Consider the following 69,898-nt stretch of genomic DNA (forward strand, 5'->3'; position numbering starts at 1 on the left):
TCTTTCCCACGAGGCTTTCCCACGAGGCTTTCCCACAGGGCTGTCCCAAGTGCACACGTGTTGGGAGTCGATCGTCGGCTTGAACGTCAAGGAAGTGCAGGGAAAACAGGTTCCTCTGGAATGGACTGACACATCTGGGGGACTCCTGGAATGGTGGCACGACCCTGGAGTTCCTCTCGCCTTTCCTGTGGAGAGCGCCTCCTCTTGAGATGCGACGGGAACGCCGGGAATTCTTTCCCTACGAAACAAGGAAAGGATCCCTCATCTCGAGCTAGGAGGCGGAAACGGGGCTCCCCTGGATGTTGCGGGACCCCACGTGCTTCCTCTCCAGTGGAGACGGGTATGTCGGGGAACTTCTTGAGTTGCAGCAAGGGTGTGAAGGACCCTTTGGAAGTTCCAGTGGTTAGATGTGATTAGCCTCGAGAAGCCTCAGCGGAAATGGGCCTCATCTCGCCTGGAGGGCAAAACCTCCTGGATTTTCTCGAGTTGCGGCAGGTGCTCTCGACTTACGACGGGGATCTCAGGGACCCGCTCTGGTGGCCTCAGGAAAGGCCAGTCCCCATGCGAGTTCCTCGGGGGCCTCTCGGGATTCCTCTCCCGTCGATGCCGGGGCCTAGGACATAGTGTGGTGTCGGGGCCGGAACCTGAATATTCCTCTCCAGTGCTGACATGGATCTTGGGGTACTTCTGGAGTCTCCCCAGGTGAGTCAGTCCTCGTCTCGAATGCGGGCATGCAGTTGTGCTTTCCTCCAGAGCGGTAGCAGCATTGTCACTCAGTCCGCCGCGTGGATCAAAGGATCTATGGTTTTCCCTCGAGTCTTTCTCACGAGGCTTTCCCACGAGGCTTTCCCACGGGCTGTACCACGTGCACACTTGGTGGGACTCGATCTTCGGCTTGAAAGTCAAGGCAGTGCAGGGAAATCAGGTTCCTCTGGAATGGACTGACACATCTGGGGGTCTCTTGGAATGGTGACACGACCCTGGAGTTCCTCTCGCCTTTCCTGTGGAGAGTGCCTCCTCTTGAGATGCGACGGGAACGCCGGGAATTCTTTCCCTACGAAACAGGGAAAGGATCCCTCATCTCGAGCTAGAAGGCGGAAACGGGGCTCCCCTGGGTGTGTGCGGGACCCTCGTGCTTCCTCTCGAGTGGAGACGGGTATGTCGGGGAACTTCTTGAGTTGCAGCAAGGGTGTGAAGGACCCTTTGAAAGTTCCAGTGTTTTAATGTGATTAGCCTCGAGAAGCCTCAGCGGAAATGGGCCTCATCTCGCCTGGAGGGCAAAACCTCCTGGATTTTCTCGAGTTGCGGCAGGTGCTCTCGACTTACGACGGGGACCTCAGGGACCCGCTCTGGTGGCCTCAGGAAAGGCCAGTCCCCATGCGAGTTCCTCGGGGGCCTCTCGGGATTCCTCTCCCGTCGATGCCGGGGCCTAAGACCTTGTGTGGAGTCGGGGCCGGAACCTGAGGATTCCTCTCCAGTGCTGACATGGATCTTGGGGTACTTCTGGAGTCTCCCCAGGGGAGTCAGTCCTCATCTCGAATGCGGGCATGCACTTGCGCTTTCCTCCAGAGTGGTAGCAGCAGTGTCACGCAGTCCGCCGCGTGGATCAAAGGATCTATGGTTTTCCCTCGAGTCTTTCCCACGAGGCTTTCCCACGAGGCTTTCCCACAGGGCTGTCCCAAGTGCACACGTGGTGGGAGTCGATCGTCGGCTTGAACGTCAAGGAAGTGCAGGGAAAACAGGTTCCTCTGGAATGGACTGACACATCTGGGGGACTCCTGGAATGGTGGCACGACCCTGGAGTTCCTCTCGCCTTTCCTGTGGAGAGCGCCTCCTCTTGAGATGCGACGGGAACGCCGGGAATTCTTTCCCTACGAAACAAGGAAAGGATCCCTCATCTTGAGCTAGGAGGCGGAAACGGGGCTCCCCTGGATGTTGCGGGACCCCACGTGCTTCCTCTCCAGTGGAGACGGGTATGTCGGGGAACTTCTTGAGTTGCAGCAAGGGTGTGAAGGACCCTTTGGAAGTTCCAGTGGTTAGATGTGATTAGCCTCGAGAAGCCTCAGCGGAAATGGGCCTCATCTCGCCTGGAGGGCAAAACCTCCTGGATTTTCTCGAGTTGCGGCAGGTGCTCTCGACTTACGACGGGGATCTCAGGGACCCGCTCTGGTGGCCTCAGGAAAGGCCAGTCCCCACGCGAGTTCCGCGGGGGCCTCTCGGGATTCCGCTCCCGTCGATGCCGGGGCCTAGGACATAGTGTGGTGTCGGGGCCGGAACCTGAATATTCCTCTCCAGTGCTGACATGGATCTTGGGGTACTTCTGGAGTCTCCCCAGGGGAGTCAGTCCTCGTCTCGAATGCGGGCATGCAGTTGTGCTTTCCTCCAGAGCGGTAGCAGCAGTGTCACTCAGTCCGCCGCGTGGATCAAAGGATCTATGGTTTTCCCTCGAGTCTTTCCCACGAGGCTTTCCCACGAGGCTTTCCCACGGGCTGTACCACGTGCACACTTGGTGGGACTCGATCTTCGGCTTGAAAGTCAAGGCAGTGCAGGGAAATCAGGTTCCTCTGGAATGGACTGACACATCTGGGGGTCTCTTGGAATGGTGACACGACCATGGAGTTCCTCTCGCCTTTCCTGTGGAGAGTGCCTCCTCTTGAGATGCGACGGGAACGCCGGGAATTCTTTCCCTACGAAACAGGGAAAGGATCCCTCATCTCGAGCTAGAAGGCGGAAACGGGGCTCCCCTGGATGTGTGCGGGACCCTCGTGCTTCCTCTCGAGTGGAGACGGGTATGTCGTGGAACTTCTTGAGTTGCAGCAAGGGTGTGAAGGACCCTTTGAAAGTTCCAGTGTTTTAATGTGATTAGCCTCGAGAAGCCTCAGCGGAAATGGGCCTCATCTCGCCTGGAGGGCAAAACCTCCTGGATTTTCTCGAGTTGCGGCAGGTGCTCTCGACTTACGACGGGGACCTCAGGGACCCGCTCTGGTGGCCTCAGGAAAGGCCAGTCCCCATGCGAGTTCCTCGGGGGCCTCTCGGGATTCCTCTCCCGTCGATGCCGGGGCCTAAGACCTTGTGTGGAGTCGGGGCCGGAACCTGAGGATTCCTCTCCAGTGCTGACATGGATCTTGGGGTACTTCTGGAGTCTCCCCAGGGGAGTCAGTCCTCGTCTCGAATGCGGGCATGCACTTGCGCTTTCCTCCAGAGTGGTAGCAGCAGTGTCACGCAGTCCGCCGCGTGGATCAAAGGATCTATGGTTTTCCCTCGAGTCTTTCCCACGAGGCTTTCCCACGGGGCTTTCCCACAGGGCTGTCCCACGTGCACACGTGGTGGGAGTCGATCGTCGGCTTGAACGTCAAGGCAGTGCAGGGAAAACAGGTTCCTCTGGAATGGACTGACACATCTGGGGGACTCTTGGAATGGTGGCACGACCCTGGAGTTCCTCTCCCCTTTCCTGTGGAGAGCGCCTCCTCTTGAGATTCGATTGGAACACCGGGAATTCTGTCCCTACGAAACAGGGAAAGGATCCCTCATCTCGAGCTAGGAGGCGGAAACGCGGCTCCCCTGGATGTGTGAGGGACCCCACGTGCTTCCTCTCGAGTGGAGACGGGTATGTCGGGGAACTTCTTGAGTTGCAGCAAGGGTGTGAAGGACCCTTAGGAAGTTCCAGTGGTTAGACGTGATTAGCCTTGAGAAGCCTCAGGGGAAATGGGCCTCATCTCGCCTGGAGGGCAAAACCTCCTGGATTTTCTCTGGTTGCGGAGGTGCTCTCGACTTACTACGAGGACCTCAGGGACCCCCTCTGGTGGCCTCAGGAAAGGCCAGTCCCCATGCGAGTTCCTCGGGGGCCTCTCGGGATTCCTCTCCCCTCGATTCCGGGGACTAAGACCTTGTGTGGATTCGGGGCTGGAACCTGAGGATTCCTCTCCAGTGCTGACATGGATCTTGGGGTACTTCTGGAGTCTCCCCAGGGGAGTCAGTCCTCGTCTCGAATGCGGGCCTGCACTTGCGCTTTCGTCCAGAGCGGTAGCAGCACTGTCACGCAGTCCGCCGCGTGGATCAAAGGATTTATGGTTTTCCCTCGAGTCTTTCCCACGAGGCTTTCCCACGAGGCTTTCCCACAGGGCTGTCCCACGTGCACACGTGGTGGGAGTCTATCTTCGGCTTGAACGTCAAGGCAGTACATGGAAAACAGGTTCCTCTGGAATGGACTGACACATCTGGGGTCTCTTGGAATGGTGGCACGACCCTGGAGTTCCTCTCGCCTTTCCTGTGGAGAGCGCCTCCTCTTGAGATGCGACGGGAACGCCGGGAATTCTTTCCCTACCAAACAGGGAAAGGATCCCTCATCTCGAGCTAGGAGGCGGAAACGGGGCTCCCCTGGATGTGTGCGGGACACTCGTGCTTCCTCTCGAGTGGAGACGGTTATGTTGGGGAACTTCTTGAGTTGCAGCAAGGGTGTGAAGGACCCTTTGGAAGTTCCATTGGTTAGATGTGATTAGCCTTGAGAAGCCTCAGCGGAAATGGGCCTCATCTCGCCTGGAGGGCAAAACCTCCTGGATTTTCTCGAGTTGCAGCAGGTGCTCTCGACTTACGACGGGGACCACAGGGACACGCTCTGGTGGCCTCAGGAAAGGCCAGTCCCCATGCGAGTTCCTCGGGGGCCTCTCGGGATTCCTCTCCCGTCGATGCCGGGGCCTAAGACCTTGTGTGGAGTCGGGGCCGGAACCTGAGGATTCCTCTCCAGTGCTGACATGGATCTTGGGGTACTTCTGGAGTCTCCCCAGGGGAGTCAGTCCTCGTCTCGAATGCGGGCATGCACTTGTGCTTTCCTATAGAGCGGTAGCAGCAGTGTCACGCAGTCCAGCGCGTGGATCAAAGGATCTATGGTTTTCCCTCGAGTCTTTCCCACGAGGCTTTCCCACGGGGCTTTCCCACAGGGCTGTCCCACGTGCACACGTGGTGGGAGTCGATCGTCGGCTTGAACGTCAAGGCAGTGCAGAGAAAACAGGTTCCTCTGGAATGGACTGACACATCTGGGGGACTCTTGGAATGGTGGCACGACCCTGGAGTTCCTCTCCCCTTTCCTGTGGAGAGCGCCTCCTCTTGAGATTCGATTGGAACACCGGGAATTCTTTCCCTACGAAACAGGGAAAGGATCCCTCATCTCGAGCTAGGAGGCGGAAACGGGGCTCCCCTGGATGTGTGAGGTACCCCACGTGCTTCCTCTCGAGTGGAGACGGGTATGTCGGGGAACTTCTTGAGTTGCAGCAAGGGTGTGAAGGACCCTTAGGAAGTTCCAGTGGTTAGACCTGATTAGCCTCGAGAAGCCTCAGGGGAAATGGGCCTCATCTCGCCTGGAGGGCAAAACCTCCTGGATTTTCTCTAGTTGCGGAGGTGCTCTCGACTTACTACGAGGACCTCAGGGACCCGCTCTGGTGGCCTCAGGAAAGGCCAGTCCCCATGCGAGTTCCTCGGGGGCCTCTCGGGATTCCTCTCCCCTCGATTCCGGGGACTAAGACCTTGTGTGGATTCGGGGCTGGAACCTGAGGATTCCTCTCCAGTGCTGACATGGATCTTGGGGTAATTCTGGAGTCTCCCCAGGGGAGTCAGTCCTCGTCTCGAATGCGGGCCTGCACTTGCGCTTTCGTCCAGAGCGGTAGCAGCACTGTCACGCAGTCCGCCGCGTGGATCAAAGGATTTATGGTTTTCCCTCGAGTCTTTCCCACGAGGCTTTCCCACGAGGCTTTCCCACAGGGCTGTCCCACGTGCACACGTGGTGGGAGTCGATCCTCGGCTTGAACGTCAAGGCAGTGCAGGGAAAACAGTTTCCTCTGTAATGGACTGACACATTTGGGTGTCTCTTGGAATGCTGGCACGACACTGGAGTTCCTCTCGCCTTTCCTGTGGAGAGCGCCTCCTCTTGAGATGCGACGGGAACGCCGGGAATTCTTTCCCTACGAAACAGGGAAAGGATCCCTCATCTCGAGCTAGGAGGCGGAAACGGGGCTCCCCTGGATGTGTGCGGGACCCTCGTGCTTCCTCTCGAGTGGAGACGGGTATGTCGGGGAACTTCTTGAGTTGCAGCAAGGGTGTGAAGGACCCTTTGGAAGTTCCAGTGGTTAGATGTGATTAGCCTCGAGAAGCCTCAGCGGAAATGGGCCTCATCTCGCCTGGAGGACAAAACCTCCTGGATTTTCTCGAGTTGCGGCAGGTGCTCTCGACTTACGACGGGGACCTCAGGTACCCGCTCTGGTGGCTTCAGGAAAGGCCAGTCCCCATGCGAGTTCCTCGGGGGCCTCTCGGGATTCCTCTCCCGTCGATGCTGGGGCCTAAGACCTTGTGTGGAGTCTGGGCCCGAAGCTGAGGATTCCTCTCCAGTGCAGACATGGATCATGGGCGACTTCTGGAGTCTCCCCAGGGGAGTCAGTCATCGGCTCGAATGCGGGCATGTATTTGCGCTTTCCTCCAGAGCGGTAGCAGCAGTGTCACGCAGTCCGCCGCGTGGATCAAAGGATCTATGGTTTTCCCTCGAGTCTTTCCCACGAGGCTTTCCCACGAGGCTTTCCCACAGGGCTGTCCCACGTGCACACGTGGTGGGAGTCGATCCTCGGCTTGAACGTCAACGCAGTGCAGGGAAAACAGGTTCCTCTGGAATGGACTGACACATCTGGGGTTTCTTGGAATGGTGGTACGACCCTGGAGTTCCTCTCGCCTTTCCTGTGGAGAGCGCCTCCTCTTGAGATGCGACGGGAACGCCGGGAATTCTTTCCCTACGAAACAGGGAAAGGATCCCTCATCTCGAGCTAGGAGGCGGAAACGGGGCTCCCCTGGATGTGTGCGGGACCCTCGTGCTTCCTCTCGAGTGGACACGGGTATGTCGGGGAACTTCTTGAGTTGCAGCAAGGGTGTGAAGGACCCTTTGAAAGTTCCAGTGGTTAGATGTGATTAGCCTCGAGAAGCCTCAGCGGAAATGAACCTCATCTCGCCTGGAGGGCAAAACCTCCTGGATTTTCTCGAGTTGTGGCAGGTGCTCTCGACTTACGGCGGGGACCTCAGGGACCCGCTCTGGTGGCCTCAGGAAAGGCCAGTCCCCATGCGAGTTCCTCGGGGGCCTCTCGGGATTCCTCTCCCGTCGATGCCGGGGCCTAAGACCTTGTGTGGAGTCGGGGCCGGAACGTGAAGATTCCTCTCCAGTGCAGACATGAATCTTGGGGTACTTCTGGAGTCTCCCCAGGGGAGTCAGTCCTCGTCTCGAATGCGGGCATGCACTTGCGCTTCTCTCCAGTGCGGTAGGAGCAGGGTCACGCAGTCTGCAGCGTGGATCAAAGGATCTATAGCTTTCCCTCGAGTCTTTCCCACGAGGCTTTCCCACGAGGCGTTCCCCCAGGGCTGTCCCTCGTGCACACGTGGTGGGAGTCGATCCTCGGCTTGATCGTCAAGGCAGTGCAAGAAAAACAGGTTCCTCTAGAATGGACTGACACATCTGGGGGTCTCTTGAAATGGTGGCACGACACTGGAGTTCCTCTCGCCTTTCCTGTGGAGAGCGCCTCCTATTGAGATGCGACGGGAACGCCGGGAATTCTTTCGCTACGAAACAGGGAAAGGATCCCTCATCTCGAGCTAGGAGGCGGAAACGGTGCTCCCCTGGATGTGTGCATGACCCCACGTGCTTCCTCTCGAGTGGAGACGGGTATGTCGGGGAACTTCTTGAGTTGCAGCAAGGGTGTGAAGGACCCTTTGAAAGTTCCAGTGGTTTAATGTGATTAGCCTCGAGAAGCCTCAGCGGAAATGGGCCTCATCTCGCCTGGAGGGCAAAACCTCCTGGATTTTCTCGAGTTGCGGCAGGTGCTCTCGACTTACGACGGGGACCTCAGGGACCCGCTCTGGTGGCCTCAGGAAAGGCCAGTCCCCATGCGAGTTCCTCGGGGGCCTCTCGGGATTCCTCTCCCGTCGATGCCGGGGCCTAAGACCTTGTGTGGAGACGGGGCCGGAACCTGAGGATTCCTCTCCAGTGCTGACATGGATCTTGGGGTACTTCTGGAGTCTCCCCAGGGGAGTCAGTCCTCGTCTCGAATGCGGGCATGCACTTGCGCTTTCCTCCAGAGTGGTAGCAGCAGTGTCACGCAGTCCGCCGCGTGGATCAAAGGATCTATGGTTTTCCCTCGAGTCTTTCCCACGAGGCTTTCCCACGGGGCTTTCCCACAGGGCTGTCCTACGTGCACACGTGGTGGGAGTCGATCGTCGGCTTGAACGTCAAGGCAGTGCAGGGAAAACAGGTTCCTCTGTAATGGACTGACACATCTGGGGGACTCTTGGAATGGTGGCACGACCCTGGAGTTCCTCTCGCCTTTCTGTGGAGAGCGCCTCCTCTTGAGATGCGACGGGAACGCCGGGAATTCTTTCCCTACGAAACAGGGAAAGGATCTCTCATTTCGAGCTAGGAGGCGGAAACGGGGCTCCTCTGGATGTGTGCGGGACCCTCGTGCTTCCTCTCGAGTGGAGACGGGTATGTCGGGGAACTTCTTGAGTTGCAGCAAGGGTGTGAAGGACCCTTTGGAAGTTATAGTTGTTAGATGTGATTAGCCTCGAGAAGCCTCAGCGGAAATGGACCTCATCTCGCCTGGAGCGCAAAACCTCCTGGATTTTCTCGAGTTGCGGCAGGTGCTCTCGACTTACGACGGGGACCTCAGGGACCCGCTCTGGTGGCCTCAGGAAAGGCCAGTCCCCATGCGACTTCCTCGGGGGCCTCTTGGGATTCCTCTCCCGTCGATGCCGGGGCCTAAGACCTTGTGTGGAGTCGGTCCCAGAACCTGAGGATTCCTCTCCAGTGCTGACATGGATCTTGGGGTACTTCTGGAGTCTCCCCAGGGGAGTCAGTCCTCTTCTCGAATGCGGGCCTGCACTTGCGCTTTCGTCCAGAGCGGTAGCAGCACTGTCACGCAGTCCGCCGCGTGGATCAAAGGATCTATGGTTTTCCCTCGAGTCTTTCCCACGAGGCTTTCCCACGAGGCTTTCCCACAGGGCTGTCCCACGTGCACACGTGGTGGGAGTCTATCTTCGGCTTGAACGTCAAGGCAGTACATGGAAAACAGGTTCCTCTGGAATGGACTGACACATCTGGGGTCTCTTGGAATGGTGGCACGACCCTGGAGTTCCTCTCGCCTTTCCTGTGGAGAGCGCCTCCTCTTGAGATGCGACGGGAACGCCGGGAATTCTTTCCCTACCAAACAGGGAAAGGATCCCTCATCTCGAGCTAGGAGGCGGAAACGGGGCTCCCCTGGATGTGTGCGGGACACTCGTGCTTCCTCTCGAGTGGAGACGGTTATGTTGGGGAACTTCTTGAGTTGCAGCAAGGGTGTGAAGGACCCTTTGGAAGTTCCATTGGTTAGATGTGATTAGCCTTGAGAAGCCTCAGCGGAAATGGGCCTCATCTCGCCTGGAGGGCAAAACCTCCTGGATTTTCTCGAGTTGCAGCAGGTGCTCTCGACTTACGACGGGGACCACAGGGACACGCTCTGGTGGCCTCAGGAAAGGCCAGTCCCCATGCGAGTTCCTCGGGGGCCTCTCGGGATTCCTCTCCCGTCGATGCCGGGGCCTAAGACCTTGTGTGGAGTCGGGTCCGGAAGCTGAGGATTCCTCTCCAGTGCTGACATGGATCTTGGGGTACTTCTGGAGTCTCCCCAGGGGAGTCAGTCCTCGTCTCGAATGCGGGCATGCACTTGTGCTTTTCTATAGAGCGGTAGCAGCAGTGTCACGCAGTCCAGCGCGTGGATCAAAGGATCTATGGTTTTCCCTCGAGTCTTTCCCACGAGGCTTTCCCACGGGGCTTTCCCACAGGGCTGTCCCACGTGCACACGTGGTGGGAGTCGATCGTCGGCTTGAACGTCAAGGCAGTGCAGAGAAAACAGGTTCCTCTGGAATGGACTGACACATCTGGGGGACTCTTGGAATGGTGGCACGACCCTGGAGTTCCTCTCCCCTTTCCTGTGGAGAGCGCCTCCTCTTGAGATTCGATTGGAACACCGGGAATTCTTTCCCTACGAAACAGGGAAAGGATCCCTCATCTCGAGCTAGGAGGCGGAAACGGGGCTCCCCTGGATGTGTGAGGTACCCCACGTGCTTCCTCTCGAGTGGAGACGGGTATGTCGGGGAACTTCTTGAGTTGCAGCAAGGGTGTGAAGGACCCTTAGGAAGTTCCAGTGGTTAGACGTGATTAGCCTCGAGAAGCCTCAGGGGAAATGGGCCTCATCTCGCCTGGAGGGCAAAACCTCCTGGATTTTCTCTAGTTGCGGAGGTGCTCTCGACTTACTACGAGGACCTCAGGGACCCGCTCTGGTGGCCTCAGGAAAGGCCAGTCCCCATGCGAGTTCCTCGGGGGCCTCTCGGGATTCCTCTCCCCTCGATTCCGGGGACTAAGACCTTGTGTGGATTCGGGGCTGGAACCTGAGGATTCCTCTCCAGTGCTGACATGGATCTTGGGGTAATTCTGGAGTCTCCCCAGGGGAGTCAGTCCTCGTCTCGAATGCGGGCCTGCACTTGCGCTTTCGTCCAGAGCGGTAGCAGCACTGTCACGCAGTCCGCCGCGTGGATCAAAGGATTTATGGTTTTCCCTCGAGTCTTTCCCACGAGGCTTTCCCACGAGGCTTTCCCACAGGGCTGTCCCACGTGCACACGTGGTGGGAGTCGATCCTCGGCTTGAACGTCAAGGCAGTGCAGGGAAAACAGTTTCCTCTGTAATGGACTGACACATTTGGGTGTCTCTTGGAATGCTGGCACGACACTGGAGTTCCTCTCGCCTTTCCTGTGGAGAGCGCCTCCTCTTGAGATGCGACGGGAACGCCGGGAATTCTTTCCCTACGAAACAGGGAAAGGATCCCTCATCTCGAGCTAGGAGGCGGAAACGGGGCTCCCCTGGATGTGTGCGGGACCCTCGTGCTTCCTCTCGAGTGGAGACGGGTATGTCGGGGAACTTCTTGAGTTGCAGCAAGGGTGTGAAGGACCCTTTGGAAGTTCCAGTGGTTAGATGTGATTAACCTCGAGAAGCCTCAGCGGAAATGGGCCTCATCTCGCCTGGAGGACAAAACCTCCTGGATTTTCTCGAGTTGCGGCAGGTGCTCTCGACTTACGACGGGGACCTCAGGTACCCGCTCTGGTGGCTTCAGGAAAGGCCAGTCCCCATGCGAGTTCCTCGGGGGCCTCTCGGGATTCCTCTCCCGTCGATGCTGGGGCCTAAGACCTTGTGTGGAGTCTGGGCCCGAAGCTGAGGATTCCTCTCCAGTGCAGACATGGATCATGGGCGACTTCTGGAGTCTCCCCAGGGGAGTCAGTCTTCGGCTCGAATGCGGGCATGTATTTGCGCTTTCCTCCAGAGCGGTAGCAGCAGTGTCACGCAGTCCGCCGCGTGGATCAAAGGATCTATGGATTTCCCTCGAGTCTTTCCCACGAGGCTTTCCCACGAGGCTTTCCCACAGGGCTGTCCCACGTGCACACGTGGTGGGAGTCGATCCTCGGCTTGAACGTCAACGCAGTGCAGGGAAAACAGGTTCCTCTGGAATGGACTGACACATCTGGGGTTTCTTGGAATGGTGGTACGACCCTGGAGTTCCTCTCGCCTTTCCTGTGGAGAGCGCCTCCTCTTGAGATGCGACGGGAACGCCGGGAATTCTTTCCCTACGAAACAGGGAAAGGATCCCTCATCTCGAGCTAGGAGGCGGAAACGGGGCTCCCCTGGATGTGTGCGGGACCCTCGTGCTTCCTCTCGAGTGGACACGGGTATGTCGGGGAACTTCTTGAGTTGCAGCAAGGGTGTGAAGGACCCTTTGAAAGTTCCAGTGGTTAGATGTGATTAGCCTCGAGAAGCCTCAGCGGAAATGAACCTCATCTCGCCTGGAGGGCAAAACCTCCTGGATTTTCTCGAGTTGTGGCAGGTGCTCTCGACTTACGGCGGGGACCTCAGGGATCCGCTCTGGTGGCCTCAGGAAAGGCCAGTCCCCATGCGAGTTCCTCGGGGGCCTCTCGGGATTCCTCTCCCGTCGATGCCGGGGCCTAAGACCTTGTGTGGAGTCGGGGCCGGAACGTGAGGATTCCTCTCCAGTGCAGACATGAATCTTGGGGTACTTCTGGAGTCTCCCCAGGGGAGTCAGTCCTCGTCTCGAATGCGGGCATGCACTTGCGCTTCTCTCCAGTGCGGTAGGAGCAGGGTCACGCAGTCTGCAGCGTGGATCAAAGGATCTATAGCTTTCCCTCGAGTCTTTCCCACGAGGCTTTCCCACGAGGCGTTCCCCCAGGGCTGTCCCTCGTGCACACGTGGTGGGAGTCGATCCTCGGCTTGAACGTCAAGGCAGTGCAAGAAAAACAGGTTCCTCTAGAATGGACTGACACATCTGGGGGTCTCTTGAAATGGTGGCACGACACTGGAGTTCCTCTCGCCTTTCCTGTGGAGAGCGCCTCCTATTGAGATGCGACGGGAACGCCGGGAATTCTTTCGCTACGAAACAGGGAAAGGATCCCTCATCTCGAGCTAGGAGGCGGAAACGGTGCTCCCCTGGATGTGTGCATGACCCCACGTGCTTCCTCTCGAGTGGAGACGGGTATGTCGGGGAACTTCTTGAGTTGCAGCAAGGGTGTGAAGGACCCTTTGGAAGTTCCAGTGGTTAGATGTGATTAGCCTCGAGAAGCATCAGCTGAAATGGCCCTCATCTCGCCTGGAGGGCAAAACCTCCTGGATTTTCTCGAGTTGTGGCAGGTGCTCTCAACTTACGACAGGGACCTCAGGGACCCGCTCTGGTGGCCTCAGGAAAGGCCAGTCCCCATGCGAGTTCCTTGGGGGCCTCTCGGGATTCCTCTCCCGTCGATGCCGGGGCCTAAGACCTTGTGTGGAGTCGGGGCCGGAACCTGAGGATTCCTCTCCAGTGCTGACATGGATCTTGGGGTACTTCTGGAGTCTCCCCAGGGGAGTCAGTCCTCGTCTCGAATGCGGGCATGCACTTGCGCTTTCCTCCAGAGCGGTAGCAGCAGTGTCACGCAGTCCGCCGCGTGGATCAAAGGATCTATGGTTTTCCCTCGAGTCTTTCCCACGAGGCTTTCCCACGAGGCTTTCCCACAGGGCTGTCCCACGTGCACACGTGGTGGGAGTCGATCCTCGGCTTGAACGTCAAGGCAGTGCAGGGAAAACAGGTTCCTCTGGAATGGACTGACACATCTGGGGGTCTCTTGGAATGGTGGCACGACCCTGGAGTTCCTCTCGCCTTTCCTGTGGAGAGCGCCTCCTCTTGAGATGCGACGGGAACGCCGGGAATTCTTTCCCTACGAAACAAGGAAAGGATCCCTCATCTCGAGCTAGGAGGCGGATACGGGGCTCCCCTGGATGTGTGCGGGACTCTCGTGCTTCCTCTCGAGTGGAGACGGGTATGTCGGGGAACTTCTTGAGTTGCAGCAAGGGTGTGAAGGACCCTTAGGAAGTTCCAGTGGTTAGACGTGATTAGCCTCGAGAAGCCTCAGCGGAAATGGGCCTCATCTCGCCTGGAGGACAAAACCTCCTGGATTTTCTCGAGTTGCGGCAGGTGCTCTCGACTTACGACGGGGACCTCAGGGACCCGCTCTGGTGGCCTCAGGAAAGGCCAGTCCCCATGCGAGTTTCCGGGGACCTCTCGGGATTCCTCTCCCGTCGATGCCGGGGCCTAAGACCTTGTGTGGAGTCGGGGCCGGAACCTGAGGATTCCTCTCCAGTGCTGACATGGATCTTGGGGTACTTCTGGAGTCTCCCCAGGGGAGTCAGTCCTCGTCTCGAATGCGGGCATGCACTTGCGCTTTCCTCCAGAGCGGTAGCAGCAGTGTCACGCAGTCCGCCACGTGGATCAAAGGATCTATGGTTTTCCCTCGAGTCTTTCCCACGAGTCTTTCCCACGAGGCTTTCCCACAGGGCTGTCCCACGTGCACACGTGGTGAGAGTCGATCCTCGGCTTGAACGTCAAGGCAGTACAGGGAAAACAGGTTCCTCTGGAATGGACTGACATATCTGGGGTCTCTTGGAATGGTGGCACGACCCTGGAGTTCCTCTCGCCTTTCCTGTGGAGAGCGCCTCCTCTTGAGATGCGACGGGAACGCCGGGAATTCTTTCCCTACGAAAGAGAGAAGGATCCCTCATCTCGAGCTAGGAGGCGGAAACGGGGCTCCCCTGGATGTGTGCGGGACCCCACGTGCTTCCTCTCGAGTGGAGACGGGTATGTCGGGGAACTTCTTGTGTTGCAGCAAGGGTGTGAAGGACCCTTTGGAAGTTCCAGTGGTTAGATGTGATTAGCCTCGAGAGCCTCAGCGGAAATGGGCCTCATCTCGCCTGGAGGGCAAAACCTCCTGGATTTTCTCGAGTTGCGGCAGGTGCTCTCGACTTACGACGGGGACCTCAGGGACCCGCTCTGGTGGCCTCAGGAAAGGCCATTCCCCATGCGAGTTCCTCGGGGACCTCTTGGGATTCCTCTCCCGTCGATGCCGGGGCCTAAGACCTTGTGTGGAGTCGGGGCCGGAACCTGAGGATTCCTCTCCAGTGCTGACATGGATCTTGGGGTACTTCTGGAGTCTCCCCAGGGGAGTCAGTCCTCGTCTCGAATGCGGGCATGCACTTGCGCTTTCCTCCAGAGCGGTAGCAGCAGTGTCTCGCAGTCCGCCGCGTGGATCAAAGGATCTATGGTTTTCCCTCGAGTCTTTCCCACGAGGCTTTCCCACAGGGCTGTCCCACGTGCACACGTGGTGGGAGTCTATCCTCGGCTTGAACGTCAAGGCAGTACAGGGAAAACAGGTTCCTCTGGAATGGACTGACACATCTGGGGTCTCTTGGAATGATGGTACAACCCTGGAGTTCCTCTCGCCTTTCCTGTGGAGAGCGCCTCCTCTTGAGATGCGACGGGAACGCCGGGAATTCTTTCCCTACGAAACAGGGAAAGGATCCCTCATCTCGAGCTAGGAGGCGGAAACGGGGCTCCCCTGGATGTGTGCGGGACCCTCGTGCTTCCTCTCGAGTGGACACGGGTATGTCGGGGAACTTCTTGAGTTGCAGCAAGGGTGTGAAGGACCCTTTGAAAGTTCCAGTGGTTAGATATTATTAGCCTCGAGAAGCCTCAGCGGAAATGGGCCTCATCTCGCCTGGAGGGCAAAACCTCCTGGATTTTCTCGAGTTGTGTCAGGTGCTCTCGACTTACGTCGGGGACCTCAGGAACCCGCTCTGGTGGCCTCAGGAAAGGCCAGTCCCCATGCGAGTTCCTCGGGGGCCTCACGGGAGTCCTCTCCCGTCGATGCCGGGCCCTAAGAACTTGTGTGGAGTCGGGGCCGGAACCTGAGGATTCCTCTCCAGTGCTGACATGGATCTTGGGGTACTTCTGGAGTCTCCCCAGGGGAGTCAGTCCTCGTCTCGAATGCGGGCATGCACTTGTGCTTTCCTCCAGAGTGGTAGCAGCAGTGTCACGCAGTCCGCCGCGTGGATCAAAGGATCTATGGTTTTTCCTCGAGTCTTTCCCACGTGACTTTCCCACGAGGCTTTCCCACGAGGCTTTCCCACAGGGCTGTACCACGTGCACACGTGGTGGGACTCGATCCTCGGCTTGAACGTCAAGGCAGTGCAGGAAAAACAGGTTCTTCTGGAATGGACTGACACATCTGGGGGTCTCTTGGCATGGTGACACGACCCTGGAGTTCCTCTCGCCTTACCTGTGGAGAGTGCCTCCTCTTGAGATGCGTCGGGAATGCCGGGAATTCTTTCCCTACGAAACAGGGAAAGGATCCCTCATCTCGAGCTAGGAGGCGGAAACGGGGCTCCCCTGGATGTGTGCGGGACCCCTCGCGCTTCCTCTAGAGTGGAGACGGGTATGTCGCAGAACTTCTTGAGTTGCAGCAAGGGTGTGAAGGACCCTTGGGAACTTCCAGTGGTTAGATGTGATTAGCCTCGAGAAGCCTCAGCGGAAATGGGCCCCATCTCGCATGGAGGGCAAAACCTCCTGGATTTTCCCGAGTTGCGGCAGGTGCTCTCGACTTACGACGGGGACCTCAGGGACCCGCTCTGGTGGCCTCAGGAAAGGCCAGTCCCCATGCGAGTTCCTCGGGGGCCTCTCGGGATTCCTCTCCCGTCGATGCCGGGGCCTAAGACCTTGTGTGGAGTCGAGGCCGGAACCTGAGGATTACTCTCCAGTGCTGACATGGATCTTGGGGTACTTCTGGAGTCTTCCCAGGGGAGTCAGTCCTCGTCTCGAATGCGGGCATGCACTTGCGCTTTCCTCCAGAGCGGTAGCAGCAGTGTCACGCAGTCCGCCGCGTGGATCAAAGGATCCATGGTTTTCCCTCGAGTCTTTCCCACGAGGCTTTCCCACGAGGCTTTCCCACAGGGCTGTCCCACGTGCACACGTGGTGGGAGTCGATCCTCGGCTTGAACGTCAAGGAAGTGCAGGGAAAACAGGTTCCTCTGTAATGGACTGACACATCTGGGGGACTCGTGGAATGGTGGCACGACCCTGGAGTTCCTCTCGCCTTTCCTGTGGAGAGCGCCTCCTCTTGAGATGCGACGGGAACGCCGGGAATTCTTTCCCTACGAAACAGGGAAAGGATCCCTCATCTCGAGCTAGGAGGCGGATACGGGGCTCCCCTGCATGTGTGCGGGACCCTCGTGCTTCCTCTCGAGTGGAGACGGGTATGTCGGGGAACTTCTTGAGTTGCAGCAAGGGTGTGAAGGACCCTTTGGAAGTTCCAGTGGTTAGATGTGATTAGCCTCGAGAAGCCTCAGCGGAAATGGGCCTCATCTCGCCTGGAGGACAAAACCTCCTAGAATTTCTCGAGTTGCGGCAGGTGCTCTCGACTTACGACGGGGACCTCAGGGACCCGCTCTGGTGGCCTCAGGAAAGGCCAGTCCCCATGCGAGTTTCCGGGGGCCTCTCGGGATTCCTCTCCCGTCGATGCCGGGGCCTAAGACCTTGTGTGGAGTCGGCGCCGGAACCTGAGGATTCCTCTCCAGTGCTGACGTGGATCTTGGGGTACTTCTGGAGTCTCCCCAGGGGAGTCAGTCCTCGTCTCGAATGCGGGCCTCCACTTGCGCTTTCCTCCAGAGCGGTAGCAGCAGTGTCACGCAGTCCGCCGCGTGGATCATAGGATCTATGGTTTTCCCTCGAGTCTTTCCCACGAGGCTTTCCCACGAGGCTTTCCCACAGGGCTGTCCCACGTGCACACGTGGTGGGAGTCGATCCTCGGCTTGAACGTCAAGGCAGTGCAGGGAAAACAGGTTCCTCTGGAATGGACTGACACATCTGGGGGTCTCTTGGAATGGTGGCACGACTCTGGAGTTCCTCTCCCCTTTCCTGTGGAGAGCGCCTCCTCTTGAGATGCGACGGGAACGCCGGGAATTCTTTGCCTACGAAACAGGGAAAGGATCCCTCATCTCGAGCTAGGAGGCGGAAACGGGGCTCCCCTGGATGTGTGCGGGACCCCACGTGCTTCCTCTCGAGTGGAGACGGGTATGTCGGGGAACTTCTGGACTTGCAGGAAGGGTGTGAAGGACCCTTTGGAAGTTCCAGTGGTTAGATGTGATTAGCCTCGAGAAGCCTCAGCGGAAATGGGCCTCATCTCGCCTGGAGGGCAAAACCTCCTGGATTTTCTCGAGTTGCGGCAGGTGCTCTCGACTTACGACGGGGACCTCAGGGACCCGCTCTGGTGGCCTCAGGAAAGGCCAGTCCCCATGCGGGTTCCTCGGGGGCCTCTCGGGATTCCTCTCCCGTCGATGCCGGGGCCTAAGACCTTGTGTGGAGTCTGGGCCCGAAGCTGAGGATTCCTCTCCAGTGCAGACATGGATCATGGGCGACTTCTGGAGTCTCCCCAGGGGAGTCAGTCCTCGTCTCGAATGCGGGCATGTACTTGCGCTTTCCTCCAGAGCGGTAGCAGCAGTGTCACGCAGTCCGCCGCGTAGATCAAAGGATCTATGGTTTTCCCTCGAGTCTTTCCCACGAGGCTTTCCCACGAGGCTTTCCCACAGGGCTGTCCCACGTGCACACGTGGTGGGAGTCGATCCTCGGCTTGAACGTCAACGCAGTGCAAGAAAAACAGGTTCCTCTAGAATGGACTGACACATCTGGGGGACTCTTGGAATGGTGGCACGACCCTGGAATTCCTCTCGCCTTTCCTGTGGAAAGCGCCTCCTCTTGAGATGCGACGGGAACGCCGGGAATTCTTTCTCTACGAAACAGGGAAAGGATCCCTCATCTCGAGCTAGGAGGCGGAAACGGGGCTCCCCTGGATCTGTGCGGGACCCTCGTTCTTTCTCTCGAGTGGAGACGGCTATGTCGGGGAACTTCTTGAGTTGCAGCAAGGGTGTGAAGGACCCTTGGGAAGTTCCAGTGGTTAGATGTGATTAGCCTCGAGAAGCCTCAGCGGAAATGGGCCTCATCTCGCCTGGAGGGCAAAACCTCCTGGATTTTCCCGAGTTGCGGCAGGTGCTCTCGACTTACGACGGGGACCTCAGGGACCCGCTCTGGTGGCCTCAGGAAAGGCAAGTCCCCATGCGAGTTCCTCGGGGGCCTCTCGGGATTCCTCTCCCGTCGATGCCGGGGCCTAAGACCTTGTGTGGAGTCGGGGCCGGAACCTGAGGATTCCTCTCCAGTGCTGACATGGATCTTGGGCTACTTCTGGAGTCTCCCCAGGGGAGTCAGTCCTCGTCTCGAATGCGGGCATGCACTTGCGCTTTCCTCCAGAGCGGTAGCAGCAGTGTCACACAGTCCGCCGCCTGGATCAAAGGATCTATGGTTTTCCCTCGAGTCTTTCCCACGAGGCTTTCCCACGAGGCTTTCCCACAGGGCTGTCCCACGTGCACACGTGGTGGGAGTCGATCCTCGGCTTGAACGTCAAGGCAGTGCAGGGAAAACAGGTTCCTCTGGAATGGACTGACACATCTGGGGGACTCTTGGAATGGTTGCACGACCCTGGAGTTCCTCTCGCCTTTCCTGTGGAGAGCGCCTCCTCTTGAGATGCGACGGGAACGCCGTGAATTCTTTCCCTACGAAACAGGGAAAGGATCCCTCATCTCGTGCTAGGAGGCGGAAACGGGGCTCCCCTGGATGTGTGCTGGACCCTCGTGCTTCCTCTCGAGTGGAGACGGGTATGTCGCGGAACTGCTTGAGTTGCAGCAAGGGTGTGAAGGACCCTTAGGAAGTTCCAGTGGTTAGACGTGATTAGCCTGGAGAAGCCTCAGCGGAAATGGGCCTCGTCTCGCCTGGAGGGCAAAACCTCCTGAATTTTCTAGAATTGCGGCAGGTGCACTCGACTTATGACGGGGACCTCAGGGACCCGCTCTGGAGGCCTCAGGAAAGGCCAGTCCCCATGCGAGTTCCTCGGGGGCCGCTCGGGATTCCTCTCCCGTAGATGCCTGGGCCTAAGACCTTGTGTGGATTCGGGGCCGGAACCTGAGGATTCCTCTCCAGTGCTGACATGGATCTTGGGCTACTTCTGGAGTCTCCCCAGGGGAGTCAGTCCTCGTCTCGAATGCGGGCATGCACTTGCGCTTTCCTCCAGAGTGGTAGCAGCAGTGTCACGCAGTCCGCCGCGTGGATCAAAGGATCTATGGTTTTCCCTCGAGTTTTTCCCACGAGGCTTTCCCACGTGGCTTTCCCACAGGGCTGTCCCACGTGCACACGTGGTGGGAGTCGATCCACGGCTTGAACGTCAAGGCAGTGCAGGGGAAACAGGTTCCCCTGGAATGGACTGACACATCTGGGGGTCTCTTGGAATGGTGCCACGACCCTGGAGTTCCTTTCGCCTTTCCTGTGGAGAACGCCTGCTCTTGAGATGCGACGGGAACGTCGCGAATTCTTTCCCTACTAAACAGGGAAAGGATCCCTCATCTCGAGCTAGGAGGCGGAAACGTGGCTCCCCTGGATGTGTGAGGGACCCCACGGGCTTCCTCTCGAGTGGAGATGGTTATGTCGGGGAATTTCTTGAGTTGCAGAAAGGGTGTGAAGGACCCTTTGGAAGTTGCAGTGGTTAGATGTGATTAGCCTCGAGAAGCCTCAGCGGAAATGGGCCTCATCTCGCCTGGAGGGCAAAACCTCCTGGATTTTCTCGAGTTGCGGCAGGTGTTCTCGACTTACGACGGGGACCTCAGGGACCCGCTCTGGAGGCCTCAGGAAAGGCCAGTCCCCATGCGAATTCCTCGGGGGCCTCTCGGGATTCCTCTCCCGTCTATGCCGGGGCCTAAGACCTTGTGTGGAGTCGGGGCCGGAACCTGAGGATTCCTCTCCAGTGCTGACATGGATCTTGGGGTACTTCTGGAGTCTCCCCAGGGGAGTCAGTCCTCGTCTCGAATGCGGGCATGCACTTGCGCTTTCCTCCAGAGTGGTAGCAGCAGTGTCTCGCAGTCCGCCACGTGGATCAAAGGATCTATGGTTTTCCCTCGAGGCTTTCCCACGAGGCTTTCCCACAGGGCAGTCCGACGTGCACACGTGGTGGGAGTCGATCCTCGGCTTGAACGTCAAGGCAGTGCAGGAAAAACAGGTTCTTCTGGAATGGACTGACACATCTGGGGGTCTCTTGGCATGGTGACACGACCCTGGAGTTCCTCTCGCCTTACCTGTGGAGAGTGCCTCCTCTTGAAATGCGTCGGGAACGCCGGGAATTCTTTCCCTACGAAACAGGGAAAGGATCACTCATCTCGAGCTAGGAGGCGGAAACGGGGCTCCCCTGGATGTGTGCGGGACCCCACGTGCTTCCTCTAGAGTGGAGACGGGTATGTCGCAGAACTTCTTGAGTTGCAGCAAGGGTGTGAAGGACCCTTTGGAAGTTCCAGTGGTTAGATGTGATTAGCCTCGAGAAGCCTCAGCGGAAATGGGCCTCATCTCGCCTGGAGGACACAACCTCCTGGATTTTCTCGAGTTGCGGCAGGTGCTCTCGACTTACGACGGGGACCTCAGGTACCCGCTCTGGTGGCCTCAGGAAAGGCCAGTCCCCATGCGAGTTCCTCGGGGGCCTCTCGGGATTCCTCTCCCGTCGATGCCTGGGGCCTAAGACCTTGTGTGGAGTCTGGGCCCGAAGCTGAGGATTCCTCTCCAGTGCAGACATGGATCATGGGCGACTTCTGGAGTCTCCCCAGGGGAGTCAGTCATCGGCTCGAATGCGGGCATGTACTTGCGCTTTCCTCCAGAGCGGTAGCAGCAGTGTCACGCAGTCCGCCGCGTGGATCAAAGGATCTAGGGTTTTCCCTCGAGTCTTTCCCACGAGGCTTTCCCACGAGGCTTTCCCACAGGGCTGTCCCACGTGCACACGTGGTGGGAGTCGATCCTCGGCTTGAACGTCAACGCAGTGCAGGGAAAACAGGTTCCTCTGGAATGGACTGACACATCTGGGGTCTCTTGGAATGGTGGTACGACCCTGGAGTTCCTCTCGCCTTTCCTGTGGAGAGCGCCTGCTCTTGAGATGCGACGGGAACGCCGGGAATTCTTTCCCTACGAAACAGGGAAAGGATCCCTCATCTCGAGCTAGGAGGCGGAAACGGGGCTCCCCTGGATGTGTGCGGGACCCTCGTGCTTCCTCTCGAGTGGACACGGGTATGTCGGGGAACTTCTTGTCTTGCAGCAAGGGTGTGAAGGACCCTTTGAAAGTTCCAGTAGTTAGATGTTATTAGCCTCGAGAAGCCTCAGCGGAAATGGGCCTCATCTCGCCTGGAGGGCAAAACCTCCTGGATTTTCTCGAGTTGTGGCAGGTGCTCTCGACTTACGTCGGGGACCTCAGGGACCCGCTCTGGTGGCCTCAGGAAAGGCCAGTCCCCATGCGAGTTCCTCGGGGGCCTCTCGGGATTCCTCTCCCGTCGATGCCGGGGCCTAAGACCTTGTGTGGAGTCGGGGCCGGAACCTGAGGATTCCTCTCCAGTGCTGACATGGATCTTGGGGTACTTCTGGAGTCTCCCCAGGGGAGTCAGTCCTCGTCTCGAATGCGGGCATGCACTTGTGCTTTCCTCCAGAGGGGTAGCAGCAGTGTCACGCAGTCCGCCGCGTGGATCAAAGGATCAATGGTTTTTCCTCGAGTCTTTCCCACGAGGGTTTCCCACGAGGCTTTCCCACAGGGCTGTACCACGTGCACACGTGGTGGGAGTCGATCCTCGGCTTGAACGTCAAGGCAGTGCAGGAAACACAGGTTCTTCTGGAATGGACTGACACATCTGGGGGTCTCTTGGCATGGTGACACGACCCTGGAGTTCCTCTCGCCTTACCTGTGGAGAGTGCCTCCTCTTGAGATGCGTCGGGAACGCCGGGAATTCTTTCCCTACGAAACAGGGAAAGGATCCCTCATCTCGAGCTAGGAGGCGGAAACGGGGCTCCCCTGGATGTGTGCGGGACCCCACGTGCTTCCTCTCGAGTGGAGACGGGTATGTCGGGGAACTTCTTGAGTTGCAGCAAGGGTGTGAAGGACCCTTTGGAAGTTCCAGTGGTTAGATGTGATTAGCCTCGAGAAGCCTCAGCGGAAATGGGCCTCATCTCGCCTGGAGGACAAAACCTCCTGGATTTTCTCGAGTTGCGGCAGGTGCTCTCGACTTACGACGGGGACCTCAGGTACCCGCTCTGGTGGCCTCAGGAAAGGCCAGTCCCCATGCGAGTTCCTCGGGGGCCTCTCGGGATTCCTCTCCCGTCGATGCCGGGGCCTAAGACCTTGTGTGGAGTCTGGGCCCGAAGCTGAGGATTCCTCTCCAGTGCAGACATGGATCATGGGCGACTTCTGGAGTCTCCCCAGGGGAGTCAGTCATCGGCTCGAATGCGGGCATGTACTTGCGCTTTCCTCCAGAGCGGTAGCAGCAGTGTCACGCAGTCCGCCGCGTGGATCAAAGGATCTATGGTTTTCCCTCGAGTCTTTCCCACGAGGCTTTCCCACGAGGCTTTCCCACAGGGCTGTCCCACGTGCACACGTGGTGGGAGTCGATCCTCGGCTTGAACGTCAACGCAGTGCAGGGAAAACAGGTTCCTCTGGAATGGACTGACACATCTGGGGTCTCTTGGAATGGTGGTACGACCCTGGAGTTCCTCTCGCCTTTCCTGTGGAGAGCGCCTCCTCTTGAGATGCGACGGGAACGCCGGGAATTCTTTCCCTACGAAACAGGGAAAGGATCCCTCATCTCGAGCTAGGAGGCGGAAACGGGGCTCCCCTGGAAGTGTGCGGGACCCTCGTGCTTCCTCTCGAGTGGACACGGGTATGTCGGGGAACTTCTTGAGTTGCAGCAAGGGTGTGAAGGACCCTTTGAAAGTTCCAGTGGTTAGATGTGATTAGCTTCGAGAAGCCTCAGCGGAAATGAACCTCATCTCGCCTGGAGGGCAAAACCTCCTGGATTTTCTCGAGTTGTGGCAGGTGCTCTCGACTTACGTCGGGGACCTCAGGGACCCGCTCTGGTGGCCTCAGGAAAGGCCAGTCCCCATGCGAGTTCCTCGGGGGCCTCTCGGGATTCCTCTCCCATCGATGCCGGGGCCTAAGACCTTGTGTGGAGTCGGGGCCGGAACGTGAGGATTCCTCTCCAGTGCAGACATGAAACTTGGGGTACTTCTGGAGTCTCCCCAGGGGAGTCAGTCCTCGTCTCGAATGCGGGCATGCACTTGCGCTTCCCTCCAGTGCGGTAGGAGCAGGGTCACGCAGTCTGCAGCGTGGATCAAAGGATCTATAGCTTTCCCTCGAGTCTTTCCCACGAGGCTTTCCCACGAGGCGTTCCCCCAGGGCTGTCCCTCGTGCACACGTGGTGGGAGTCGATCCTCGGCTTGAACGTCAAGGCAGTGCAGGGAAAACAGGTTCCTCTGGAATGGACTGACACATCTGGGGGTCTCTTGGAATGGTGGCACGACTCTGGAGTTCCTCTCCCCTTTCCTGTGGAGAGCACCTCCTCTTGAGAGGCGACGCTAACGCCGGGAATTCTTTCCCTACGAAACAGGGAAAGGATCCCTCATCTCGAGCTAGGAGGCGGAAACGGGGCTCCCCTGGATGTGTGCGGGACCCCACGTGCTTCCTCTCCAGTGGAGACGGGTATGTCGGGGAACTTCTGGACTTGCAGGAAGGGTGTGAAGGACCCTTTGGAAGTTCCAGTGGTTAGATGTGATTAGCCTCGAGAAGCCTCAGCGGAAATGGGCCTCATCTCCCCTGGAGGGCAAAACCTCCTGGATTTTCTCGAGTTGCGGCAGGTGCTCTCGACTTACGACGGGGACCTCAGGGACCCGCTCTGGTGGCCTCAGGAAAGGCCAGTCCCCATGCGAGTTCCTCAGGGGCCTCTCGGGATTCCTCTCCCGTCGATGCCGGGGCCTAAGACCTTGTGTGGAGTCTGGGCCCGAAGCTGAGGATTCCTCTCCAGTGCAGACATGGATCATGGGCGACTTCTGGAGTCTCCCCAGGGGAGTCAGTCCTCGTCTCGAATGCGGGCATGTACTTGCGCTTTCCTCCAGAGCGGTAGCAGCAGTGTCACGCAGTCCGCCGCGTGGATCAAAGGATCTATGGTTTTCCCTCGAGTCTTTCCCATGAGGCTTTCCCACGAGGCTTTCCCACAGGGCTGTCCCACGTGCACACGTGGTGGGAGTCGATCCTCGGCTTGAACGTCAACGCAGTGCAGGGAAAACAGGTTCCTCTGGAATGGACTGACACATCTGGGGTCTCTTGGAATGGTGGTACGACCCTGGAGTTCCTCTCGCCTTTCCTGTGGAGAGCGCCTGCTCTTGAGATGCGACGGGAACGCCGGGAATTCTTTCCCTACGAAACAGGGAAAGGATCCCTCATCTCGAGCTAGGAGGCGGAAACGGGGCTCCCCTGGATGTGTGCGGGACCCTCGTGCTTCCTCTCGAGTGGACACGGGTATGTCGGGGAACTTCTTGAGTTGCAGCAAGGGTGTGAAGGACCCTTTGAAAGTTCCAGTGGTTAGATGTGATTAGCCTCGAGAAGCCTCAGCGGAAATGAACCTCATCTCGCCTGGAGGGCAAAACCTCCTGGATTTTCTCGAGTTGTGGCAGGTGCTCTCGACTTACGTCGGGGACCTCAGGGACCCGCTCTGGTGGCCTCAGGAAAGGCCAGTCCCCATGCGAGTTCCTCGGGGGCCTCTCGGGATTCCTCTCCCGTCGATGCCGGGGCCTAAGACCTTGTGTGGAGTCTGGGCCCGAAGCTGAGGATTCCTCTCCAGTGCAGACATGGATCATGGGCGACTTCTGGAGTCTCCCCAGGGGAGTCAGTCCTCGTCTCGAATGCGGGCATGTACTTGCGCTTTCCTCCAGAGCGGTAGCAGCAGTGTCACGCAGTCCGCCGCGTGGATCAAAGGATCTATGGTTTTCCCTCGAGTCTTTCCCATGAGGCTTTCCCACGAGGCTTTCCCACAGGGCTGTCCCACGTGCACACGTGGTGGGAGTCGATCCTCGGCTTGAACGTCAACGCAGTGCAGGGAAAACAGGTTCCTCTGGAATGGACTGACACATCTGGGGTCTCTTGGAATGGTGGTACGACCCTGGAGTTCCTCTCGCCTTTCCTGTGGAGAGCGCCTCCTCTTGAGATGCGACGGGAACGCCGGGAATTCTTTCCCTACGAAACAGGGAAAGGATCCCTCATCTCGAGCTAGGAGGCGGAAACGGGGCTCCCCTGGATGTGTGCGGGACCCTCGTGCTTCCTCTCGAGTGGACACGGGTATGTCGGGGAACTTCTTGAGTTGCAGCAAGGGTGTGAAGGACCCTTTGAAAGTTCCAGTGGTTAGATGTGATTAGCCTCGAGAAGCCTCAGCGGAAATGAACCTCATCTCGCCTGGAGGGCAAAACCTCCTGGATTTTCTCGAGTTGTGGCAGGTGCTCTCGACTTACGTCGGGGACCTCAGGGACCCGCTCTGGTGGCCTCAGGAAAGGCCAGTCCCCATGCGAGTTCCTCGGGGGCCTCTCGGGATTCCTCTCCCGTCGATGCCGGGGCCTAAGACCTTGTGTGGAGTCGGGGCCGGAACCTGAGGATTCCTCTCCAGTGCAGACATGGATCTTGGGGTACTTCTGGAGTCTCCCCAGGGGAGTCAGTCCTCGTCTCGAATGCGGGCATGCACTTGCGCTTCCCTCCAGTGCGGTAGGAGCAGGGTCACGCAGTCTGCAGCGTGGATCAAAGGATCTATAGCTTTCCCTTGAGTCTTTCCCACGAGGCTTTCCCACGAGGCGTTCCCCCAGGGCTGTCCCTCGTGCACACGTGGTGGGAGTCGATCCTCGGCTTGAACGTCAAGGCAGTGCAAGAAAAACAGGTTCCTCTAGAATGGACTGACACATCTGGGGGACTCTTGGAATGGTGGCACGACCCTGGAATTCCTCTCGCCTTTCCTGTGGAAAGCGCCTCCTCTTGAGATGCGACGGGAACGCCGGGAATTCTTTCTCTACGAAACAGGGAAAGGATCCCTCATCTCGAGCTAGGAGGCAGAAAGGGGGCTCCCCTGGATGTGTGCGGGACCCTCGTTCTTTCTCTCGAGTGGAGACGGCTATGTCGGGGAACTTCTTGAGTTGCAGCAAGGGTGTGAAGGACCCTTGGGAAGTTCCAGTTGTTAGATGTGATTAGCCTCCAGAAGCCTCAGCGGAAATGGGCCTCATCTCGCCTGGAGGGCAAAACCTCCTGGATTTTCCCGAGTTGCGGCAGGTGCTCTCGACTTACGACGGGGACCTCAGGGACCCGCTCTGGTGGCCTCAGGAAAGGCAAGTCCCCATGCGAGTTCCTCGGGGGCCTCTCGGGATTCCTCTCCCGTCGATGCCGGGGCCTAAGACCTTGTGTGGAGTCGGGGCCGGAACCTGAGGATTCCTCTCCAGTGCTGACATGGATCTTGGGCTACTTTTGGAGTCTCCCCAGGGGAGTCAGTCCTCGTCTCGAATGCAGGCTTGCACTTGCGCTTTCCTCCAGAGCGGTAGCAGCAGTGTCACACAGTCCGCCGCCTGGATCAAAGGATCTATGGTTTTCCCTCGAGTCTTTCCCACGAGGCTTTCCCACGAGGCTTTCCCACAGGGCTGTCCCACGTGCACACGTGGTGGGAGTCGATCCTCGGCTTGAACGTCAAGGCAGTGCAGGGAAAACAGGTTCCTCTGGAATGGACTGACACATCTGGGGGACTCTTGGAATGGTTGCACGACCCTGGAGTTCCTCTCGCCTTTACTGTGGAGAGCGCCTCCTCTTGAGATGCGACGGGAACGCCGGGAATTCTTTCCCTACGAAACAGGGAAAGGATCCCTCATCTCGTGCTAGGAGGCGGAAACGGGGCTCCCCTGGATGTGTGCTGGACCCTCGTGCTTCCTCTCGAGTGGAGACGGGTATGTCGCGGAACTGCTTGAGTTGCAGCAAGGGTGTGAAGGACCCTTAGGAAGTTCCAGTGGTTAGACGTGATTAGCCTGGAGAAGCCTCAGCGGAAATGGGCCTCGTCTCGCCTGGAGGGCAAAACCTCCTGAATTTTCTAGAATTGCGGCAGGTGCACTCGACTTATGACGGGGACCTCAGGGACCCGCTCTGGAGGCCTCAGGAAAGGCCAGTCCCCATGCGAGTTCCTCGGGGGCCGCTCGGGATTCCTCTCCCGTAGATGCCTGGGCCTAAGACCTTGTGTGGATTCGGGGCCGGAACCTGAGGATTCCTCTCCAGTGCTGACATGGATCTTGGGCTACTTCTGGAGTCTCCCCAGGGGAGTCAGTCCTCGTCTCGAATGCGGGCATGCACTTGCGCTTTCCTCCAGAGTGGTAGCAGCAGTGTCACGCAGTCCGCCGCGTAGATCAAAGGATCTATGGTTTTCCCTCGAGTTTTTCCCACGAGGGTTTCCCACGTGGCTTTCCCACAGGGCTGTCCCACGTGCACACGTGGTGGGAGTCGATCCACGGCTTGAACGTCAAGGCAGTGCAGGGGAAACAGGTTCCTCTGGAATGGACTGACACATCTGGGGGTCTCTTGGAATGGTGCCACGACCCTGGAGTTCCTTTCGCCTTTCCTGTGGAGAACGCCTGCTCTTGAGATGCGACGGGAACGTCGCGAATTCTTTCCCTACTAAACAGGGAAAGGATCCCTCATCTCGAGCTAGGAGGCGGAAACGTGGCTCCCCTGGATGTGTGAGGGACCCCACGGGCTTCCTCTCGAGTGGAGACGGTTATGTCGGGGAATTTCTTGAGTTGCAGATAGGGTGTGAAGGACCCTTTGGAAGTTGCAGTGGTTAGATGTGATTAGCCTCGAGAAGCCTCAGCGGAAATGGGCCTCATCTCGCCTGGAGGGCAAAACCTCCTGGAATTTCTCGAGTTGCGGCAGGTGTTCGCGACTTACGACGGGGACCTCAGGGACCCGCTTTGGTGGCCTCAGGAAAGGCCAGTCCCCATGCGAGTTTCCGGGGACCTCTCGGGATTCCTCTCCCGTCGATGCCGGGGCCTAAGACCTTGTGTGGAGTCGGGGCCGGAACCTGAGGATTCCTCTCCAGTGCTGACATGGATCTTGGGGTACTTCTGGAGTCTCCCCAGGGGAGTCAGTCCTCGTCTCGAATGCGGGCATGCACTTGCGCTTTCCTCCAGAGCGGTAGCAGCAGTGTCACGCAGTCCGCCACGTGGATCAAAGGATCTATGGTTTTCCCTCGAGTCTTTCCCACGAGTCTTTCCCACGAGGCTTTCCCACAGGGCTGTCCCACGTGCACACGTGGTGAGAGTCGATCCTCGGCTTGAACGTCAAGGCAGTACAGGGAAAACAGGTTCCTCTGGAATGGACTGACACATCTGGGGTCTCTTGGAATGGTGGCACGACCCTGGAGTTCCTCTCGCCTTTCCTGTGGAGAGCGCCTCCTCTTGAGATGCGACGGGAACGCCGGGAATTCTTTCCCTACGAAAGAGAGAAGGATCCCTCATCTCGAGCTAGGAGGCGGAAACGTGGCTCCCCTGGATGTGTGCGGGACCCCACGTGCTTCCTCTCGAGTGGAGACGGGTATGTCGGGGAACTTCTTGTGTTGCAGCAAGGGTGTGAATGACCCTTTGGAAGTTCCAGTGGTTAGATGTGATTAGCCTCGAGAGCCTCAGCGGAAATGGGCCTCATCTCGCCTGGAGGGCAAAACCTCCTGGATTTTCTCGAGTTGCGGCAGGTGCTCTCGACTTACGACGTGGACCTCAAGGACCCGCTCTGGTGGCCTCAGGAAAGGCCAGTCCCCATGCGAGTTCCTCGGGGACCTCTTGGGATTCCTCTCCCGTCGATGCCGGGGCCTAAGACCTTGTGTGGAGTCGGGGCCGGAACCTGAGGATTCCTCTCCAGTGCTGACATGGATCTTGGGGTACTTCTGGAGTCTCCCCAGGGGAGTCAGTCCTCGTCTCGAATGCGGGCATGCACTTGCGCTTTCCTCCAGAGCGGTAGCAGCAGTGTCTCGCAGTCCGCCGCGTGCATCAAAGGATCTATGGTTTTCCCTCGAGTCTTTCCCGCGAGGCTTTCCCACAGGGCTGTCCCACAGGGCTGTCCCACGTGCACACGTGGTGGGAGTCGATCCTCGGCTTGAACGTCAAGGCAGTGCAGGGAAAACAGGTTCCTCTGGAATGGACTGACACATCTGGGGGACTCTTGGAATGGTTGCACGACCCTGGAGTTCCTCTCGCCTTTCCTGTGGAGAGCGCCTCCTCTTGAGATGCGACGGGAACGCCGGGAATTCTTTCCCTACGAAACAGGGAAAGGATCCCTCATCTCGTGCTAGGAGGCGGAAACGGGGCTCCCCTGGATGTGTGCTGGACCCTCGTGCTTCCTCTCGAGTGGAGACGGGTATGTCGCGGAACTGCTTGAGTTGCAGCAAGGGTGTGAAGGACCCTTAGGAAGTTCCAGTGGTTAGACGTGATTAGCCTGGAGAAGCCTCAGCGGAAATGGGCCTCGTCTCGCCTGGAGGGCAAAACCTCCTGAATTTTCTAGAATTGCGGCAGGTGCACTCGACTTATGACGGGGACCTCAGGGACCCGCTCTGGAGGCCTCAGGAAAGACCAGTCCCCATGCGAGTTCCTCGGGGGCCGCTCGGGATTCCTCTCCCGTAGATACCTGGGCCTAAGACCTTGTGTGGATTCGGGGCCGGAACCTGAGGATTCCTCTCCAGTGCTGACATGGATCTTGGGCTACTTCTGGAGTCTCCCCAGTGGAGTCAGTCCTCGTCTCGAATGCGGGCATGCACTTGCGCTTTCCTCCAGAGTGGTAGCAGCAGTGTCACGCAGTCCGCCGCGTGGATCAAAGGATCTATGGTTTTCCCTCGAGTTTTTCCCACGAGGGTTTCCCACGTGGCTTTCCCACAGGGCTGTCCCACGTGCACACGTGGTGGGAGTCGATCCACGGCTTGAACGTCAAGGCAGTGCAGGGGAAACAGGTTCCTCTGGAATGGACTGACACATCTGGGGGTCTCTTGGAATGGTGCCACGACCCTGGAGTTCCTTTCGCCTTTCCTGTGGAGAACGCCTGCTCTTGAGATGCGACGGGAACGTCGCGAATTCTTTCCCTACGAAACAGGGAAAGGATCCCTCATCTCGAGCTAGGAGGCGGAAACGGGGCTCCCCTGGATGTGTGCGGGACCCTCGTGCTTCCTCTCGAGTGGAGACGGGTATGTCGGGGAACTTCTTGAGTTGCAGCAAGGGTGTGAAGGACACATTGGAAGTTCCAGTGGTTAGATGTGATTAGCCTCGAGAAGCCTCAGCGGAAATGGGCCTCATCTCGCCTGGAGTGCAAAACCTCCTGGATTTTCTCGAGTTGCGGCAGGTGCTCTCGACTTACGACGGGGACCTCAGGGACCCGCTCTGGTGGCCTCAGGAAAGGCCAGTCCCCATGCGAGTTCCTCGGGGGCCTCTCAGGATTGCTCTCCTGTCGATGCCGGGGCCTAAAACCTTGTGTGGAGTCGGGGCCGGAACCTGAGGATTCCTCTCCAGTGCTGACATGGATATTGGGGTACTTCTGGAGTCTCCCCAGGGGAGTCAGTCCTCGTCTCGAATGCGGGCATACACTTGCGCTTTCCTCCAGAGCGGTAGCAGCAGTGTCACACAGTCCGCCGCGTGTATCAAAGGATCTATGGTTTTCCCTCGAGTCGTTCCCACGAGGCTTTCTCACGAGGCTTTCCCTCAGGGCTGTCCCACGTGCACACGTGGTGGGACTCGATCCTTGGCTTGATCGTCAAGGCAGTGCAGGGAAAACAGTTTCCTCTGAAATGGACTGACACATCTGTGGGACTCTTGGAATGGTGGCACGACCCTGGAGTTCCTCTCGCCTTTCCTGTGGAGAGCGCCTCCTCTTGAGATGCGACGGGAACGCCGGGAATTCTTTCCCTACGAAACAGGGAAAGGATCCCTCATCTCGAGCTAGGAGGCGGAAACGGGGCTCCCCTGGATGTGTGCGGTACCCTCGTATTTCCACTCGAGTGGAGACGGGTATGTCGGGGAACTTCTTGAGTTGCAGCAAGGGTGTGAAGGACACTTTGGAAGTTCCAGTGGTTAGATATGATTAGCCTCGAGAAGCCTCAGTGTAAATGGGCCTCATCTCGCCTGGAGGGCAAAACCTCCTGGATTTTCTCGAGTTGTGGCAGGTGCTCTCGACTTACGACGGGGACCTCAGGTACCCTCTCTGGTGGCCTGAGGAAAGGCCAGTCCCCATGCGAGTTCCTAGGTTGCCTTTCGGGATTCCTCCTCCGTCGATGCCGGGGCCTAAGACCTTGTGTGGAGTCGGGGCCGGAACCTGAGGATTCCTCTCCAGTGCTGACATGGATCTTGGGGTACTTCTGGAGTCTCCCCAGGGGAGTCAGTCCTCGTCTCGAATGCGGGCATGCACTTGCGCTTTCCTCCAGAGCGGTAGCAGCAGTGTCACGCAGTCCGCCGCGTGGATCAAAGGATCTATGGTTTTCCCTCGAGTCTTTCCCACGAGGCTGTCCCACGCGGTTTTCCCAAGGGCTGTCCCACGTACACACGTGGTGGGAGTCGATCCTCGGATTGAACGTCAAGGCAGTTTAGGGAAAATAGGTTCCTCTGGAATGGACTGACACATCTGGGGTACTCTTGGAATGGTGTCACGACCCTGGAGTTCCTCTCGCCTTTCCTGTGGAGAGCGCCTCCTCTTGAGATGCGATGGGAACCCCGGGAATTCTTTCCCTACGAAACAGGGATAGGATCCTTCACCTCGAACAAGGAGGCGGATACGAGACTCCCCTGGATGTGTGCGGCACCCCACGTGCTTCCTTTCGAGTGGAGACGGGTATGTCGCGGAACTGCTTGAGTTGTAGCTAGGGTGTGAAGGACCCTTTGGAAGTTCCAGTGGTTAGATGTGATTAGCCTCGAGAAGCCTCAGCGGAAATGGGCCTCATCTCGCCTGGAGGGCAAAACCTCATGGAATTTCTCGAGTTGCGGCAGGTGCTCTCGACTTACGACGGGGACCTCAGGGACCCGCTCTGGAAGCCTCAGGAAAGGCCAGTCCCCATACGAGTTCCTCGGGGGCCTCTCGGGATTCCTCTCCCGTCGATTCCGGGGCCTAAGACCTTGTGTGGAGTCGGGGCCGGAATCTGAGGATTCCTCTCCAGTGCTGACATGGATCTTGGGGTACTTCTGGAGTCTCCCCAGGGGAGTCAGTCCTCGTCTCGAATGCGGGCATGCACTTGCGCTTTGCTCCAGAGCGGTCGCAGCAGTGTCACGCAGTCCACCGCGTGGATCAAAGGATCTATGGTTTTCCCTCGAGTCTTTCCCACGAGGCTGTCCCACGCGGTTTTCCCAAGGGCTGTCCCACGTACACACGTGGTGGGAGTCGATCCTCGGCTTGAACGTCAAGGCAGTTTAGGGAAAACAGGTTCCTCTGGAATGGACTGACACATCTGGGGTACTCTTGGAATGGTGTCACGACCCTGGAGTTCCTCTCGCCTTTCCTGTGGAGAGCGCCTCCTCTTGAGATGCGATGGGAACCCCGGGAATTCTTTCCCTACGAAACAGGGATAGGATCCTTCACCTCGAACAAGGAGGCGGATACGGGGCACCCCTGGATGTGTGCGGCACCCCACGTGCTTCCTTTCGAGTGGAGACAGGTATGTCGCGGAACTGCTTGAGTTGCAGCTAGGGTGTGAAGGACCCTTTGGAAGTTCCAGTGGTTAGATGTGATTAGCCTCGAGAAGCCTCAGCGGAAATGGGCCTCATCTCGCCTGGAGGGCAAAACCTCCTGGATTTTCTCGAGTTGCGGCAGGTGCTCTCGACTTACCAAGGGGACCAGAGGGACCCGCTCTGGAGGCCTCAGGAAAGGCCTGTCCCCATGCGAGTTCCTTGGGGGCCTCTCGGGATTCCTCTCCCGTCGATGCCGGGGCCTAAGACCTTGTGTGGAGTCGGGGCCGGACCTGAGGATTCCTCTCCAGTGCTGACTTGGATCTTGGGGTACTTCTGGAGTCTCCCCAGGGGAGTCAGTCCTCGTCTCGAATGCGGGCATGCACTTGCGCTTTCCTCCAGAGCGGTAGCAGCAGTGTCACGCAGTCCGCCGCGTGGATCAAAGGATCTATGGTTTTCCCGCGAGTCTTTCCCACGAGGCTTTCCCCCGAGGCTTTCAAACAGGTCTGTCCCACGTGCACACGTGGTGGGAGTCGATCCTCGGCTTGAACGTCAAGGCAGTGCAGGGAAAACAGGTTCCTCTGGAATGGACTGACACATCTGGGGGACTCTTGGAATGGTGGCACGACCCTGGAGTTCCTCTCGCCTTTCCTGTGGAGAGCGCCTCCTCTTGAGATGCGACGGGAACGCCGGGAATTCCTTCCCTACGAAACAGGGAAAGGATCCCTCATCTCGAGCTAGGAGGCGGAAACGGGGCTCCCCTGGATGTGTGCGGGACCCCACGTGCTTCCTCTCGAGTGGAGACGGGTATGTCGGGGAACTTCTTTAGTTGCAGCAAGGGTGTGAAGGACCCTTTGGAAGTTCCAGTGGTTAGATGTGATTAGCCTCGAGAAGCCTCAGCGGAAATGGGCCTCAACTCGCCTGGAGGGCAAAACCTCCTGGATTTTCTCGAGTTGCGGCAGGTGCTCTCGACTTACGACGGGGACCTCAGGGACCCGCTCTGGAGGCCTCCGGAAAGGCCAGTCCCCATGCGAGTTCCTCGGGGGCCTCTCGGGATTCCTCTCCCGTCGGTGCCGGGGCCTAAGACCTTGTGTGGAGTCGGGGCCGGAATCTGAGGATTCCTCTCCAGTGCTGACATGGATCTTGGGGTACTTCTGGAGTCTCCCCAGGGGAGTCAGTCCTCGTCTCGAATGCGGGCATGCACTTGCGCTTTCCTCCAGAGCGGTAGCAGCAGTGTCACGCAGTCCGCCGCGTGGATCAAAGGATCTATGGTTTTCCCTCGAGTCTTTCCCACGAGGCTGTCCCACGCGGTTTTCCCAAGGGCTGTCCCACGTACACACGTGGTGGGAGTCGATCCTCGGCTTGAACGTCAAGGCAGTTTAGGGAAAACAGGTTCCTCTGGAATGGACTGACACATCTGGGGTACTCTTGGAATGGTGTCACGACCCTGGAGTTCCTCTCGCCTTTCCTGTGGAGAGCGCCTCCTCTTGAGATGCGATGGGAACCCCGGGAATTCTTTCCCTACGAAACAGGGATAGGATCCTTCACCTCGAACAAGGAGGCGGATACGGGGCTCCCCTGGATGTGTGCGGCACCCCACGTGCTTCCTTTCGAGTGGAGACGGGTATGTCGCGGAACTGCTTGAGTTGCAGCTAGGGTGTGAAGGACCCTTTGGAAGTTCCAGTGGTTAGATGTGATTAGCCTCGAGAAGCCTCAGCGGAAATGGGCCTCATCTCGCCTGGAGGGCAAAACCTCCTGGATTTTCTCGAGTTGCGGCAGGTGCTCTCGACTTACCAAGGGGACCAGAGGGACCCGCTCTGGAGGCCTCAGGAAAGGCCTGTCCCCATGCGAGTTCCTTGGGGGCCTCTCGGGATTCCTCTCCCGTCGATGCCGGGGCCTAAGACCTTGTGTGGAGTCGGGGCCGGAACCTGAGGATTCCTCTCCAGTGCTGACTTGGATCTTGGGGTACTTCTGGAGTCTCCCCAGGGGAGTCAGTCCTCGTCTCGAATGCGGGCATGCACTTGCGCTTTCCTCCAGAGCGGTAGCAGCAGTGTCACGCAGTCCGCCGCGTGGATCAAAGGATCTATGGTTTTCCCTCGAGTCTTTCCCACGAGGCTTTCCCCCGAGGCTTTCAAACAGGTCTGTCCCACGTGCACACGTGGTGGGAGTCGATCCTCGGCTTGAACGTCAAGGCAGTGCAGGGAAAACAGGTTCCTCTGGAATGGACTGACACATCTGGGGGACTCTTGGAATGGTGGCACGACCCTGGAGTTCCTCTCGCCTTTCCTGTGGAGAGCGCCTCCTCTTGAGATGCGACGGGAACGCCGGGAATTCCTTCCCTACGAAACAGGGAAAGGATCCCTCATCTCGAGCTAGGAGGCGGAAACGGGGCTCCCCTGGATGTGTGCGGGACCCCACGTGCTTCCTCTCGAGTGGAGACGGGTATGTCGGGGAACTTCTTTAGTTGCAGCAAGGGTGTGAAGGACCCTTTGGAAGTTCCAGTGGTTAGATGTGATTAGCCTCGAGAAGCCTCAGCGGAAATGGGCCTCAACTCGCCTGGAGGGCAAAACCTCCTGGATTTTCTCGAGTTGCGGCAGGTGCTCTCGACTTACGACGGGGACCTCAGGGACCCGCTCTGGAGGCCTCCGGAAAGGCCAGTCCCCATGCGAGTTCCTCGGGGGCCTCTCGGGATTCCTCTCCCGTCGGTGCCGGGGCCTAAGACCTTGTGTGGAGTCGGGGCCGGAACCTGAGGATTCCTCTCCAGTGCTGACAAGGATCTTGGGGTACTTCTGGAGTCTCCCCAGGGGAGTCAGTCCTCGTCTCGAATGCGGGCATGCACTTGCGCTTTCCTCCAGAGCGGTAGCAGCAGTGTCACGCAGTCCGCCGCGTGGATCAAAGGATCTATGGTTTTCCCTCCAGTCTTTCCCACGAGGCTTTCCCACGAGGCTTTCCCTCAGGGCTGTCCCACGTGCACACGTGGTGGGACTCGATCCTCGGCTTGAACGTCAAGGCAGTGCAGGGAAAACAGGTTCCTCTGTAATGGACTGACACATCTGGTGGTCTCTTGGAATGGTGGCACGACCCTGGAGTTTCTCTCGCCTTTCCTGTGGAGAGCGCCTCCTCTTGAGTTGCGACGGGAACGCCGGGAATTCTTTCCCTACTAAACAGGGAAAGGATCCCTCATCTCAAGCTAGGAAGCGGAAACGGGGCACACCTGGATGTGTGCGGGACCACACGTGCTTCCTCTCGAGTGGAGACGGGTTGTCGGGGAACTTCTTGACTTGCAGCAAGGGTGTGAAGGACCCTTTGGAAGTTCCAGTGGTTAGATGTGATTGAACTCGAGAAGCCTCAGCGGAAATGGGCCTCATCTCGCCTGGAGGGCAAAACCTCCTGGATTTTCTCGAGTTGCGGCAGGTGCTCTCGACTTACGACGGGGACCTCAGGGACCCGCTCTGGAGGCCTCAGGAAAGGCCAGTCCCCATGCGAGTTCCTCGGGGGCCTCTCGGGATTCCTCTCCCGTCGATGCCGGGGCCTAAGACCTTGTGTGGAGTCGGGGCCAGAACCTGAGGATTCCTCTCCAGTGCTGACATGGATCTTGGGGTACTTCTGGAGTCTCCCCAGGGGAGTCAGTCATCCTCTCGAATGCGCGCATGCACTTGTGCTTTCCTCCAGAGCGGTAGCAGCAGTGTCACGCTGTACGCCGCGTGGATCAAAGGATCTATGGTTTTCCCTCGAGTCTTTCCCACGAGGCTTTCCCACGAGCCTTTCCACAGGGCTGTCCCACGTGCACACGTGGTGGGAGTCGAACCTCGGCTTGAACGTCAAGGCAGTGCAGGGAAAACAGGTTCCTCTGGAATGGACTGACACATCTGGGGGACTCTTGGAATGGTGGCACGACCCTGGAGTTCCTCTTGCCTTTCCTGTGGAGAGCACCTCCTCTTGAGATGCGCCGGGAACGCCGGGAATTCTTTCCCTACGAAAAAGGGAAAGGATTCCTCATCTCGAGGTAGGAGGCAGAAACGGGGCTCCCCTGGATGTGTGCGGGACCCCACATGCTTCCTCTCGAGTGGAGACGGGTATGTCGGGGAACTTCTTGAGTTGCAGCAAGGGTGTGAAGGACCCTTTGGAAGTTCCAGTGGTTAGACGTGATTAGCGTCGAGAAGCCTCAGCGGAAATGGGCCTCATCTCGCCTGGAGGGCAAAACCTCCTGGATTTTCTCGAGTTGCGGCAGGTGCTCTCGACTTACGACGGGGACCTCAGGGACCCGCTCTGGTGGCCTCAGGAAAGGCAAGTCCCCATGCGAGTTCCTCGGGGGCCTCTCGGGATTCCTCTCCCGTCAATGCCGGGGACTAAGACCTTGTGTGGAGTCGGGGCCGGAACCTGAGGATTCCTCTCCAGTGCTGAGATGGATCTTGGGGTACTTCTGGAATCTCCCCAGGGGAGTCAGTCCTCGTCTCGAATGCGGGCATGCACTTGCGCTTTCCTCCAGAGCGGTAGCAGCAGTGTCACGCAGTCCGCCGCGTGGATCAAAGGATCTATGGTTTTCCCTCGAGTCTTTCCCACGAGGCTTTCCCACAGGGCTGTCCCACGTGCACACGTGGTGGAAGTCGATCCTCGGCTTGAACGTCAAGGCAGTGCAGGGAAAACAGGTTCCTCTGGAATGGACTGACACATCTGGGGGACTCTTGGAATGGTGGCACGACCCTGGAGTTCCTCTCGCCTTTCCTGTGGAGAGTGCCTCCTCTTGAGATGCGACGGGAACGCCGGGAATTCTTTCCCTACGAAACAGGGAAAGGATCCCTCATCTCGAGCTAGTAGGCGGAAACGGGTCTCCCCTGTATGTGTGCGGGACCCCACGTGCTTCCTCACGAGTGGAGGCGGGTATGTCGGGGAACTTCTTGAGTTGCAGCAAGGGTGTGAAGGACCCTTAGGAAGTTCCATTGGTTAGACGTGATTAGCCTCGAAAAGCCTCAGCGGAAATGGGCCTCATCTCGCATGGAGGGCAAAACCTCCTGGATTTTCTCGAGTTGCGGCAGGTGCTCTCGACTTACGACGGGGACCTCATGGACCCGCTCTGGTGGCCTCAGGAAAGGCCAGTCCCCATGCGAGTTCCTCGGGGGCCTCTCGGGATTCCTCTCCCGTCGATGCCGGGGCCTAAACCTTGTGTGGAGTCGGGGCCGGAACCTGAGGATTCCTCTCCAGTGCTGACATGGATCTTGGGGTACTTCTGGAGTCTCCCCAGGGGAGTCAGTCCTCGTCTCGAATGCGGGCATGCACTTGCGCTTTCCTCCAGAGCGGTAGCAGCAGTGTCACGCAATCCGCCGCGTGGATCAAAAGACCTATGGATTTCCCTCGAGTCTTTCCCACGAGTCTTTCCCACGAGGCTTTCCCACAGTGCTGTCCCACGTGCACACGTGGTGGGAGTCGATCCTCGGCTTGAACGTCAAGGCAGTGCAGGGAAAACAGGTTCCTCTGGAATGGACTGACACATCTGGTGGACTCTTGGAATGGTGGCACGACCCTGGAGTTCCTCTCGCCTTTCCTGTGGATAGCGCCTCCTCTTGAGATGCGACGGGAACGCCGGGAATTCTTTCCCTACGAAACAGGGAAAGGATCCCTCATCTCGAGCTAGGAGGCGGAAACGGGGCTCCCCTGGATGTGTGCGGGATCCCACGTGCTTCCTCTCGAGTGGAGACGGGTATGTCGGGGAACTTCTTGAGTTGCATCAAAGGTGTGAAGGACCCTTTGGAAGTTCCAGTGGTTAGATGTGATTAGCCTCGAGAAGCCTCAGCGGAAATGGGCCTCATCTCGCCTGGAGGGCAAAACCTCCTGGATTTTCTCGAGTTGCGGCAGGTGCTCTCGACTTACGACCGGGACCTCAGGGACCCGCTCTGGTGGACTCAGGAAAGGCCAGTCCCCATGCGAGTTCCTCGGGGGCCTCTCGGGATTCCTCTCCCGTCAATGCCTGGGCCTAAGACCTTGTGTGGAGTCGGGGCCGGAACCTGAGGATTCCTCTCCAGTGCTGACATGGATCTTGGGGTACTTCTGGAGTCTCCCCAGGGGAGTCAGTCCTCGTCTCGAATGCGGGCATGCACTTGCGCTTTCCTCCAGAGCGGTAGCAGCAGTGTCACGCAGTCCGCCGCGTGGATCAAAGGATCTATGGATTTCCCTCGAGTCTTTCCCACGAGTCTTTCCCACGAGGCTTTCCCACGGGGCTTTCCCACAGGGCTGTCCCACGTGCACACGTGGTGGGAGTCGATCGTCGGCTTGAACGTCAAGGCAGTGCAGGGAAAACAGGTTCCTCTGGAATGGACTGACACATCTGGGGGACTCTTGGAATGGTGGCACGACCCTGGAGTTCCTCTCCCCTTTCCTGTGGAGAGCGCCTCCTCTTGAGATTCGATTGGAACACCGGGAATTCTTTCCCTACGAAACAGGGAAAGGATCCCTCATCTCGAGCTAGGAGGCGGAAACGGGGCTCCCCTGGATGTGTGAGGGACCCCACGTGCTTCCTCTCGAGTGGAGACGGGTATGTCGGGGAACTTCTTGAGTTGCAGCAAGGGTGTGAAGGACCCTTAGGAAGTTCCAGTGGTTAGACGTGATTAGCCTCGAGAAGCCTCAGGGGAAATGGGCCTCATCTCGCCTGGAGGGCAAAACCTCCTGGATTTTCTCTAGTTGCGGCAGGTGCTCTCGACTTACTACGAGGACCTCAGGGACCCGCTCTGGTGGCCTCAGGAAAGGCCAGTCCCCATGCGAGTTCCTCGGGGGCCTCTCGGGATTCCTCTCCCCTCGATTCCGGGGACTAAGACCTTGTGTGGATTCGGGGCTGGAACCTGAGGATTCCTCTCCAGTGCTGACATGGATCTTGGGGTAATTCTGGAGTCTCCCCAGGGGAGTCAGTCCTCGTCTCGAATGCGGGCCTGCACTTGCGCTTTCGTCCAGAGCGGTAGCAGCACTGTCACACAGTCCGCCGCGTGGATCAAAGGATTTATGGTTTTCCCTCGAGTCTTTCCCACGAGGCTTTCCCACGAGGCTTTCCCACAGGGCTGTCCCACGTGCACACGTGGTGGGAGTCGATCCTCGGCTTGAACGTCAAGGCAGTGCAGGGAAAACAGTTTCCTCTGTAATGGACTGACACATTTGCGTGTCTCTTGGAATGCTGGCACGACACTGGAGTTCCTCTCGCCTTTCCTGTGGAGAGCGCCTCCTCTTGAGATGCGACGGGAACGCCGGGAATTCTTTCCCTACGAAACAGGGAAAGGATCCCTCATCTCGAGCTAGGAGGCGGAAACGGTGCTCCCCTGGATGTGTGCATGACCCCACGTGCTTCCTCTCGAGTGGAGACGGGTATGTCGGGGAACTTCTTGAGTTGCAGCAAGGGTGTGAAGGACCCTTAGGAAGTTCAAGTTGTTAGACGTGATTAGCCTCGAGAAGCCTCAGGGGAAATGGGCCTCATCTCGCCTGGAGGGCAAAACCTCCTGGATTTTCTCGAGTTGCGGCAGGTGCTCTCGACTTACGACGGGGACCTCAGGGACCCGCTCTGGTGGCCTCAGGAAAGGCCAGTCCCCATGCGAGTTCCTCGGGGGCTTCTCGGGATTCCTCTCCCGTCGATGCCGGGGACTAAGACCTTGTGGGGATTCGGGGCCGGAACCTGAGGATTCCTCTCCAGTGCTGACATGGATCTTGGGGTACTTCTGGAGTCTCCCCAGGGGAGTCAGTCCTCGTCTCGAATGCAGGCCTCCACTTGCGCTTTCCTCCAGAGCGGTAGCAGCACTGTCACGCAGTCCTCCGCGTGGATCATAGGATCTATGGTTTTCCCTCGAGTCTTTCCCACGAGGCTTTCCCACGAGGCTTTCCCACAGGGCTGTCCCACGTGCACACGTGGTGGGAGTCGATCCTCGGCTTGAACGTCAAGGCAGTGCAGGGAAAACAGGTTCCTCTGGAATGGACTGACACATCTGGGGGTCTCTTGGAATGGTGGCACGACTCTGGAGTTCCTCTCCCCTTTCCTGTGGAGAGCCCCTCCTCTTGAGATGCGACGGGAACGCCGGGAATTCTTTCCCTACGAAACAGGGAAAGGATCCCTCATCTCGAGCTAGGAGGCGGAAACGGGGCTCCCCTGGATGTGTGCGGGACCCCACGTGCTTCCTCTCGAGTGGAGACGGGTATGTCGGGGAACTTCTGGACTTGCAGGAAGGGTGTGAAGGACCCTTTGGAAGTTCCAGTGGATAGATGTGATTAGCCTCGAGAAGCCTCAGCGGAAACGGGCCTCATCTCCCCTGGAGGGCAAAACCTCCTGGATTTTCTCGAGTTGCGGCAGGTGCTCTCGACTTACGACGGGGACCTCAGGGACCCGCTCTGGTGGCCTCAGGAAAGGCCAGTCCCCATGCGAGTTCCTCGGGGGCCTCTCGGGATTCCTCTCCCGTCGATGCCGGGGCCTAAGACCTTGTGTGGAGTCGAGGCCGGAACCTGAGGATTCCTCTCCAGTGCTGACATGGATCTTGGGGTACTTCTGGAGTCTCCCCAGGGGAGTCAGTCCTCGTCTCGAATGCGGGCATGCACTTGCACTTTCCTCCAGAGCGGTAGCAGCAGTGTCACGCAGTCCGCCGCGTGGATCAAAGGATCTATGGTTTTCCCTCGAGTCTTTCCCACGAGGCTTTCCCACGAGGCTTTCTCACAGGGCTATCCCACGTGCACACGTGGTGTGAGTCGATCCTCGGCTTGAACGTCAAGGCAGTACATTGAAAACAGGTTCCTCTGGAATGGACTGACACATCTGGGGTCTCTTGGAATGGTGGCACGACCCTGGAGTTCCTCTCGCCTTTCCTGTGGAGAGCGCCTCCTCTTGAGATGCGACGGGAACGCCGGGAATTCTTTCCCTACGAAACAGGGATAGGATCCCTCATCTCGAACTAGGAGGCGGAAACGGGGCTCCCCTGGATGTGTGCGGCACCCCACGTGCTTCCTCTCGAGTGGAGACGGGTATGTCGTGGAACTGCTTGAGTTGCAGCAAGGGTGTGAAGTACCCTTTGGAAGTTCCAGTGGTTAGATGTGATTAGCCTCGAGAAGCCTCAGCGGAAATGGGCCTCATCTCTACTGGAGGGCAAAACCTCATGGATTTTCTCGAGTTGCGGCAGGTGCTCTCGAGTTACGACGGGGACCTCAGGGACCCGCTCTGGTGGCCTCAGGAAAGGCCAGTCCCCATGCGAGTTCCTCGGGGGCCTCTCGGGATTCCTCTCCCGTCGATGCCGGGGCCTAAGACCTTGTGTGGAGTCGGGGCCGGAACCTGAGGATTCCTCTCCCGTGCTGACATGGATCTTGGGGTACTTCTGGAGTCTCCCCAGGGGAGTCAGTCCTCGTCTCGAATGCGGGCATGCACTTGCGCTTTCCTCCAGAGCGGTAGCAGCAGTGTCACGAAATCCGCCGCGTGGATCAAAGGATCTATGGTTTTCCCTCGAGTCTTTCCCACGAGGCTGTCCCACGAGGCTTTCCCACAGGGCTGTCCCACGTGCACACGTGGTGGGAGTCGATCCTCGGCTTGAACGTCAAGGCAGTGCAGGGAAAACAGGTTCCTCTGGAATGGACTGACACATCTGAGGGACTCTTGGAATGGTGGCACGACCCTGGAGTTCCTCTCGCCTTTCCTGTGGAGAGCGCCTCCTCTTGAGATGCGACGGGAACGCCGGGAATTCTTTCCCTACGAAACAGGGAAAGGATCCCTCATCTCGAGCTAGGAGGCGGAAACAGGGCTACCCTGGATGTGTGCGGCACCCCACGTGCTTTCTCTCGAGTGGAGACGGGTATGTCGCGGAACTGCTTGAGTTGAAGCAAGGGTGTGAAGGACCCTGTGGAAGTTCCAGTGGTTAGATGTGATTAGCCTCGAGAAACCTCAGCGGAAATGGGCCTCATCTCACCTGGAGCGCAAAATCTAATGGATTTTCTCGAGTTGCGGCAGGTGCTCTCGACTTACGACGGGGACCTCAGGGACCCGCTCTGGTGGCCTCAGGAAATGCCAGTCCCCATGCGAGTTCCTCGGGGGCCTCTCGGGATTCCTCTCCCGTCGATGCCGGGGCCTAAGACCTTGTGTGGAGTCGAGGCCGGAACCTAGGATTCCTCTAAAGTGCTGACATGGATCTTGGGGTACTTCTGGAGTCTCCCCAGGGGAGTCAGTCCTCGTCTCGAATGCGGGCATGCACTTGCTCTTTCCTCCAGAGCGGTAGCAGCAGTGTCACGCAGTCCGCCGCGTGGATCAAAGGATCTATGGTTTTCCCTCGAGTCTTTCCCACGAGGCTTTCCCACGAGGCTTTCCCACAGGGCTGTCCCACGTGCACACGTGGTGGGAGTCGATCCTCGGCTTGAACGTCAAGGCAGTACAGGGAAAACAGGTTCCTCTGGAATGGACTGACACATCTGGGGTCTCTTGGAGTGGTGGCACGACCCTGGAGTTCCTCTCGCCTTTCCTGTGGAGAGCGCCTCCTCTTGAGATGCGACGGGAACGCCGGGAATTCTTTCCCTACGAAACAGGGATAGGATCCCTCATCTCGAACTAGGAGGCGGAAACGGGGCTCCCCTGGATGTGTGCGGCACCCCACGTGCTTCCTCTCGAGTGGAGACGGGTATGTCGTGGAACTGCTTGAGTTGCAGCAAGGGTGTAAAGGACCCTTTGGAAGTTCCAGTGGTTAGATGTGATTAGCCTCGAGAAGCCTCAGCGGAAATGGGCCTCATCTCTACTGGAGGGCAAAACCTCATGGATTTTCTCGAGTTGCGGCAGGTGCTCTCGAGTTACGACGGGGACCTCAGGGACCCGCTCTGGTGGCCTCAGGAAATGCCAGTCCCCATGCGAGTTCCTCGGGGGCCTCTCGGGATTCCTCTCCCGTCGATGCCGGGGCCTAAGACCTTGTGTGGAGTCGGGGCCGGAACCTGAGGATTCCTCTCCAGTGCTGACATGGATCTTGGGGTACTTCTGGAGTCTCCCCAGGGGAGTCAGTCCTCGTCTCGAATGCGGGCATGCACTTGCGCTTTCCTCCAGAGCGGTAGCAGCAGTGTCACGCAGTCCGCCGCGTGGATCAAAGGATCTATGGTTTTCCCTCGAGTCTTTCCCACGAGGCTTTCCCACGAGGCTTTCCCACAGGGCTGTCCCACGTGCACACGTGGTGGGAGTCGATCCTCGGCTTGAACGTCAAGGCAGTGCAGGGAAAACAGGTTCCTCTGGAATGGACTGACACATCTGGTGGACTCTTGGAATGGTGGCACGACTCTGGAGTTCCTCTCCCCTTTCCTGTGGAGAGCGCCTCCTGTTGAGATGCGACGGGAACGCCGGGAATTCTTTCCCTACTAAACAGGGAAAGGATCCCTCATCTCGAGCTAGCAGGCGGAAACGGGGCTCCCCTGGATGTGTGCGGGACCCCACGTGCTTCCTCTCGAGTGGAGACGGGTATGTCGGGGAACTTCTTGAGTTGCAGCAAGGGTGTGAAGGACCCTTGGGAAGTTCCAGTTGTTAGACGTGATTAGCCTCGAGAAGCCTCAGGGGAAATGGGCCTCATCTCGCCTGGAGGGCAAAACCTCCTGGATTTTCTCGAGTTGCGGCAGGTGCTCTCGACTTACGACGGGGACCTCAGGGACCCGCTCTGTTGGCCTCAGGAAAGGCCAGTCCCCATGCGAGTTTCCGGGGGCCTCTCGGGATTCCTCTCCCGTCGATGCCGGGGCCTAAGACCTTGTGTGGAGTCGGGGCCGGAACCTGAGGATTCCTCTCCAGTGCTGACATGGATCTTGGGGTACTTCTGGAGTCTCCCCAGGGGAGTCAGTCCTCGTCTCGAATGCGGGCATGCACTTGCGCTTTCCTCCAGAGTGTTAGCAGCAGGGTCACGCAGTCCGCCACGTGGATCAAATGATCTATGGTTTTCCCTCGAATCTTTCCCACGAGGCTTTCCCACGAGGCTTTCCCAAAGGGCAGTCCGACGTGCACACGTGGTGGGAGTCGATCCTCGGCTTGAACGTCAAGGCAGTGCAGGGAAAACAGGTTCCTCTGTAATGGATTGACACATCTGGGGGACTCTTGGAATGGTGGCACGACCCTGGAGTTCCTCTCGCCTTTCCTGTGGAGAGCGCCTCATCTTGAAATGCGACGGGAACGCCGGGAATTCGTTCCCTACGAAACAGGGAAAGGATTTCTCATCTCGAGCTAGGAGGCGGAAACGGGGCTCCCCTGGATGTGTGCGGGACCCCACGTGCTTCCTCTCGAGTGGAGACGGTTATGTCGGAGAACATCTTGAGTTGCAGCAAGGGTGTGAAGGACCCTTTGGAAGTTCCAGTGGTTAGATGTGATTAGCCTCGAGAAGCCTCAGCGGAAATGGGTCTCATCTCTCCTGGAGGGCAAAACCTCCTGGATTTTCTCGAGTTGCCGCAGGTGCTCTCGACTTACTACGGGGACCTCAGGGACCCGCTCTGGTGGCCTCAGGAAAGGCCAGTCACCATGCGAGATCCTCGGGGGCCTCTCGGGATTCCTCTCCCGTCGATGCCGTGGCCTAAGACCTTGTGTGGAGTCGGGGCCGGAACCTGAGGATTCCTCTCCAGTGCTGACATGGATCTTGGGGTACTTCTGGAGTCTCCCCAGGGGAGTCAGTCCTCGTCTCGAATGCGGGCATGCACTTGCGCTTTCCTCCAGAGCGGTAGCAGCAGTGTCACGCAGTCCGCCGCGTGGATAAAAGGATCTATGGTTTTCCCTCGAGCCTTTCCCACGAGGCTTTCCCACGAGGCATTCCCATAGGGCTGTCCCACGTGCACACGTGGTGAGAGTCGATCCTCGGCTTGAACGTCAAGGCAGTACAGGGAAAGCAGGTTCCTCTGGAATGGACTGACACATATGGGGTCTCTTGGAATGGTGGCACGACCCTGGAGTTCCTCTCGCCTTTCCTGTGGAGAGCGCCTCCTCTTGAGATGCGACGGGAACGCCGGGAATTCTTTCCCTACGAAACAGGGATAGGATCCCTCATCTCGAACTAGGAGGCGGAAACGGGGCTCCCCTGGATGTGTGCGGCAACCCACGTGCTTCCTCTCGAGTGGAGACGGTTATGTCGTGGAACTGCTTGAGTTGCAGCAAGGGTGTGAAGGACCCTTTGGAAGTTCCAGTGGTTAGATGTGATTAGCCTCGAGAAGCCTCAGCGGAAATGGCCCTCATCTCTACTGGAGGGCAAAACCTCATGGATTTTCTCGAGTTGCGGCAGGTGCTCTCGACTTACGACGGGGACCTCCGGGACCCGCTCTGGTGGCCTCAGGAAAGGCCAGTCCCCATGCGAGTTCCTGGGGGGCCTCTCGGGATTCCTCTCCCGTCGATGCCGGGGCCTAAGACCTTGTGTGGAGTCGAGGCCGGAACCTAGGATTCCTCTCCAGTGCTGACATGGATCTTGGGGTACTTCTGGAGTCTCCCCAGGGGAGTCAGTCCTCGTCTCGAATGCGGGCATGCACTTGCGCTTTCCTCCAGAGCGGTAGCAGCAGTGTCACGCAGTCCGCCGCGTGGATCAAAGGATCTATGGTTTTCCCTCGAGTCTTTCCCACGAGGCTTTCCCACGAGGCTTTCCCTCAGGGCTGTCCCACGTGCACACGTGGTGGGACTCGATCCTCGGCTTGAACGTCAAGGCAGTGCAGGGAAAACAGGTTCCTCTGAAATGGACTGACACATCTGGGGGACTCTTGGAATGGTGGCACGACACTGGAGTTCCTCTCGCCTTTCCTGTGGAGAGCGCCTCCTCTTGAGATGCGACGGGAACGCCGGGAATTCTTTCCCTACGAAACAGGGAAAGGATCCCTCATCTCGAGCTAGGAGGCGGAAACGGGGCTCCCCTGGATGAGTGCTGGACCCTCGTGCTTCCTCTCGAGTGGAGACGGGTATGTCGGGGAACTTCTTGAGTTGCAGCAAGGGTGTGAAGGACCCTTTGGAAGTTCCAGTGGTTAGATGTGATTAGCCTCGAGAAGCCTCAGCGTAAATGGGCCTCATCATGCCTGGAGGGCAAAACCTCCTGGAATTTCTTGAGGTGCGGCAGGTGCTCTCGACTTACGACGGGGACCTCGCGGACCCGCTCTGGTGGCCTCAGGAAAGGCCAGTCCCATGCGAGTTCCTCGGGGGCCTCTCGGGATTCCTCTCCCGTCGATGCCGGGGCCTAAGACCTTGTGTGGAGTCGGGGCCGGAACCTGAGGATTCCTCTCCAGTGCTGACATGGATCTTGGGGTACTTCTAGAGTCTCCCCAGGGGAGTCAGTCCTCGTCTCGAATGCGGGCATGCACTTGCGCTTTCCTCCAGAGCGGTTACAGCAGTGTCACCAAGTCCGCCGCGTGGATCAAAGGATCTATGGTTTTCCCTCGAGTCTTTCCCACGAGTCTTTCCCACGAGACTTTCCCACTGGGCTGTCCCACTTGCACACGTGGAGGGAGTCGATCCTCGGCTTGAACGTCAAGGCAGTGCAGGGAAAACAGATTCCTCTGGAATGGACTGACACATCTGGGGGCCTCTTGGAATGGTGGCACGACCCTGGAGTTCCTCTCGCCTTTCCTGTGGAGAGCGCCTCCTCTTGAGATGCGACGGGAACGCCGGGAATTCTTTCCCTACAAAACAGGGAAAGGATCACTCATCTCGAGCTAGGCGGTGGAAACGGGGCTCCCCTGGATGTGTGCGGGACCCTCGTGCTTCCTCTCGAGAGGAGACGGGTATGTCGGGGAACTTCTTGAGTTGCAGAAAGGGTGTGATTGACCCTTTGGAAGTTCCAGTGGTTAGACGTGATTGGCCTCAAGAAGCCTCAGCGGAAATGGGCCTCATCTCGCCTGGAGGGCAAAACCTCCTGGATTTTCTGGAGTTGCGGCAGGTGCTCTCGACTTACGACTGGGACCTCAGGGACCCGCTCTGGTGGCCTCAAGAAAGGCCAGTCCCCATGCGAGTTCCTCGGGGGCCTCTCGGGATTCCTCTCCCGTCGATGCCGGGGCCTAAGACCTTGTGTGGAGTCGGGGCCGGAACCTGAGGATTCCTCTCCAGTGCTGACATGGATCTTGGGGTACTTCTGGAGTCTCCCCAGGGGAGTCAGTCCTCGTCTCGAATGCGGGCATGCAATTGCGCTTTCCTTCAGAGCGGTAGCAGCAGTGTCACGCAGTCCGCCGCGTGGATCAAAGGATCTATGGTTTTCCCTCGAGTCATTCCCACGAGGCTTTCCCACGAGGCTTTCCCACAAGGCTGTCCCACGTGCACACGTGGTGGGAGTCGATCCTCGGCTTGAACGTCAAGGCAGTGCAGGGAAAACAGGTTCCTCTGGAATGGACTGACACATCTGGGGGACTCTTGGAATGGTGGCACGACACTGGAGTTCCTCTCGCCTTTCCTGTGGAGAGTGCCTCCTCTTGAGATGCGACGGGAACGCCGGGAATCTTTCCCTAGGAAACAGGGAAAGGATCCGTCATCCCGAGCTAGGAGGCGGAAACGGGGCTCCCCTGGATGTGTGCGGGACTCCACGTGTTTCCTCTCGAGTGGAGACGGGTATGTCGGGGAACTTCTTGAGTTGCAGCAAGGGTGTGAAGGACCCTTTGGAAGTTCCAGTGGTTAGACGTGATTGGCCTCGAGAAGCCTCAGCGGAAATGGGCCTCATCTCGCATGGAGGGCAAAACCTCCTGGATTTTCTTGAGTTGCGGCAGGTGCTCTCGACTTACGACGGGGACCTCAGGGACCCGCTCTTGTGGCCTCAGGAAAGACCAGTCCCCATGCCAGTTCCTCGGGGGCCGCTCCGGATTCCTCTCCCATCGATGCCGGGGCCTAAGACCTTGTGTGGAGTGAGGCCCGAAACCTGAGTATTCCTCTCCAGTGCTGACATGGATCTTGGGGTATTTCTGGAGTCTCCCCAGGGGAGTCAGTCCTCGTCTCGAATGCGGGCATGCACTTGCCCTTTCCTCCAGAGCGGTAGCAGCAGTGTCACGCAGTCCGCCGCGTGGATCAAAGGATCTATGGATTTCCCTCGAGTCTTTCCCACGAGGCTTTCCCACGAGCCTTTCCACAGGGCTGTCCCACGTGCACACGTGGTGGGAGTCGATCCTCGGCTTGAACGTCAAGGCAGTGCAGGGAAAAAAGGTTCCTCTGGAATGGACTGACCCATCTGGGGGTCTCTTGGAATGGTGGCACGACCCTGGAGTTCCTCTCCCCTTTCCTGTGGAGAGCGCTTCATCTTGAGATGCGATGGGAACGCCGGGAATTCTTTCCCTACGAAACAGGGAAAGGATCCCTCATCTCGAGCTAGGAGGCGGAAACGGGGCTCCCCTGGATGTGTGCCGGACCCCACGTGCTTCCTCACGAGTGGAGCCGGGTATGTCGGGGAACTTCTTGAGTTGCAGCAAGGGTGTGAAGGACCCTTAGGAAGTTGCAGTGGTTAGACGTGATTAGCCTCGAGAAGCCTCAGCGGAAATGGGCCTCATCTCGCCTGGAGGGCAAAACCTCCTGGATTTTCTCGAGTTGCGGCAGGTGCTCTCGACTTACGACGGGGACCTCAGGGACCCGCTCTGGAGGCCTCAGGAAAGGCCAGTCCCCATGCGAGTTCCTCGGGGGCCTCTCGGGATTCCTCTCCCGTCGATGCCGGGGCCTAAGACCTTGTGTGGAGTCGGGGCTGGAACCTGAGGATTCCTCTCCAGTGCTGACATGGATCTTGGGGTACTTCTGGAGTCTCCCCAGGGGAGTCAGTCCTCGTCTCCAATGCGCGCATGCACTTGCGCTTTCCTCCAGAGCGGTAGCAGCAGTGTCACGCTGTACGCCGCGTGGATCAAAGGATCTATGGTTTTCCCTCGAGTCTTTCCCACGAAGCGTTCCCACGAGGCTTTCCCACAGGGATGTCCCACGTGCACACGTGGTGGGAGTCGATCCTCGGCTTGAACGTCAAGGCAGTGCAGGGAAAACAGGTTCCTCTGGAATGGACTGACACATCTGGGGGACTCTTGGAATGGTGGCACGACCCTGGAGTTCCTCTCGCCTTTCCTGTGGAGAGCGCCTCCTCTTGAGATGCGAAGGGAACGTGGGGAATTCCTTCCCTACGAAACAGGGAAAGGATCCCTCATCTCGAGCTAGGAGGCGGAAACGGGGCTCCCCTGGATGTGTGCGGGACCCCACGTGCTTCCTCTCGAGTGGAGACGGGTATGTCGGGGAACTTCTTTAGTTGCAGCAAGGGTGTGAAGGACCCTTTGGAAGTTCCAGTGGTTAGATGTGATTAGCCTAGAGAAGCATCAGCGGAAATGGGCCTCAACTCGCCTAGAGGGCAAAACCTCCTGGATTTTCTCGAGTTGCGGCAGGTGCTCTCGACTTACGATGGGGACCTCAGGGACCCGCTCTGGTGGCCTCAAGAAAGGCCAGTCCCCATGCGAGTTCCTCGGTGGCCTCTCGGGATTCCTCTCCCGTCGATGCCGGGGCCTAAGACCTTGTGTGGAGTCGGGGCCGGAACCTGAGGATTCCTCTCCAGTGCTGACATGGATCTTGGGGTACTTCTGGAGTCTCCCCAGGGGAGTCAGTCCTCGTCTCGAATGCGGGCATGCACTTGCGCTTTCCTCCAGAGCGGTAGCAGCAGTGTCACGCAGTCCGCCGCGTGGATCAAAGGATCTATGATTTTCCCTCGAGTCTTTCCCACGAGGCTTTCCCACGAGGCTTTCCCACAGGGCTGTCCCACGTGCACACGTGGTGGGAGTCGATCCTCGGCTTGAACGTCAAGGCAGTGCAGGGAAAACAGGTTCCTCTGGAATGGACTGACCCATCTGGGGGACTCTTGGAATGGTGGCTCGACCCTGGAGTTCCTCTCGCCTTTCCTGTGGAAAGCGCCTCCTCTTGAGATGCGACGGGAACGCCGGGAATTCTTTCCCTACGAAACAGGGAAAGGATCACTCATCTCGAGCTAGGAGGCGGAAACGGGGCTCCCCTGGATGTGTGCGGGACCCCACGTGCTTCCTCTCGAGTGGAGATGGTTATTTCGGGGAACTTCTTGAGTTGCAGCAAGGGTGTGAAGGACCCTTTGGAAGTTTCAGTGGTTAGATGTGATTAGCCTCGAGAAGCCTCAGCGGAAATGGGCCTCATCTCGCCTGGAGGGCAAAACCTCCTGGATTTTCTCGAGTTGCGGCAGGTGCTCTCGACTTACGACGGGGACCTCAGGGACCCGCTCTGGAAGCCTCAGGAAAGGCCAGTCCCCATACGAGTTCCTCGGGGGCCTCTCGGGATTCCTCTCCCGTCGATTCCGGGGCCTAAGACCTTGCGTGGAGTCGGGGCCGGAACCTGAGGATTCCTCTCCAGTGCTGACATGGATCTTGGGGTACTTCTGGAGTCTCCCCAGGGGAGTCAGTCCTCGTCTCGAATGCGGGCATGCACTTGCGCTTTGCTCCAGAGTGGTCGCAGCAGTGTCACGCAGTCCGCCGCGTGGATCAAAGGATCTATGGTTTTCCCTCGAGTCTTTCCCACGAGGCTGTCCCACGCGGTTTTCCCAAGGGCTGTCCCACGTACACACGTGGTGGGAGTCGATCCTCGGCCTGAACGTCAAGGCAGTTTAGGGAAAACAGGTTCCTCTGGAATGGACTGACACATCTGGGGTACTCTTGGAATGGTGTCACGACCCTGGAGTTCCTCTCGCCTTTCCTGTGGAGAGCGCCTCCTCTTGAGATGCGATGGGAACCCCGGGAATTCTTTCCCTACGAAACAGGGATAGGATCCTTCACCTCGAACAAGGAGGCGGATACGGGGCTCCCCGGTTGTGTGCGGCACCCCACTTGCTTCCTTTCGAGTGGAGACGGGTATGTCGCGGAACTGCTTGAGTTGCAGCTAGGGTGTGAAGGACCCTTTGGAAGTTCCAGTGGTTAGATGTGATTAGCCTCGAGAAGCCTCAGCGGAAATGGGCCTCATCTCGCCTGGAGGGCAAAACCTCCTGGATTTTCTCGAGTTGCGGCAGGTGCTCTCGACTTACGATGGGAACCTCAGGGACCCGCTCTGGTGGCCTCAGGAAAGGCCAGTCCCCATGCGAGTTCCTCGGGGGCCTCTCGGGATTCCTCTCCCGTCGATGCCGGGGCCTAAGACCCTGTGTGGAGTCGGTGCCAGAACCTGAGGATTCCTCTCCAGTGCTCACATGGATCTTGGGGTACTTCTGGAGTCTCCAAAGGGGAGTCAGTCCTCGTCTCGAATGCGGGCATGCAATTGCGCTTTCCTTCAGAGCGGTAGCAGCAGTGTCACGCAGTCCGCCGCGTGGATCAAAGGATCTATGGCTTTCCCTCGAGTCATTCCCACGAGGCTTTCCCACGAGGCTTTCCCACAAGGCTGTCCCACGTGCACACGTGGTGGGAGTCGATCCTCGGCTTGAACGTCAAGGCAGTGCAGGGAAAACAGGTTCCTCTGGAATGGACTGACACATCTGGGGGACTCTTGGAATGGTGGCACGACCCTGGAGTTCCTCTCGCCTTTCCTGTGGAGAGTGCCTCCTCTTGAGATGCGACGGGAACGCCGGGAATCTTTCCCTAGGAAACAGGGAAAGGATCCGTCATCCCGAGCTAGGAGGCGGAAACGGGGCTCCCCTGGATGTGTGCGGGACTCCACGTGTTTCCTCTCGAGTGGAGACGGGTATGTCGGGGAACTTCTTGAGTTGCAGCAAGGGTGTGAAGGACCCTTTGGAAGTTCCAGTGGTTAGACGTGATTGGCCTCGAGAAGCCTCAGCGGAAATGGGCCTCATCTCGCATGGAGGGCAAAACCTCCTGGATTTTCTCGAGTTGCGGCAGGTGCTCTCGACTTACGACGGGGACCTCAGGGACCCGCTCTGGTGGCCTCAGGAAAGACCAGTCCCCATGCCAGTTCCTCGGGGGCCGCTCCGGATTCCTCTCCCATCGATGCCGGGGCCTAAGACCTTGTGTGGAGTGAGGGCCGAAACCTGAGTATTCCTCTCCAGTGCTGACATGGATCTTGGGGTATTTCTGGAGTCTCCCCAGGGGAGTCAGTCCTCGTCTCGAATGCGGGCATGCACTTGCGCTTTCCTCCAGAGCGGTAGCAGCAGTGTCACGCAGTCCGCCGCGTGGATCAAAGGATCTATGATTTTCCCTCGAGTCTTTCCCACGAGGCTTTCCCACGAGGCTTTCCCACAGGGCTGTCCCACGTGCACACGTGGTGGGAGTCGATCCTCGGCTTGAACGTCAAGGCAGTGCAGGGAAAACAGGTTCCTCTGGAATGGACTGACCCATCTGGGGGACTCTTGGAATGGTGGCTCGACCCTGGAGTTCCTCTCGCCTTTCCTGTGGAAAGCGCCTCCTCTTGAGATGCGACGGGAACGCCGGGAATTCTTTCCATACGAAACAGGGAAAGGATCACTCATCTCGAGCTAGGAGGCGGAAACGGGGCTCCCCTGGATGTGTGCGGGACCCCACGTGCTTCCTCTCGAGTGGAGATGGTTATTTCGGGGAACTTCTTGAGTTGCAGCAAGGGTGTGAAGGACCCTTTGGAAGTTCCAGTGGTTAGATGTGATTAGCCTCGAGAAGCCTCAGCGGAAATGGGCCTCATCTCGCCTGGAGGGCAAAACCTCCTGGATTTTCTCGAGTTGCGGCAGGTGCTCTCGACTTACGACGGGGACCTCAGGGACCCGCTCTGGAAGCCTCAGGAAAGGCCAGTCCCCATACGAGTTCCTCGGGGGCCTCTCGGGATTCCTCTCCCGTCGATTCCGGGGCCTAAGACCTAGTGTGGAGTCGGGGCCGGAACCAGAGGATTCCTCTCCAGTGCTGACCTGGCTCTTGGGGTACTTCTGGAGTCTCCCCAGGGGAGTCAGTCCTCGTCTCGAATGCGGGCATGCACTTGCGCTTTGCTCCAGAGTGGTCGCAGCAGTGTCTCGCAGTCCGCCGCGTGGATCAAAGGATCTATGGTTTTCCCTCGAGTCTTTCCCACGAGGCTGTCCCACGCGGTTTTCCCAAGGGCTGTCCCACGTACACACGTGGTGGGAGTCGATCCTCGGCCTGAACGTCAAGGCAGTTTAGGGAAAACAGGTTCCTCTGGAATGGACTGACACATCTGGGGTACTCTTGGAATGGTGTCACGACCCTGGAGTTCCTCTCGCCTTTCCTGTGGAGAGCGCCTCCTCTTGAGATGCGATGGGAACCCCGGGAATTCTTTCCCTACGAAACAGGGATAGGATCCTTCACCTCGAACAAGGAGGCGGATACGGGGCTCCCCGGTTGTGTGCGGCACCCCACTTGCTTCCTTTCGAGTGGAGACGGGTATGTCGGGGAACTGCTTGAGTTGCAGCTAGGGTGTGAAGGACCCTTTGGAAGTTCCAGTGGTTAGATGTGATTAGCCTCGAGAAGCCTCAGCGGAAATGGGCCTCATCTCGCCTGGAGGGCAAAACCTCCTGGATTTTCTCGAGTTGCGGCAGGTGCTCTCGACTTACGATGGGAACCTCAGGGACCCGCTCTGGTGGCCTCAGGAAAGGCCAGTCCCCATGCGAGTTCCTCGGGGGCCTCTCGGGATTCCTCTCCCGTCGATGCCGGGGCCTAAGACCCTGTGTGGAGTCGGTGCCAGAACCTGAGGATTCCTCTCCAGTGCTCACATGGATCTTGGGGTACTTCTGGAGTCTCCAAAGGGGAGTCAGTCCTCGTCTCGAATGCGGGCATGCAATTGCGCTTTCCTTCAGAGCGGTAGCAGCAGTGTCACGCAGTCCGCCGCGTGGATCAAAGGATCTATGGCTTTCCCTCGAGTCATTCCCACGAGGCTTTCCCACGAGGCTTTCCCACAAGGCTGTCCCACGTGCACACGTGGTGGGAGTCGATCCTCGGCTTGAACGTCAAGGCAGTGCAGGGAAAACAGGTTCCTCTGGAATGGACTGACACATCTGGGGGACTCTTGGAATGGTGGCACGACCCTGGAGTTCCTCTCGCCTTTCCTGTGGAGAGTGCCTCCTCTTGAGATGCGACGGGAACGCCGGGAATCTTTCCCTAGGAAACAGGGAAAGGATCCGTCATCCCGAGCTAGGAGGCGGAAACGGGGCTCCCCTGGATGTGTGCGGGACTCCACGTGTTTCCTCTCGAGTGGAGACGGGTATGTCGGGGAACTTCTTGAGTTGCAGCAAGGGTGTGAAGGACCCTTTGGAAGTTCCAGTGGTTAGACGTGATTGGCCTCGAGAAGCCTCAGCGGAAATGGGCCTCATCTCGCATGGAGGGCAAAACCTCCTGGATTTTCTCGAGTTGCGGCAGGTGCTCTCGACTTACGACGGGGACCTCAGGGACCCGCTCTGGTGGCCTCAGGAAAGACCAGTCCCCATGCCAGTTCCTCGGGGGCCGCTCCGGATTCCTCTCCCATCGATGCCGGGGCCTAAGACCTTGTGTGGAGTGAGGGCCGAAACCTGAGTATTCCTCTCCAGTGCTGACATGGATCTTGGGGTATTTCTGGAGTCTCCCCAGGGGAGTCAGTCCTCGTCTCGAATGCGGGCATGCACTTGCGCTTTCCTCCAGAGCGGTAGCAGCAGTGTCACGCAGTCCGCCGCGTGGATCAAAGGATCTATGGATTTCCCTCGAGTCTTTCCCACGAGGCTTTCCCACGAGCCTTTCCACAGGGCTGTCCCACGTGCACACGTGGTGGGAGTCGATCCTCGGCTTGAACGTCAAGGCAGTGCAGGGAAAACAGGTTCCTCTGGAATGGACTGACCCATCTGGGGGTCTCTTGGAATGGTGGCACGACCCTGGAGTTCCTCTCCCCTTTCCTGTGGAGAGCGCTTCATCTTGAGATGCGATGGGAACGCCGGGAATTCTTTCCCTACGAAACAGGGAAAGGATCCCTCATCTCGAGCTAGGAGGCGGAAACGGGGCTCCCCTGGATGTGTGCCGGACCCCACGTGCTTCCTCACGAGTGGAGCCGGGTATGTCGGGGAACTTCTTGAGTTGCAGCAAGGGTGTGAAGGACCCTTAGGAAGTTCCAGTGGTTAGACGTGATTAGCCTCGAGAAGCCTCAGCGGAAATGGGCCTCATCTCGCCTGGAGGGCAAAACCTCCTGGATTTTCTCGAGTTGCGGCAGGTGCTCTCGACTTACGACGGGGACCTCAGGGACCCGCTCTGGAGGCCTCAGGAAAGGCCAGTCCCCATGCGAGTTCCTCGGGGGCCTCTCGGGATTCCTCTCCCGTCGATGCCGGGGCCTAAGACCTTGTGTGGAGTCGGGGCTGGAACCTGAGGATTCCTCTCCAGTGCTGACATGGATCTTGGGGTACTTCTGGAGTCTCCCCAGGGGAGTCAGTCCTCGTCTCCAATGCGCGCATGCACTTGCGCTTTCCTCCAGAGTGGTAGCAGCAGTGTCACGCTGTACGCCGCGTGGATCAAAGGATCTATGGTTTTCCCTCGAGTCTTTCCCACGAGGCTTTCCCACGAGGCTTTCCCACAGGGATGTCCCACGTGCACACGTGGTGGGAGTCGATCCTCGGCTTGAACGTCAAGGCAGTGGAGGGAAATAAGGTTCCTCTGGAATGGACTGACACATCTGGGGGACTCTTGGAATGGTGGCACGACCCTGGAGTTCCTCTTGCCTTTCCTGTGGAGAGCACCTCCTCTTGAGATGCGACGGGAACGCCGGGAATTCTTTCCCTACGAAAAAGGAAAAGGATCCCTCATCTCGAGGTAGGAGGCAGAAACGGGGCTCCCCTGGATGTGTGCGGGACCCCACGTGCTTCCTCTCGAGTGGAGACGGGTATGTCGGGGAACTTCTTGAGTTGCAGCAAGGGTGTGAAGGACCCTTAGGAAGTTCCAGTGGTTAGACGTGATTAGCCTCGAGAAGCCTCAGCGGAAATGGGCCTCATCTCGCCTGGAGGGCAAAACCTCCTGGATTTTCTCGAGTTGCGGCAGGTGCTCTCGACTTACGACGGGGACCTCAGGGACCCGCTCTGGTGGCCTCAGGAAAGGCCAGTCCCCATGCGAGTTCCTCAGGGGCCTCTCGGGATTCCTCTCCCGTCAATGCCGGGGACTAAGACCTTGTGTGGAGTCGGGGCCGGAACCTGAGGATTCCTCTCCAGTCCTGACATGGATCTTGGGGTACTTCTGGAGTCTCCCCAGGGGAGTCAGTCCTCGTCTCGAATGCGGGCATGCACTTGCGCTTTCCTCCAGATCGGTAGCAGCAGTGTCATGCAGTCCGCCGCGTGGATCAAAGGATCTATGGTTTTCCCTCGAGTCTTTCCCACGAGGCTTTCCCACAGGGCTGTCCCACGTGCACACGTGTTGGAAGTCGATCCTCGGCTTGAACGTCAAGGCAGTGCAGGGAAAACAGGTTCCTCTGGAATGGACTGACACATCTGGGGGACTCTTGGAATGGTGGCACGACCCTGGAGTTCCTCTCGCCTTTCCTGTGGAGAGTGACTCCTCTTGAGATGCGACGGGAACGCCGGAATTCTTTCCCTACGAAACAGGGAAAGGATCCCTCATCTCGAGCTAGTAGGCGGAAACGGGTCTCCCCTGTATGTGTGCGGGACCCCACGTGCTTCCTCACGAGTGGAGGCGGGTATGTCGGGGAACTTCTTGAGTTGCAGCAAGGGTGTGAAGGACCCTTAGGAAGTTCCAGTGGTTAGACGTGATTAGCCTCGAGAAGCCTCAGCGGAAATGGGCCTCATCTCGCCTGGAGGGCAAAACCTCCTGGATTTTCTCGAGTTGCGGCAGGTGCTCTCGACTTACGACGGGGACCTCATGGACCCGCTCTGGTGGCCTCAGGAAAGGCCAGTCCCCATACGAGTTCCTCGGGGGCCTCTCGGGATTCCTCTCCCGTCGATGCCGGGGCCTAAGACCTTGTGTGGAGTCGGGGCCGGAACCTGAGGATTCCTCTCCAGTGCTGACATGGATCTTGGGGTACTTCTGGAGTCTCCCCAGGGGAGTCAGTCCTCGTCTCGAATGCGGGCATGCACTTGCGCTTTCCTCCAGAGCGGTAGCAGCAGTGTCACGCAATCCGACGCGTGGATCAAAGGATCTATGGATTTCCCTCGAGTCTTTCCCACGAGTCTTTCCCACGAGGCTTTCCCACAGGGCTGTCCCACGTGCACACGTGGTGGGAGTCGATCCTCGGCTTGAACGTCAAGGCAGTGCAGGGAAAACAGGTTCCTCTGGAATGGACTGACACATCTGGTGGACTCTTGGAATGGTGGCACGACCCTGGAGTTCCTCTCGCCTTTCCTGTGGATAGCGCCTCCTCTTGAGATGCGACGGGAACGCCGGGAATTCTTTCCCTACGAAACAGGGAAAGGATCCCTCATCTCGAGCTAGGAGGCGGAAAGGGGGCTCCCCTGGATGTGTGCGGGACCCCACGTGCTTCCTCTCGAGTGGAGACGGGTATGTCCGCGAACTTCTTGAGTTGCAGCAAAGGTGTGAAGGACCCTTTGGAAGTTCCAGTGGTTAGATGTGATTAGCCTCGAGAAGCCTCAGCGGAAATGGGCCTCATCTCGCCTGGAGGGCAAAACCTCCTGGATTTTCTCGAGTTGCGGCAGGTGCTCTCGACTTACGACTGGGACCTCAGGGATCCGCTCTGGTGGCCTCAGGAAAGGCCAGTCAGCATGCGAGTTCCTCGGGGGCCTCTCGGGATTCCTCTCCCGTCGATGCCGGGGCCTAAGACCTTGTGTGGAGTCGGGGCCGGAACCTGAGGATTCCTCTCCAGTGCTGACATGGATCTTGTGGTACTTCTGGAGTCTCCCCAGGGGAGTCAGTCCTCGTCTCGAATGCGGGCATGCACTTGCGCTTTCCTCCATAGCGGTAGCAGCAGTGTCTCGCAGTCCGCCGCGTGGATAAAAGGATCTATGGAATTCCCTCGAGTCTTTCCCACGAGGCTTTCCCACGAGGCTTTCCCACAGGGCTGTCCCACGTGCACACGTGGTGGGAGTCGATCCTCGGCTTGAACGTCAAGGCAGTGCAGGGAAAAAAGGTTCCTCTGGAATGGACTGACATATCCGGGGGACTCTTGGAATGGTGGCACGACCCTGGAGTTCCTCTCGCCTTTCCTGTGGAGAGCGCCTCCTCTTGAGATGCGACGGGAACGCCGGGAATTCTTTCCCTATGAAACAGGGAACGGATCCCTCATCTCGAGCTAAGAGGCGGAAACGGGGCTCCCCTCTATGTGTGCGGGACCCTCGTGCTTCCTCTCGAGTGGAGACGGGTATGTCGGGGAACTTCTTGAGTTGCAGCAAGGGTGTGAAGGACCCTTAGGAAGTTCCAGTGGTTAGACGTGATTAGCCTCGAGAAGTCTCAGCGGAAATGGGCCTCATCTCGCCTGGAGGGCAAAACCTTCTGGATTTTCTCGAGTTGGTGCAGGTGCTCTCGACTTATGACGGGAACCTCAGGGACCCGCTCTGGTGGCCTCAGGAAAGGCCAGTCCCCATGCGAGTTCCTCGGGGGCCTCTCGGGATACCTCTCCCGTCGATGCCGGGGCCTAAGACCTTGTGTGGTGTCGGGGCCGGAACCTGAGGATTCCTCTCCAGTGCTGACATGGATCTTGGGGTACTTCTGGAGTCTCCCCAGGTGAGTCAGTCCTCGTCTCAAATGCGGGCATGCACTTGCGCTTTCCTCCAGAGCGGTAGCAGCAGTGTCACGCAGTCCGCCGCGTGGATCAAAGGATCTATGGATTTCCCTCGAGTCTTTCCCACGAGGCTTTCCCACGAGCCTTTCCTCAGGGCTGTCCCACGTGCACACGTGGTGGGAGTCGATCCTCGGCTTGAACGTCAAGGCAGTGCAGGGAAAACAGGTTCCTCTGGAATGGACTGACACATCTGGGGGACTCTTTGAATAGTGGCACGACCCAGGAATTCCTCTCGCCTTTCCTGTGGAGAGCGCCTCCTCTTGAGATGGGACGGGAACACCGGGAATTCTTTCCCTACGAAAGAGAGAAGGATCCCTCATCTCGAGCTAGGAGGCGGAAACGGGGCTCCCCTGGATGTGTGCGGGACCCTCGTGCTTCCTCTCGAGTGGAGACGGGTATGTCGGGGAACTTCGTGAGTTGCAGCAAGGGTGTGAAGGACCCTTTGGAAGTTCCAGTGGTTAGATGTGATTAGCCTCGAGAAGCCTCAGCGGAAATGGGCCTCATCTCGCCTGGAGGGCAAAACCTCCTGGATTTTCTCGAGTTGCGGCAGGTACTCTCGACTTACGACGGGGACCTCAGGGACCCGCTCTGGTGGCCTCAGGAAAGGCCAGTCCCCATGCGAGTTCCTCGGGGGCCTCTCGGGATTCCTCTCCCGTCGATGCCGGGGCCTAAGACCTTGTGTGGAGTCGGGGCCGGAACCTGAGGATTCCTCTCCAGTGCTGACATGGATCTTGGGGTACTTCTGGAGTCTCCCCAGGGGAGTCAGTCCTCGTCTCGAATGCGGGCATGCACTTGCGCTTTCCTCCAGAGCGGTAGCAGCAGTGTCACGCAGTCCGCCGCGTGGATCAAAGGATCTATGGTTTTCCCTCGAGTCTTTCCCACGAGGCTTTCCCACGAGGCTTTCCCACAGGGCTGTCCCACGTGCACACGTGGTGGGAGTCGATCCTCGGCTTGAACGTCAAGGCAGTTTAGGGAAAACAGGTTCCTCTGTAATGGACTGACCCATCTGGGGGTCTCTTGGAATGGTGGCACGACCCTGGAGTTCCTCTCCCCTTTCCTGTGGAGAGCGCTTCATCTTGAGATGCGATGGGAACGCCGGGAATTCTTTCCCTACGAAACAGGGAAAGGATCCCTCATCTCGAGCTAGGAGGCGGAAACGGGGCTCCCCTGGATGTGTGCCGGACCCCACGTGCTTCCTCACGAGTGGAGGCGGGTATGTCGGGGAACTTCTTGTGTTGCAGCAAGGGTGTGAAGGACCCTTAGGAAGTTCCAGTGGTTAGACGTGATTAGCCTCGAGAAGCCTCAGCGGAAATGGGCCTCATCTCGCCTGGAGGGCAAAACCTCCTGGATTTTCTCGAGTTGCGGCAGGTGCTCTCGACTTACGACGGGGACCTCATGGACCCTCTCTGGTGGCCTCAGGAAAGGCCAGTCCCCATGCGAGTTCCTCGGGGGCCTCTCGGGATTCCTCTCCCGTCGATGCCTGGGCCTAAGACCTTGTGTGGAGTCGGGGCCGGAACCTGAGGATTCCTCTCCAGTGCTGACATGGATCTTGGGGTACTTCTGGAGTCTCCCCAGGGGAGTCAGTCCTCGTCTCGAATGCGGGCATGCACTTGCGCTTTCCTCCAGAGCGGTAGCAGCAGTGTCACGCAGTCCGCCGCGTGGATCAAAGGATCTATGGATTTCCCTCGAGTCTTACCCACGAGGCTTTCAAACGAGGCTTTCCCACAGGGCTGTCCCACGTGCACACGTGGTGGGAGTCGATCCTCGGCTTGAACGTCAAGGCAGTGCAGGGAAAACAGGTTCCTCTGGAATGGACTGACACATCTGGGGGACTCTTGGAATGGTGGCACGACCCAGGAGTTCCTCTCGCCTTTCCTGTGGAGAGCGCCTCCTCTTGAGATGCGACGGGAACGCCGGGAATTCTTTCCCTACGAAAGAGAGAAAGGATCCCTCATCTCGAGCTAGGAGGCGGAAACGGGGCTCCCCTGGATGTGTGCGGGACCCCAAGTGCTTCCTCTCGAGTGGAGACGGGTTGTCGGGGAACTTCTCGACTTGCAGCAAGGGTGTGAAGGACCCTTTGGAAGTTCCAGTGGTTAGATGTGATTGGCCTCGAGAAGCCTCAGCGGAAATGGGCCTCATCTCGCCTGGAGGGCAAAACCTCCTGGATTTTCTCGAGTTGCGGCAGGTGCTCTCGACTTACGACGGGGACCTCAGGGACCCGCTCTGGAGGCCTCCGGAAAGGCCAGTCCCCATGCGAGTTCCTCGGGGGCCTCTCGGGATTCCTCTCCCGTCGATGCCGGGGCCTAAGACCTTGTGTGGAGTCGGGGCCGGAACCTGAGGATTCCTCTCCAGTGCTGACATGGATCTTGGGGTACTTCTGGAGTCTCCCCAGGGGAGTCAGTCCTCGTCTCCAATGCGCGCATGCACTTGCGCTTTCCTCCAGAGCGGTAGCAGCAGTGTCACGCTGTACGCCGCGTGGATCAAAGGATCTATGGTTTTCCCTCGAGTCTTTCCCACCAGGCTTTCCCACGAGGCTTTCCCACAGGGATGTCCCACGTGCACACGTGGTGGGAGTCGATCCTCGGCTTGAACGGCAAGGCAGTGCAGGGAAAACAGGTTCCTCTGGAATGGACTGACACATCTGGGGGACTCTTGGAATGGTGGCACGACCCTGGAGTTCCTCTCGCCTTTCCTGTGGAGAGCGCCTCCTCTTGAGATGCGACGGGAACGCCGGGAATTCTTTCCCTAGGAAACAGGGAAAGGATCCCTCATCTCGAGCTAGGAGGCGGAAACGGGGCTCCCCTGGATGTGTGCGGGACCCCACGTGCTTCCTCTCGAGTGGAGACGGGTATGTCTGGGAACTTCTTGAGTTGCAGCAAGGGTGTGAAGGACCCTTTGGAAGTTCCAGTGGTTAGACGTGATTAGCCTCGAGAAGCCTCAGCGGAAATGGGCCTCATCTCGCCTGGAGGGCAAAACCTCCTGGATTTTCTCGAGTTGCGGCAGGTGCTCTCGACTTACGACCGGGGCCTCAGGGACCCGCTCTGGTGGCCTCAGGAAAGGCCAGTCCCCATGCGAGTTCCTCGGGGGCCTCTCGGGATTCCTCTCCCGTCGATGCCGGGGCCTAAGACCTTGTGTGGAGTCGGGGCCGGAACCTGAGGATTCCTCTCCAGTGCTGACATGGATCTTGGGGTACTTCTGGAGTCTCCCCAGGGGAGTCAGTCCTCGTCTCGAATGCGGGCATGCACTTCCGCTTTCCTCCAGCGCAGTAGCAGCAGTGTCACACAGTGGATCAAAGGATCTATGGTTTTTCCTCGAGTCTTTCCCACGAGGCTTTCCCACGAGGCGTTCCCACAGGGCTGTCCCACGTGCACTCTTGGTGGGAGTCGATCCTCGGCTTGAACGTCAAGGCAGTGCAGGGAAAACAGGTTCCTCTGGAATGGACTGACCCATCTGGGGGACTCTTGGAATGGTGGCACGACCCTGGTGTTCCTCTCGCCTTTCCTGTGGAGAGCGCCTCCTCTTGAGATGCGACGGGAACGCCGGGAATTCTTTCCCTACGAAACAGGGAAAGGATCCCTCATCTCGAGCTAGGAGGCGGAAACGGGGCTCCCCTGGATGTGTGCGGGACCCTCGTGCTTCCTCTCGAGTGGAGACGGGTATGTTGGGGAACTTCTTGAGTTGCAGCAAGGGTGTGAAGGACCCTTTGGAAGTTCCAGTGGTTAGAAGTGATTAGCCTCGAGAAGCCTCAGCGGAAATGGGCCTCATCTCGCCTGGAGGGCAAAACCTCCTGGATTTTCTCGAGTTGCGGCAGGTGCTCTCGACTTACGACGGGGACCTCAGGGACCTGCTCTGGAGGCCTCAGGAAAGGCCAGTCCCCATGCGAGTTCCTCGGGGGCCTCTCGGGATTCCTCTCCCGTCGATGCCGGTGCCTAAGACCTTGTGTGGAGTCGGGGCCGGAACCTGAGGATTCCTTTCCAGTGCTGACATGGATCTTGGGGTACTTCTGGAGTCTCCCCAGGGGAGTCAGTCCTCGTCTCGAATGCGGGCATGCACTTGCGCTTTCCTCCAGAGTGGTAGCAGCAGTGTCACGCAGTCCGCCGCGTGGATCAAAGGATCTATGGTTTTCCCTCGAGTCTTTCCCACGAGGCTTTCCCACGAGGCTTTCCCACAGGGCTGTCCCACGTTCACACGTGGTGGGAGTCGATCCTCGGCTTGAACATCAAGGCAGTGCAGGGAAAACAGGTTCCTCTGGAATGGACTGACACATCTGGGGGACTCTTGGATAGGTGGCACGACCCTGGAGTTCCTCTCGCCTTTCCTGTGGAGAGCGCCTCCTCTTGAGATGCGACGGCAACGCCGGGAATTCTTTCCCTACGAAACAAGGAAAGGATCCCTCATCTCGAGCTAGGAGGCGTTAACGGGGCTCCCCTGGATGTGTGCGGGACCCCACGTGCTTCCTCTCGAGTGGAGACGGGTATGTCCGGGAACTTCTTGAGTTGCAGCAAGGGTGTGAAGGACCCTTTGGAAGTTCCAGTGGTTAGATGTGATTAGCCTCGACAAGCCTCAGCGGAAATGGGCTCATCTCGCCTGGAGGTCAAAACCTCCTGGATTTTCTCGAGTTGCGGCAGGTGCTCTCGACTTACGACGGGGATCTCAGGGACCCGCACTGGTGGCCTCAGGAAAGGCCAGTCCCCATGCGAGTTCCTCGGGGGCCTCTCGGGATTCCTCTCCCGTCGATGCTGGGGCCTAGGACCTAGTGTGGAGTCGGGGCCGGAACCTGAATATTCGTCTCCAGTGCTGATATGGATCTTGGGGTACTTCTGGAGTATCCCCAGGGGAGTCAGTCCTCGTCTCGAATGCGGGCATGCACTTGCGCTTTCCTCCAGAGCAGTAGCAGCAGTGTCACGCAGTCCGCCGCGTGGATCAAAGGATCTATGGTTTTCCCTCGAGTCTTTCCCACGAGGCTTTCCCACGAGGCTTTCCCACAGGGCTGTCCCACGTGCACACGTGGTGGGAGACGATCCTCGGCTTGAACGTCAAGGCAGTGCAGGGAAAACAGGTTCCTCTGGAATGGACTGACACATCTGGGGGACTCTTGGAATGGTAGCACGACCCTGGAGTTCCTCTCGCCTTTCCTGTGGAGAGCGCCTCCTTTTGAGATGAGACGGGAACGCCGGGAATTCTTTCCCTACGAAACAGGGAAAGGATCCCTCATCTCGAGCTAGGAGGCGGAAACGGGGCTCCCCTGGATGTGTGCGGGACCCCACGTGCTTCCTCTCGAGTGGAGACGGGTATGTCGGGGAACTTCTTGAGGTGCAGCAAGGGTGTGATTGACCCTTTGGAAGTTCCAGTGGTTAGATGTGATTAGCCTCGAGAAGCCTCAGCGGAAATGGGCCTCATCTCGCCTGGAGGGCAAATCCTCCTGGATTTTCTCGAGTTGCGGCAGGTGCTCTCGACTTACGACGGGGACCTCAGGGACCCGCTCTGGAGGCCTCAGGAAAGGCCAGTCCCCATGCGAGTTCCTCTGGGGATTCCTTTCCCGTCGATGCCGGGGCCTAAGACCTTGTGTGGAGTCGGGGCCGGAACCTGAGGATTCCTCTCCAGTGCTGACATGGATCTTGGGGTACTTCTGGAGTCTCCCCAGGGGAGTCAGTCCTCGTCTCAAATGCGGGCATGCACTTGCGCTTTCCTCCAGAGCGGTAGCAGCAGTGTCACGCAGTCCGCCGCGTGGATCAAAGGATCTATGGTTTTCCCTCGAGTCTTTCCCACGAGGCTTTCCCACGAGGCTTTCCCACGAGGCTTTCCCACAGGGCTGTCCCACGTGCACACGTGGTGGGAGTCGATCCTCGGCTTGAACGTCAAGGCAGTGCAGGGAAAACAGGTTCCTCTGGAATGGACTGACACATTTGGGGGACTCTTGGAATGGTGGCACGACCCTGGAGTTCCTCTCGCCTTTCCTGTGGAGAGCGCCTCCTCTTGAGATGCGACGGGAACGCCGGGAATTCTTTCCCTACGAAACAGGGAAAGGATCCCTCATCTCGAGCTAGGAGGCGGAAACGGGGCTCCCCTGGATGTGTGCGGGACCCCACGTGCTTCCTCTCCAGTGGAGACCGGTATGTCGGGGAACTTCTTGAGTTGCAGCAAGGGTGTGAAGGACCCTTTGGAAGTTCCAGTGGTTAGATGTGATTGGCCTCGAGAAGCCTCAGCGGAAATGGGCCTCATCTCGCCTGGAGGGCAAAACCGCCTGGATTTTCTCGAGTTGCGGCAGGTGCTCTCGACTTACGACGAGGACCTCAGGGACCCGCTCTGGTGGCCTCAGGAAAGGCCAGTCCCCATGCGAGTTCCTCTGGGGATTCCTCTCCCGTCGATGCCGGGGCCTAAGACCTTGTGTGGAGTCGGGGCCGGAACCTGAGGATTCCTCTCCAGTGCTGACATGGATCTTGGGGTACTTCTGGAGTCTCCCCAGGGGAGTCAGTCCTCGTCTCGAATGCGGGCATGCACTTGCGCTTTCCTCCAGAGCGGTAGCAGCAGTGTCACGCAGTCTGCCGCGTGGATCAAAGGATCTATGGTTTTCCCTCGAGACTTTCCCACGAGGCTTTCCCACGAGGCTTTCCCACAGGGCTGTCCCACGTGCACACGTGGTGGGAGTCGATCCTCGGCTTGAACGTCAAGGCAGTGCAGGGAAAACAGGTTCCTCTGGAATGGACTGACACATCTGGGGGACTCTTGGAATGGAGGCACGACCCTGGAGTTCCTCTCGCCTTTCCTGTGGAGAGCGCCTCCTCTTGACATGCGACGGGAACGCCGGGAATTCTTTCCATACGAAACAGGGAAAGGATCCCTCATCCCAAGCTAGGAGGCGGAAACGGGGCTCCCCTGGATGTGTGCGGGACCCCACGTGCTTCCTCTCGAGTGGAGACGGGTATGTCGGGGACCTTATTGAGTTGCAGCAAGGGTGTGAAGGACCCTTTGGAAGTTCCAGTGGTTAGATGTGATTGGCCTCGAGAAGCCTCAGCGGAAATGGGCCTCATCTCGCCTGGAGGGCAAAACCTCCTGGATTTTCTCGAGTTGCGGCAGGTGCTCTCGACTTACGACGGGGACCTCAGGGACCCGCTCTGGTGGCCTCAGGAAAGGCCAGTCCCCATGCGAGTTCCTCGGGGGCCTCTGGGGATTCCTCTCCCGTCGATGCCGGGGCCTAAGACCTTGTGTGGAGTCGGGGCCGGAACCTGAGGATTCCTCTCCAGTGCTGACATGGATCTTGGGGTACTTCTGGAGTCTCCCCAGGGGAGTCAGTCCTCTTCTCAAATGCGGGCATGCACTTGCGCTTTCCTCCAGAGCGGTAGCAGCAGTGTCACGCAGTCCGCCGCATGGATCAAAGGATCTATGGTTTTCCCTCGAGTATTTCCCACCAGGCTTCCCCACGAGGCTTTCCCACAGGGCTGTCCCACGTGCACACGTGGTGGGAGTCGATCCTCGGCTTGAACGTCAAGGCAGTGCAGGGAAAACAGGTTCCTCTGGAATGGACTGACACATCTGGGGGACTCTTGGAATGATGTCACGACCCTGGAGTTCCTCTCGCTTTTCCTGTGGAGAGCGCCTCCTCTTAAGATGCGACGGGAACGCCGGGAATTCTTTCCCTACGAAACAGGGTAAGGATCCCTCATCTCGAGCTAGGAGGCGGAAACGGGGCTCCCCTGGATGTGTGCGGGACCCCACGTACTTCCTCTCGAGTGGAGACGGGTATGTCGGGGACCTTTTGAGTTGCAGCAAGGGTGTGAAGGACCCTTTGGAATTTCCAGTGGTTAGATGTGATTAGCCTCGAGAAGCCTCAGCGGAAATGGGCCTCATCTCGCCTGGAGGGCAAAACCTCCTGGATTTTCTGGAGTTGCAGCAGGTGCTCTCGACTTACGACGGGGACCTCAGGGACCCGCTCTGGTGGCCTCAGGAAAGGCCAGTCCCCATGCGAGTTCCTCTGGGGATTCCTTTCCCGTCGATGCCGGGGCCTAAGACCTTGTGTGGAGTCGGGGCCGGAACCTGAGGATTCCTCTCCAGTGCTGACATGGATCTTGGGGTACTTCTGGAGTCTCCCCAGGGGAGTCAGTCCTCTTCTCAAATGCGGGCATGCACTTGCGCTTTCCTCCAGAGCGGTAGCAGCAGTGTCACGCAGTCCGCCGCATGGATCAAAGGATCTATGGTTTTCCCTCGAGTATTTCCCACGAGGCTTTCCCACGAGGCTTTCCCACAGGGCTGTCCCACGTGCACACGTGGTGGGAGTCGTTCCTTGGCTTGAACGTCAAGGAAGTGCAGGGAAAACAGGTTCCTCTGGAATGGACTGACACATCTGGGGGACTCTTGGAATGGTGGCACGACCCTGGAGTTCCTCTCGCCTTTCCTGTGGAGAGCGCCTCCTCTTGAGATGCGACGGGAACGCCGGGAATTCTTTCCCTACGAAACAGGGAAAGGATCCCTCATCTCGAGCTAGGAGGCGGAAACGGGGCTCCCCTGGATGTGTGCGGGACACCACGTGCTTCCTCTCGAGTGCAGACGGGTATGTCGGGGAACTTCTTGAGTTGCAGCAATGGTGTGAAGGACCCTTTGGAAGTTCCAGTGGTTAGATGTGATTGGCCTCGAGAAGCCTCAGCGGAAATGGGCCTCATCTCGCCTGGAGGGCAAAACCTCCTGGATTTTCTCGAGTTGCGGCAGGTGCTCTCGACTTACGACGGGGACCTCAGGGACCCGCTCTGGTGGCCTCAGGAAAGGCCAGTCCCCATGCGAGTTCCTCGGGGGCCTCTCGGGATTCCTCTCCCGTCGATGCCGGGGCCTAAGACCTTCTGTGGAGTCGGGGCCGGAACCTGAGGATTCCTCTCCAGTGCTGACATGGATCTTGGGGTACTTCTGGAGTCTCCCCAGGGGAGTCAGTCCTCGTCTCGAATGCGAGCATGCACTTGCGCCTTCCTCCAGAGCGGTAGCAGCAGTGTCATGCAGTCCGCCGTGTGGATCAAAGGATCTATGGTTTTCCCTCGAGTCTTTCCCACGATGCTTTCCCACGAGGCTTTCCCACAGGGCTGTCCCACGTGCACACGTGGTGGGAGTCGATCCTCGGCTTGCACGTCAAGGCAGTGCAGGGAAAACAGGTTCCTCAGGAATGGACAGACACATCTGGGGGACTCTTGGAATGGTGGCACGACCCTGGAGTTCCTCTCGCCTTTCCTGTGGAGAGCGCCTCCTCTTGAGATGCGACGGGACGCCGGGAATTCTTTCCCTACGAAAAAGGGAAAGGATCCCTCATCTCGAGCTAGGAGGCGAAAAAGGGGCTCCCCTGGATGTGTGCGGGACCCCACGTGCTTCCTCTCGAGTGGAGACGGGTATGTCGGGGAACTTCTTGAATTGCAGCAAGGGTGTGAAGGACCCTTTGGATGTTCCAGTGGTTAGATGTGATTGGCCTCGAGAAGCCTCAGCGGAAATGGGCCTCATCTCGCCTGGAGGGCAAAACCTCCTGGATTTTCTCGAGTTGCGGCAGGTGCTCTCGACTTACGACGGGGAACTCAGGGACCCGCTCTGGTGGCCTCAGGAAAGGGCAGTCCCCATGCGAGTTCCTCGGGGGCCTCTCGGGATTCCTCTCCCGTCGATGCCGGGGCCTAAGACCTTGTGTGGAGTCGGGGCCGGAACCTGAGGATTCCTCTCCAGTGCTGACATGGATCTTGGGGTACTTCTGGAGTCTCCCCAGGGGAGTCAGTCCTCGTCTCGAAGGCGGGCATGAACTTGCGCTTTCCTCCAGAGCGGTAGCAGCAGTGTAACGCAGTCTGCCGCGTGGATCAAAGGATCTATGGTTTTCCCTCGAGTCTTTCCACGAGGCTTTCCCACGAGGCTTTCCCACAGGGCTGTCCCACGTGCACACGTGGTGGGAGTCGATCCTCGGCTTGAACGTCAAGGCAGTGCAGGGAAAACAGGTTCCTCTGGAATGGACTGACACATCTGGGAGACTCTTGGAATGGAGGCACGACCCTGGAGTTCCTCTCGCCTTTCCTGTGGAGAGCGCCTCCTCTTGAGATGCGACGGGAACGCCGGGAATTCTTTCCCTACGAAACAGGGTAAGGATCCCTCATCTCGAGCTAGGAGGCGGAAACGGGGCTCCCCTGGATGTGTGCGGGACCCCACGTGCTTCCTCTCGAGTGGAGACGGGTATGTCGGGGACCTTTTGAGTTGCAGCAAGGGTGTGAAGGACCCTTTGGAAGTTCCAGTGGTTAGATGTGATTAGCCTCGAGAAGCCTCAGCGGAAATGGGCCTCATCTCGCCTGGAGGGCAAAACCTCCTGGATTTTCTGGAGTTGCAGCAGGTGCTC

This window comes from Ovis canadensis, chromosome 24 (assembly GCF_042477335.2).
Source record: "Ovis canadensis isolate MfBH-ARS-UI-01 breed Bighorn chromosome 24, ARS-UI_OviCan_v2, whole genome shotgun sequence".
NCBI classification, from domain to species: Eukaryota; Metazoa; Chordata; class Mammalia; order Artiodactyla; family Bovidae; genus Ovis; species Ovis canadensis.